Consider the following 71,832-nt stretch of genomic DNA (forward strand, 5'->3'; position numbering starts at 1 on the left):
ACAAACAAAACGGACGTGGCTCTCATACCCCAAGCGGGATTAAGACTCTTTCGGCGCGTGGGGCTCCTTCCGCGCCACTAAGTGGTTCTCTGGTTTTTCCTTCTTTTTTTCTGTTTTCGTTTCGAGCTCGAGATCCGCGCAAATACGCTAGTCTGGAATCTGATCTAAAAGCATCTCGCAATAACAAAAATCTCTCAGGGTAGGAGAGCTCACTGACGCAAGCCTTGGATTCTGAGTTTCTCGTTTCCTTCATGTCGCTCAGGATTCTCCCCGTTGGTATCTGTTGCCGTGCTTATTGTCAGCAGACGGTCGCTCGCTCGGTCGGTCGTCGCATTAGCAGCGACCCGTAATCCCGGGAACACGGAGAAGCGCGTGTTTGAAGCTACTCCGAGGGATTACGTTTCCTCAAGTTTTTCCCTCCTCTGCTCGTCTGTCGTTTCCCCGCTCCGAAACGATCGCAGTGAGGTTTGCACTCTTCCGCATAATACCTACGCTTCAAATTGGCTTTCCCTTCCGCAAAATCTATTTGTCAGAGGAAGTCGTAGCACGATTCCCCACTACCGCAAAACGGAACGGATGGATACATGGAAGCGGACAGGATGGGGTTGAAGGGCTACATCTACCGCTGCAATGTAAATGATGGAACAGTCGCTGCCGAGAGAACACGCGAAATGTCAGAGACATCTTCGCGTACGCCATAAGCCACTTGACGGCCGGATGCAGAGACGGGAGGTGAGCCTAGGAGGCATATCCGTTCTGTGAACTTCCTGGGTTCATGATGCTTTTCACCCCGGAATGCTCTCCCCCTACCGCTACTAACCCTTTCCCACCCGAATCCTGAGCCTACGTTGCGCTGCCTTGGATGAAAAGAAAGAACTAGAGAAGAATTACGCACGAGAGGTTGAATCCAGGGATCGATGGAAAGTCTACAGCCGAGACTACCCGGATCTGGCGATTTCTCGTATTCCTCTCGTGTTCGATTTGGAAACAACTGGGGAATATCGTGCTCCCGAGGCATGCGAAGACACATTCATGTAGAGAGGCGACATAAGTAGAAATGAGCGCTAGAAAATTCAGCTTGAAAACGTTTTTCAGTTTTATTATTTTGGCACTTCCTGTACATTAACGCTCAAAGTTCCGTTTCTTATATCATCAGAGCCATACTTTGTAGGAAATCAGTTTCCCTTTAAATTACTATCGATTGCTCGAGGTTCCGCTTATGCCCAACGAACGCAAGCGCTATCGTTCTCATCTGTCTCGCTTGTATCCTCCTTTCTGGTCGTTTCCATCTTGACCGGTTTGAATTGATCAGAATGTTTGCTGCTTCCACACAACTGGAATCTGCTATATTACATTACGATGTTGCCGGCGTGCACCTCCGGCAGCGTTCAGAAAGGCACGCCACAACGACTCAATCTCCACACGGACAGACCCTTCTGCGAAATTCCAGCATACAAGATTTCCGAGACGTCAATCGCTGTGTTCAATAATTATCAATGGATTCGGGCTCCAATAAAAACCGCTTACGGATAAAATTCTGAGATGGTGTATAAGCAATGAAGAGTAGAGAAGTCGGAATCCGCAGGAGGATCTGAAGTGGCGAATTCATCTTTCTGTACAGTTTTGTTTTCTCACAAGGACTTCATTTCACGTAATAATTAAATAACTTCGGCTCGATTCCACCAATGTTGTGTGTCGACGTTACGGTCCGCATCGACCCCGGGCGACAATTGAATAATTCTACTTCATTTGCACAGAATGGTTTCTCCGCATTGTGAATGTCCCTCACGTGTTGTGAACTCCTATGTACAAGTACAACAGGTCACGGTCGACGTGCCTCTGATCTGGCATATCGACTGCACAATCTTAAATTCTCTCGGAACGACCTCATGAATTTCATAGATCCTCAATTACTTGTCGAATCAGACGGCGATACCATGGTCGCGTGGATTCCCCCTCTCCGCCTGATTTACGCTTCACGCGCTAGTCGATGAAAAATAGAGACCAGATTTTATATACAGCCGTCATAAAACCGCATGAACGGCCTCGAGGCCGCTCCTCGTTCAGAAGATTCATCCGACTTCGGAGAGTCGTCAGAACTCCGGCGGCAGTGAATACGTCTTCTATTTACAACGGTATCCACACATACACAAACAGACAGACAGATACATGAAGATGAAAAAAGAGGGCTCCTCCTTGCAGACGAACGGAAAAAGGGAATTGGAAAATGTTGTCGACTAGAAAAGTTTCCTACGAACAAGCTTGGAGTAGATCTTTTCCAAATTCACCTGCGCGTTCAATTTGACGCGTGTCTCCGCCAGAAGTATCGGCAACTGATGTGGCTGACTCCGTGCGCGATATTCTGGTCAGATCTCCATTCACCTCAATCGGCAGCAAATCTTTTTACACGAAGGCTGGCGCTCCTCTTCAATAATCATGAAGAAGAATGCCACCTCTCCGCAATCAGAACGGCAGGTGTTGATTGAGTCTCGATTCCTTTCCAATTGAACACTTACTGACAGTCTGTGCTGACCACCAACATCGAGAAGACTCTCCTTCGAGTTTTCCGAGTAGTAGTAAGTCGCGATTCTCATTCTTTTTACTAACGAAGGGCTCGAGAGTTCGGGCTCCCGGATTTTCGACTCCTCGATCGACGGCCCTCCCTGTCCAGCTCATCCGTTCTCTCGGAGCACGGCGATGGCATATTGAGCAGTGTACATTTGTATTTACAGACTCACGGTTCCAGTCTCTGTCCGAGTGGGAAAATGTAAAATTTGAGCCCGCTCTTGGGCCAAGCTCTCCGGGAACTGGTGGAGACCGAGGGTCGCGACTCAGTTCAGCCGCGACTCGTTCCGTCTCACTCACATTTGGAACCTACTAGTTTCCTCCTAGATGCTCCGCGACGAGAGCCATCTGGACGGATATTTATGTACAACAAACTATTAACAGTATGTACTAAGATTGTATCTGGGAGGCTGCTGACAGCTTTGGGCACTGCTGGGGCTTCCTTCAGACGTGGCCGACGAGTTCGACGAGTTTGTCGGTGAATCCAACGGGTTTATGCGAGTGACGACCTTTTCACCGTCGAGTACCGCAATCACCTGATTGTCCTGATGTCTGTCCTGCTCTTCTATTTTGGCAGACACCTGCAGAGCCTGTGTCAGAGCTACTTCGTAAAGCTGTTGCGGTGTAAAAAGTTGCCCATTCACTTGCACGACGGGAGTCGAGGCGGCGATTTGCTTCGCTCTACGTGCCGTAGCTGCTCGTTCGGCGGGGGACATCCGCGACAGAGTCGCGTCCAGCTGATTGCTCATCGTGCTGTATTTGTTGATCAGAGGTCTCTGCTCGTAGCATCCGGTGGCGTCTTGAAGGATCTCGGCGGTGTTGCCGTAGAGGATGTTGGGCGTCGAGTCGGCGGGCGCGGGCGGCGGAACCATCGAGCCGACGTCGATCGATTCGTAGATGTGGTCCGCAAAGGCCGAGTAGACGCTCGACGCCTCCGAATAGGGCCCGCCCGGTGACGGTCGGGCACCTCTCCACTGAACCCACTGTCCTTGGGGCTGGCCCAGTTTCCCGCTTCCCTGTACGAGGTTGTGCTGCGACTTGCTAAGAGAATTGGCCATTGCCATAGAACGTGCGCGGTCGCCCAACGTGGCTCCGTTGACTGTTCCGCTGATATTGATGGTCTGCGGAGTGAGGGCAAGAATCCCCCCCGAGTCCGGCCCCGCTCCCCCCATAGATGGGCGAACAGGTATGGTAAACTTGCCCTGAGTTACCAACGTGTGTTGTTGCTGAGACTGGAACGGGCCGAGACATTGAGCGGTAAGCCCTGAGACTGCCTTGTGATCCGTATTCCATGAAGGATGGGGCTGAAATTTCAAGTTCGCGGTCGTCAGTTCGATGACTCTGATAGATTCGGCTCGATATTGGAAAGTATTCCCAGACGAGATGGAGCGAGTTCACGGAAAGAGGGAGGGGGGAAGGAAAAAAACGAAGAGTTCCTTGCGCCATCCGAGCTTCCTCGGCACTAAAGATAATTGGATCGAGAGGATGGGAGAAAGGATGATGATTTAAACGAATCAACAGAAGCCAAGAAGCAGAGCTCATATTCGGAGAACTCGAGCCGGGACGATAGCTAAACAAGTCATCATCTCGTTGTCTGAATGCATAACTGGGAAACTCGATTAGCTCACTACTCTAAACTAGCGTAGGGCCCTCCACCGAACCGACACCCAAACAAAACGGATGCAAAGATTTCTAGGCGTTGCTCAATGTGCTCCCGGGTCGGTCGCTCATGAATTCTACAAATAGGGTTAGCCGCGCTCACAATTGACAATGACTCCAGAGGCAAGGCCTCCTAGGCGTCATAATCAGATCCGCGCCGCAGTCCGAACTCCCAGTCTCATTACTGTCAGCCGCCTTCTCTTTCGCTATAGCCGCCGCCTTCGCCGTCGTTTTCGTCGTCGTCATAATCATCATTCTACTCCCTGTCTCTCGACAGCTCATCTCGATCATGGATGACCGTTGTTGTCATTGTCGGTACATTTTGATTAATGCTCGTGTTATAGTTAATACTGGTCTGCTGGGATTATTCGGTGGCCGGAGCAACGGCTGAGGCAAATGCCGTAATGACTCTAATGTGATCATGGGCCCTTCTCGAGAGCGGACATCTGAGCTGCCCTAGGGCCAACGATGACTCATTTTGTTTGCATATGAGCATCGAGGTGACGAACTTGAAGAGCAGGCTTCAAGAGGCTGTGTGAGAGGGCACACATCTCCACTCCTTGTCGCTATTCTCCCCGTCGGTCGCCTTACAGACCCTCATCTCGCTTCTCTTTGCCTTATTCCTTCACCTTGGTCTTTAGACAACAGCAACAACAATACCGACGACGGCGACGACAACGACAACGTGGGCGAAGCCCGACAAGAAGAAAAACAGCGGGGTCGAGAGCATATGTGGGATCGGAAGCAGACACGCGGGGTCGGATTTGAATTTCAAATTCATCAATTCAGACGTCTGACCCTAAGAGAGGATTGATCCCCTCATCAAGTTATCATCAAAAGTCCCGTTCGTGATAGGGACGACCTCTGCGAGATAGCGGCTCGGGGTCAAGCATGTTGAGCATATGGATTCGAATCGCTGGCGATAAGAATCGAGTACCAGATGATGTCGATTATTGCGAGATTGAACGATTCCGCGCGGCAGACGGAACGAAGAGCTCCCTCGATAGAGCCGCAAACCGCGGTCAGACGTCTGCTGTATTATTAGGCGTTAGAAACGTTCGCTCGCTCGCCCGCCCGCCGAGATATCGAGCTCTCCAACCCAAAATATTAGTCCGACGTCCGACACCCTTGTTTAGTTTCTGTCCGCAACAGCTCCCGTTGTTAGTTTGTGATTTTTTTTTTGCATCCAAAAGTGTTTGGGTATTTCGGCTGGTACCTGACGCTTGCTGATTCTGCAACACGACATTTCTGCCCGTTGTCGATGATGAGCCAAGCTGTGCAGCTTGGCCCACCTGTACGGGCTGCAAGGGATGGTGGTGCATCGACATGGGCTGCAGGGGTGTCTGCGCATAGTGGGACTGGGGAATGGGTAGGGTCGGAATACGCACATGAAGAGGGGCGCCGTTGACATTGTTTACGCTGACATCGATAGCGAGTTGGTTTCTTCCTCCGAAGAGGCACCTCTTCATGCAGGCGGGGATCCACCGCGAGTTCTGCAGCGAGTGCCCGTAGCGGTCCTGGAACTGAAAGAGAACGAGAACGATGAGCATTTTTCGCGATCACCTCGCTTGCCGTCTCCAGCGCCCGAGCCGCGAGGTAAGATGGCTCGACCAGCGTCGCGGGACCCTCCTATCGGTTAGAGGAAGTTTTTAGACGGTCTATTAGGACTTTGCCGATGAATAATTTTGAAAACTCGTCCAGTCGGTCCGTGGAAGAATAATTCCTGATGCATGTCTGAATCCTTGATTGCGGGTGGTTCGCTCGAGCGCTGTCTGGCTGGTCGGACGGTCGGTCGGCCGGCGGGTTTAACGGACGTTTGCCTGCTCGCTCGGTTGGCTGGTTCACTCACTTATCAAACGCCTAATGGGGCTTAAAGCGTGCCAGCCAAAATCGATTTTCTATTAAGAAAACGTCGCTGTCGTTAGCACGATGCCGTCGACATAACCGCTGCCGCCACAACAACGCGACGCCATCCCAGCCAAGAAAGCATCTCCATCGCCCTGGGCTCTTCCGCAGAATTTTTCGATGATTCCGCTTCGTGACTTGAGTATCATTTCTCGTTGAATCTCTCTCGTTAAAGAAGCCCGCCGTGTGAGCGGGCGGCAAGCGAGCGAGACAGCAGAGTTTCGCGTCGAGCTACATACTCTGGTGAACAATGCAGAGCCCGGGGATTTCCCGACTCGACCAGATAATCATCATAATGATAACCATCGTCCACCAACAGGGAAGGAACAACGATAGTGGCGCATTGATCGAACTTACCGCTTCGTTCTTCCAACAGGTGAAAATGAGTAGGAACACGCCAAGGACCGAGTTGAATGTAGCGAAAATGACCGCCCACGCCAAGTTGAACTTGGCCACGTAGACGACGGCAGAAGCCCAGGTGAACGTCATGAAGACGAGCAGGAAGGTCACCCAGTACATATAGGTTTTGACCGTGTTCACCTTGTCCTCCTCTTTACCCTTGACAGTGGTCGCCAAACCCCCCTGGTTACAGATGATACAAACACCGATGCACACAAATACGACACATCCCTGAAATTCAATAAATTCCGTCAGTGAGAAGGGACGTTCTCCGTGCCTGGCACGGTGTGCCTCGCTGGCGAGGACTAGCGGAGTTTTCCAAGCAGAAAATCTTCTCGGAGTTCGATTCGAGAGCTCTCTTTTATCTCGCGGGGATACTCACAAAAATAATTCCAACCATCGGAGCAATAAAGCTGAAGATGAAAAAGTTGTCGGAGCGCAGCCAACAGTACTTTGGTGTGCCGAAACTCGACGGATCGATGAGAAGCGACACTCCGGTGACGATTGCGGGTGCGATGTACGAAAGAGACGCGTAACATCTTAGTTTTGATTTATGAATTTCCATCGGTTCCACGAGGCTGCTGTAGAGGTGGAAGCCTTCGAAGAAGGTCCAACCCAATGCGACGAGAAGGAAATACTGGAGGAGCGCCGCCACGGCGCTGCACGTGACGCCGAGATGCGTCTGATTGATTCCGACGACGAACACGAACTCGGCAATCATCAGATTCACCGCCAAGTTCCGATGAATCCACAGCTGATCGTTCTTGTGCAACTTCAAGAGGAACAGGAGCAGCGCGGCGATGCAGCAGAATCCCAAAGCCACGCAGCAGCCGACTGTGACCACGAGACGCTGATCGAAGGGTTTTCGACGATCGACTTGCGATGGATTTTCCATCATAATCGCGAAGCTCCCGAGATGATCACAGGCGCACACGGTGCTCGAACGGTTCGATGCTGAGACCCAGCAGCCTTCAGGGGACCAGGCACTGGAGGCCATGAAAAGAAGAACAACTTATATGAGACCTCGCGGCTTTTTCGCTGATTGGCTCGCAGAAAATCGGCTCCGAGAGAGGGGTGTTGCGTAAGTGTCTTCGCGACTCGAAAATCCCTGAAACCCGAGAACTAAACGGCACCCCGCGTTCCTTGTTTATCTGTTCAACGAATGGCCGGCTTAAGCAGCCGTTGGGGAAGACTGACTGAGCAAGCAATTAGACTGGGTAAACATCCTGAATTTAGAAGCATCCAGTGAGTCATGACGACATCTGACGACGAGACTCGGGCTGAGATCACGACGGAAGAGAGGGGCCACCGCAGGCCACGGGGCATTGGTGTGAAGCTTCGTGCGAACGGGAACGTCGACTGATTTGAGACTCGACACCGACCAGTTTCGAGAGGGTTAATGAGATCTAATCTGGGCTGGCTGGTTGGTTTTTCTCTCGCTTTCAGAGACGTTTTTAGTCCGTGTGGGATGACGTCCTCTTTTGAGAAGCTCATAATTAGCTCCCGGAGCCATGCTCGATATCGTCGGCAAACTTCCGGAAGATCGTCTGACCGAACATCGAATGGATCACGACAACGACCCCATAATTATCCTTCTCCTCTTGCCCTGCCTCCCCCCTCTGCCCCAATTATTATTTCCCTCTCCTTTATTGTTCGATTCTCTTGAATTCTGTGCAGCGTTCCTCACCTTGACTCGATATTCCAGTAGACGCACTGGGGCTCCGAGACGATTTCCTCCTGAAGATGCTTCAGCGTGACCTGGATGGGCTGAGCCAGACGTTCCGAGCTCTCCTTCCCCACGCTGACGGAAACGACTCTGGAGTTGATGAATCCGGACGCCAACCGCTCGTCGAACGCCGACCGCGGGAAGTGGTTCTCGGGTTCGGGGACCAAGTAGATGTCCAGATTGTTGTAAACGATGAATATCAGTTTTCGGAACGTTCCTTGTTTGAAGAACTGCTGAATGGCCTCGACGGGAACGTTAACCGAATCCTGCATCGACGACCAGTTCTGGTCCTGCTCCCGCTCGTTAATCGACGGGAAATGTATGACCATACTGCGCCAGGAATCGACACCTCGTACCGACATCACTGCAAAGACATCGGGGGAAAATGTTAGACGTGGTCCTCCGACTCGTAGAGAGCGCTTGCCATCAGTTGTGGTTGTACGCCTCTCTCAATCTAATTGGTACTTCAGTCGATGCGCTCGTGTTCCTCGTTTCCGATTCCCCTGATAATGATGAAGCCGCCCCCCACCCTCTTCTGCCCGTTTTCCCCGTCGGCGGAGACGTCACGATGCGCACGACGCGATCGAGTGCGGATCGAGCCAGTTCTGCTTGAACTCGAAAGATCCACCGAGCTCTTCTCCAACTTGTCGTTGCGAGCTAGTCAATTGCCATTCATCTATGCAGCGTCCAAAGTGGCCCAATTACGGACCGCGTGCGTGACAAGCACGCATCTTCGAAGCGGGCACGCTGACCGACTGGCGGACAAGAAGGCTGTAGTTGCGGGCTTGCCGCTGCGGGTGGGTAGTTTCGGAAAAGGAATGCCCGAGGAATGAGAGCTCCTCCTCTAGTTGGCTATGCAGGACGACAACCTGATAGTGGTGCACCACTGCACCCGCTAGTTGTACACCTGTCCCTCGTTTACTTGCTATTTTCACCTCCGACCAGACCCTCACTCATGACCCTCAGAGCCCGTCAACGAGCGATAAGCTTCTCTGCACCTCGCGTTCCGACACCGTGCGGACGTCCCATCGTTTCCAGGGCATCGATTCACCGCACTGATGGACGCGACGGTTTTAATGACGATCCCCACCTCGGTAAACAACAGGTTCGACTCGCTGCCCACGAGGATGAGCCACCACACCCAAAACTTCCGTTAGCGGAGCCACTCGAGTCTCCACCTCTCACATTCCGATTTTTTTCAGCAACTGGAACCTGGGAATGAATTCCGACGGAGAGCGGTGTCCGACCATTACCTGTCCGCTCTCGACGGATGGATCAAGCGAATAGGCTCGAATTAGAAATACTGCATGGCCACGAGCGGCGACCGCCGCAACATTGACCACGGGAACGACAACCCTGACTCCGAAAGGAGGAGCTCCGGAAGATGATGCGAGAGTGACCGAGAGAGTGGGAAGGGAGACTCCTCGACGGAGACTCCTCGACAAAGACCCCTTGACTCATCCATCTCGCGTCCTTCTGTTTTCAACTAGAGATGGAGAACACAAAAGCCGTTTCTCGAATTTCAACTCTAGAGACGCGGGGCATCAAATCCGATTAGACGGCCGGAGTCCCCACCATCACCACCGGCCACCAAGAGCTCCTGATGGTGCTTGTAGGAGTGAACGAAGATAGTCGAAGGGATGGCCGACAAGAGAGAGATGAACTCCCTTCATAAAAAATACCGGACCCCGGCTTGAAGCCAGAGAGAGTCAGACGGTACTAGGGACGTTTACTGCTGCTTTCGTCCCGAAGAAATCCTACTCACAGTAACAAACGAGCGGCGAGCGAATGGGTGAGTCCTCCCACAGAAATCGGAGGGCGGGGGATTGTCTCGGGCCGCTAATTAATTTATTTTTCCATTTTCAACTTCGCCTCGTCCTCATTGAGGGTATCTTTCGTCCCTGTCATCCAACGAGTCAATTTGTATCAATAGAAGCAAGCAAATAGAACCGGCCGGTCGAGTATTCGGCAAACGACTCCAACTTGACGAGGCCCGGATCCCGCAGAGGACTTACGCGAGCCTCGGCGGCTCCACGTGTGCAACGTTCAGCGCTCGTTGCGTGCGAGACGCTTAGACGTCAAGTACGACAGCCTCAGTTGAAGACCCCCCCCCTTCCGGGACGGTCCACGCGAGGCAATGGACCTCTCGAGGAGGGTCGCCCGCCTGCTTGCGAATACAGGTTCCGACTCGCGCTCGAATGAATTTCCGGCTCCCGAGTCGATCAGAGATTTACTCGTCCTGGCAAAAGTAGGCGTTTGCAGCTCAGGATGATCCCGTTTCTAAGGTCCCGATCATCGGAGTGTCTGGAGCCATCTCGCTCTGGTCCCGGCTCGGTAAGACGGAGTAGATAGAGAAATCTAGGAGGGAAATGAAGAGGCCTGCGACCGCGAGGAATACTCACAGACGTTGTTCTTGACAACGGGATAGTTGTTCTCCTGTTTGAATGTGTTCGAAAGCAGGCCGGCGTTCTCCTCGAGTGCCGTCATCAGACGTGTCAGGATCTGCTTCTGATCGGTCGTACTCAGATCACTCCAGGCCTCCTGGTTCTTCACTTCGAGCAGGTTTGAGACGGTGCCCACGAAATCCTGGAATAGAGAAGAAAATGGATAAGATCGACTGCGGAAACCTCCGCCTTATCGATTGACTCGATAAGAACGGGGAGGGGGGAAGCTAAGAGTTTTTGTCATCGTTCGCTAACGACTTATTTATGGCTGTCCTGTGACTATTTTGTGGGTTTCAGCGCTTTGGCCCACGCATAACTTTTTGGTGGCCTTCACACACCCCCAGAGAGGATGAACGCAGGGTCAAGGACTGTCGACGGACACGACGGATCTCTCGACGTGCTCGTCCCACAGTTAGCATATCGGCTATGTCATCTTTCGCGCTTGCATGCCGCCGCCTGTGCTTTGCTACGTGCCCCGCTAACTGCTCCACGGAACAGGAAGGAGCCCAGGAACCCGCCCACTTGCTGTGAGTGTCCGACATTGTAGAACATCCGTTCCATTTGCACACGTCTGCCGTTCCATTCCCCGAGCGACCGGCAGCGCATGAGAGGTTTTTCCTTATAAAGCGTGCGAATCACTCGGGGCGAACAGACACAAAGACACTCGGGGCGAACGGATCTGATCTAGTGCTTTCTAATTGAGTGGCGTCTTCCGTGGGCGGCTCGGAGGACCTGGGAGGAACGGCCCGCCAGGATTCGAACGCCCACGCGCCCTCCCATCCGACCATTCCCCCGATAGGAGAAGCTTGGGGAGTTGGCAAAACCAAACGCAATGTAGCACCATCTCTGAGCTGTTCATTTCGCTGTGCGTCGGAAAGCGCGAGCGGGACGCCCCGCGGTATATTGAAACAATGCCTTATTGGCTGGGTTTGAGCCGCAGTGGGCGGTGGATTTGGCAACCGACGACACGGAGTCGCAGAAACGCGCCCAGTTCATTTTATTGTTGGAAGCCCAAGACGACCGGGGATGGGGGGCTAATATGGCCCGAACGGCCGACATTCTCCGACCCCCTTCCTCAAACACAACCAACCGTCCGCCTAACATCGTTGTTGGTCCCGCGGGGGCTGTGTCCATCTACCGAATCCGCATACGCTGCTTCTGCAACTATGTACTCCTACCAACACGGCTAACTGCCGCAGCCGTACAGAACGGGGAGGAAGCGACAAGCGACCGGAAATTTGTCCGAAAGGGTCAACTGCCTCTTCTTGCCAGGCAGCGGAGCAAAACTGTAAGCATGTACTTCCGAGCTCGGAGTAGAAATAATTTTTACGTTCGTTAAGCACACAGCGAAGACTCGATCTGAGCGAGACCAAGCGTTGCAAGGAACAAGTTCTGGGTGGGTGTGGGTCCTGATGGGGATAGGAAACGGGCAGAGGCATCCCACCGGAGGGATAATCACCGTTGTCGGTTCGCTCGCCGGATAGGGAACCGCAATATTAAGAGAATGCCGATTCATCGCCGTGTGCCGTGAAGTCTTGGCTGACTGAGTGGAGGGTCGCTCGGTGTGTCAGTCGGTCGGACCGGCATCTTTCCTGTTTTTCCCGCTGTTTTTGTTTGCGAATCGGGTTTTTAGGTGCTGTCGGTGGCGATGAGACTCTCATGATATCTCAGTGGGGTCGTGCTATCGTTCATCGTTCCCGTCATGAGGGAACACAATCACTTTGGCAAGAAGTGTAACCCGTTTAGGTCAAGGAAAAATGCAAAAACCACATGAGACAATCTCGCAGCACATTAAGAGGAATCTCGATCAGATCCTATCCTGATCGTTCCTCCACGCCCCCTCCCCCTTCCTCCTTGTTTCTTGTTAGGACATCAAGTTGTTTCTCTGCTGAACATTGGATTCTCCTCATAGCTGAGCGTGGGGATCGCCGATTATTATTAGTGCTCAACACCGAGAAAAGCTCAACGGCGTAGGGTTTGGGCGGGAGGATCGAGCAGCACTGAGTAAGCGAATGCACAGAGAAGTTGAGTTGAGCCGTAAAAGGAACCTCTCTGTCGGTGAGCATGATGCCTCCAGTGCGGTAATATCCGCTGCTCTTAATTGCGTTTTCTATTACTGCTGATGCTTCTCTCCACCTCTGTCGCCGTCATTGACGCGGACGCCCTGCCACTAGTCTACGTGGATGCGAGGTTCACTGAGTGCACGACCTCGTCTGCCTCGAACCGTTTACTCTCTCAGTCAGCTTATATCACCTAACAAACGATGACGAACGTACTTTAGCGCCGCTTACTGAGTCTACGCACAAATGGGAGCTATAGGCTCGCTCATAATTACGCCAAGTTTTTGATTCATGCTCCAGCCGGAGCATCGGAGCGTAAAGCTCGCTCGGCGACCAAATTTTTTTACTGCCGTTCCTCTCTCGCTGAACTATTACCTGACCAGGTTGAGGGAGGGGGTTCGTTTGCGATCCGCGATAGAAAAAAAAGCAGTTGTGTCACAGGCGTCCGAGTGCGCTCCCTCCGCCATCATTTACTTGGCAGCCAGCGGAGATTGCCGTGACGAACTCGAATGGTCAACGTCTGGCAGCGAATCCACGGGTGTGCTCGGGAGGCTCGGGATCGGTGTACTACATCGCACGCCGCATATTGATTGCTAAACCAAAATCGAATTATCACGCTCGATGCATAACCATCCCGATCGCTGTGATGAGGTCACGGCGCGCGGAGAGAGATTGACGAGCTCCGGTGTGACGAAAGAAGCCCGCGCCCGCGCGCCAGAGCAGCCTCCTTGCATCACACATTTGGCCCACATGTTCTTCATCTACTCTCTAAGAGCACCTCTCGTTTTTCCCCTGGAAGCTGTAACCGGCATTGGTAGTGAAATGGAGACAAGCGTTCTCTACAAAATGTAGAGCGATAATTTCTCATGACGAAGCCACGCATGGGCGGACAAGCCAAAGACGGGCAAGCACAGACATGAGGACAGACAGAAAAGCTGCGCCCGTGGAGAAGGAAAATTTTATACACGCGAGGGTTTATGGGTCCGGCAGCTCGTGCTGCGAACATTAATATAACTCTACGTACATATGCTACCGCTGCCATCGCAACTTGACTCGTCGTGAATCCCGGTGATGAAGGGGGAAATGGGGTTGGGGGAACACCCTCTCTTCCTTGGCCCACGCGGACCGGCGAAAATCGAGAAGACGAAAGATGCCCCCAGGAATTCTTGAACTCGTCATTTTCCGTCGAGGATACGTCTCGGCTTCCGCTGGCTCATCTGTTCCCTTGTCGAGGGCAATTCGTAGTTCTCCCATTCGCTATCTTCCCGGCGAAAAAATCAAATCTGCGAGACAGCCAGAACGTAGCTGTATAGTGCGTTGCAGATTAAAGGGATCGAACTCGAACGTTGACTCGCGCTCCGTCCCCATTTGGAGAGTGGCCAGAGCGAAGGGAGTCAAAGCGAAATGGAGCGGAGCACCGAGAAACGACAGCGTCTGACTGCGTTTGAAAGACTTCAGTAAGCACCCTCTGGACTTTGGTGGGCGCGTTAGAGAGACCCACTGGTTTGTAAGCGGCTTGACTGGTAGTGTGCACGTGTGTTACACTTTCAATTAACCCTAAAAGCCCCTTAACGACATATCCTCCACGGCAGCCGCCGCGGCGGCGTCGTCGGCAACCATAGACGGGAGACGTCGGAGCGTCCCCTAGAATTGCGCGTGCTCCATCACGCCGCCCGCTCAGTATCGATTTGCCTAACCGGGGAATACTATGGCTTCAAAGCTCCCATTGGAACCTGCCATGCGCGTAACTCAGGCATCCCGTCTCTCAAGACCGTCCACGCGTCAACCAGCTCCACAATGAAATCCGGCATCTATGTTTGTTCCTCTGCGTACAACTCCGTGCTTATTCGCTGGATTGTCGTTGTCGTCGACGTCGAAAGTTGCGAGACGCCTGAGAGGATTCAGCACCTCCGTCTAATAATCTATGGTAATTCCTCGAGTGTCCCTTCAGCCTCCCATTATGAGCCGGATTCTATAATCTGACTAAAAGTTTTTCGTAGTAACGGGCTTAGCTGACATTTAGCAGACGGTCGCCATTTGCGACGGAGGAACCCACGACAGACGGCAGTCGAATCGACGGCCGGACAACCCAAGCGCTGTTCATACAACAATACACGTACAGCTGTTCTCAATGGATCCAGCGATGTTGACATTCGCCCTCAACAATTAATGAATGCCAGAGCTACCGCTCGACTGGATCCAGCCTTCGTGGCAGAAAAACTCGGATTCAGAAGCAGGAGCACTCCTCATAGAGCGAAGGAACGAAAATATAAACCTAAGGGGGGTGCGGTTCCCAAGCGAAAGCTGGCGCCCGGGACGGAAAGGGTTCGGAACGGAAGAGGTTCGACACTCGCGCGTAGAGAGCCCACGCGTGGGTCCGAGGCGTGTTCGGCACAGAGCTGTGCGCCGCGACCCGAGATCGCCGGCGATCGCCGCCGCCGAGCTCTGGACTCCGCCGCCGCCGCCGAGCTCTGAGCACGGCGTCCTGCGGCGGAACGGCGCGCCGTCATGATCCCCATGGTAAATCGTCAAGAGCCCTTTTGAAAGATTTCGGAAGACTTTCGGAGTGAATCGAGGGAATACAGAAGGAAGTGTTCATCAAAGTCAAAGAAAGAGAAACTGGGCCAAGCTCGATGCGCTCGCTCGATGATAATAGAATCGAATCGTAGACGACACCTTATATCATCCGAGAATCGAGACGATTCATTAGTTTTTCTGTCGACTCCTCGCCGCACATCAAGAGACGAAATAGGAATGACCAGCCTGCCGTCTTGTCTTTTCATACACGATAATCGAGAGTTCTTGCAAAATAAGTGACTTAAGAACAAATGAACCTAACTTGAGCTCGCACTTCGATTCCTACTTTCGCCATCCCGAAGCTTACTCCCTCTTTGGTGCCCTAGCTCACTCCTTGGGACCTAATTTCCCCATGGAGCTCGCTTCGGGTGAGAGAGAACCGCGGCGCGCCGTGAGTCTCAACTCCGCTGAAAAACGCCGCGGCGCCCGCCGCCGCCGCCTCTTTTTTCGCCTGTCGCCGCCGCCGCGAAAAATCAGATGGCGCACGGTACTGGTTCGGCATAATCAAGGCTCCAAGAAGTATCTTGTGACGCTTGAGAATATTTTTGCCTCGTGTTGCTTTGCCGAGGTCTCGACAGAGACCGTGAGCCACCTTCCCCTTCATGAGCTCGGCTTCTTTACCATTCCGTAAGGAAAGAGGACTCTGCGAGAATGGCGCCGCCTTGGGCGACGGGTGATTCCGCGGAGGAAGACGGCCGACTGAAGGAATCGCAGATGGACGAGCTGATAATCCGAGCGTCCATCCGGGCACTCAGTCGCGGCCCGTGATTCAGCGCTTTGTCCCTTGATATAACCAACAATTATTTATGTTCTCTCTACTATTACCCCGGAACGGTGATATCCGCGGGCTGACATGTGTCCTCAGGGAAAGGAGCACTCGCGACTGCGTCCCACACGAGTTCAATATGCTACAGCCATAGGTATGTCGTACAGTTGTATCTGCAGGACATCGACAACAACGACAGCAACATCGGCCAATGCGGCGGCGACGGACAAGACACGTGACTGTGTTATTTCGGGATTTCAGCACCTTTCGTGTATCGTATCATCCATCGTCGCAAACCAGGCGACCGCCTGTGCAGCCTCCACCTTCGATTCTCGGAGCGAGCGACGACCAGACGAAAATCCTCATCATCACCTACACCAGCGTTGGGAACTGTACCGAACCCAGAAAGTCAAATAGGGGGTAGTAGAACATCCATGCACTAACACAACAACAAAAATTCTCGTCGGGAGCTGCCTGCGACAATCCATTCGCTCGTTTATTTACTCGGTCACTCGTTGGCTTCCTTTGTTCGACTGAGTTTTGAGACCGAGCATTCGTTGTTCATCCATTGTTTGGATCCCTGTTGCCGAATTGAATTCCTCTCTTGATCCTTCGGATCTCAGAACGCAGCTCTTTGAGAGGGAGAAAAAAACAGAGGGGTATGATTCTATGAGTGGGAGAACGAGCGGCCAGAGGCCAGCATTACGACCCAGCAGCAACATGGGACTTTCTCGAATCGTTTCGTAGTTTCCCCGAAGAATCTGCAGGTCCTGCACGTCACCAAGGTCGAGTGTCTGGTCTAGACCGAAAAATTGTCCGGAATTCCTCTCTCGACCGGCGGCGAAGGTACAGCGTCTAGGACAGGCGGAGGTCGCGCCGCCGCCCCGATACGAGCTCCTTTCTCATCCATTCGTTGGAGCAACAGAAATTTATTCTAGACCTGCTCCCTGGAACGACGATGCTGTATGCAAGGAACCGCAATATCTCGTCCACGTTTCCCCCACCGCCAAGGGTTTGAGATGAGGAAGCGCCTGTGGAGCTGGCAAACGATGTCGAAAGCGTTCGCAGGCGAACGTCAAATCTGGCCACGGGGGAGCGAAAGAGAATCTCTGATCTCATCCAGGCTGACAAAGATCCGTGCAGCTATCCACGACGCAGGCGTCCAACAGGCTCCTTTACATCAAATTTTCATTAGTCTTATCGTATTTGTTCAATCGATACGAGGCAGGTGCTTCCGCGATATTTTCTAAGCCCCTCAAGAAAAACAAGCCCGTCTGTGCAGTCCCAGGCGCGCCCGATCCCTGTACGTCCTACGGGGGCTTTTGTGCCGAGCCTACTTTATTGAACTCGAACAAGATAGTTCCTTCAATATGGGGAGCTATACGATACGGAGGGCCGCGTTATGCGGAGCCCAGAGAATCCGTCCAGACTCGACTGGGACATTTGAAGGCTCCGATTGTTGTTTCCTCTTACAAAAGGGAGAAAACAAGAGCGAACCCATGCGTCGAGGTGATTGACGCCCATTCAAGCAGGATCACGGTGGAGGAAGGAGGGAAAAAATTGAGAGGAGAAAAATTCAGTAGAAGTAGTGGTGGCGATAGCGGTTGCTGTGGTGTCTTTGTCGGAGACTGCTGCTGCTGTCGCCGCGGTCTTTGAGAAAATTAGGGGAAGGGCTTGTAGGGACGACGAATTTAATTAAAACTACCACTCTGAACCCAATGGGACGACTCTAAATAAGCAAACGCGCGTTCTCCCATCTCCTCAAAATCCCCTCATTCCTGGTCGACTGAGCGCGAACAGCAGCCGAGAGGCAAGACTCGCAGAAGAGACGGCACGAGGGCATTGAACAATGCCCATTGGGGATCTTTGAACCGCGTCTTTTATTATTTCCAACAACGAGACACCCCGCAGGAGGCTCGCTCGCTCGCTGTCCGTCCGTCTGTTCGGGATATTCGCGAGCACATCAAAGCTCCGATGTCAACCTCATACGTGCGGTATGCATGAAGTAGGTTCATCATGGATGCTATGGCTCCAGAGCGCGAGTCGCTGCTCCGCCAGCGCAGCGTGCCCGTATTACCATAGCAATTACAGGGAGCGAGTCTCTCTGTTGGAGTTGGAGGAGTGACCATCAGGGCAGAGGTTCCGATCGGTTCATCTTACTTATTCGCAGTGGAATACACTCAGAATTACTCCTTGGTCCCTCAAGCGACAGATGCTGGACCCCTCGGTGTTTCCTGTCGTCATTGTGTAGCTTCCTAAATGGAGGACTTCGGATACGAAGCGCATGACGTCATCGTACCTGCAACCTGACCCTTCAACAATGAGGATTCCTCAGGTCGGCGCTCTTTGTTTCCCCGTTCCTGGTCGTCGTCTCCGGTTCTCTTCTTCCCCCTCACCCCCACCCCCTCGCAATGCCAAGGTTCCAGTTCCCGACTTCCTCCGTCTATTAGATGTAATGGTTTCTGAGCAAGACGTTCTGATTGGACTGCAAGCCTCGAAAGTTCTCAAATTTGACATAAAACCCCGACTTGTTGAACTCTGTTGGCTGTAACGTGTATTGCCACCGCTTCCTCATCCTCCTCTGATACTCCTGCGTTCGCCATCCATCGCAGCCGCCAATCCTTTTCTCCGAGACGGGAAGCGGCCATGAATATAGGCAGACGCTCATTTCAACAGAAACGAAATTCGGGCTGTAACAACCTCACCAGCTGACTCCGTACTTGTTGGATGAAACAACGTACTTGTCCTCTCTCTTGCTCAGACCGCTTTACCCGCTGGACCGTTGACTCCAATTTTTCTGAACAAGCCTATCGGATCGGAGGAGAATTATTTCCAACGGTCATCCTGTCTGCTGCGCTGACCATGATTTCCGACGCGTCCGCTTGCCCAGGCTCAAAGTGAGATAGGCGTCAAAGCGGTCCCATCGATGTAAACAAAAGGAACCCGGTCAAATAGAGCAGGACGTGATCTGCCTCTCGTCGCCGCGACAATCGATTCTCGGTCTCTCAACAGGTCTCCAGATACCGATAGAGCCGCTTCAGACGGCGAACAAGTCGGACGATCCAAGTTTGCCGCGACAGATCAATCCGGAAGTGCACTCCTCCTCCAAGAGGAGCTTGGGAGTCGAATTTTTCGCCGCGAACCTTCATCGGAGCCGAGGCTCGACTATCGGGCGAACGGAGTGCGATTCTTTCATGCTCGATTGCTCGGTCGGTTTCTCTGCTGCCTATTTTTTCAGGCAATAACGCTTTAGCCAACAAACGATGTCACAGACGCGGGCGGGACGTAAGGGCATATCGTTTGGGAGGATAGAATTTATCACTCTCGTTAAAGCAGATGCGGAGAAGAGGCGCGGAGGGAAAAAAGGAGCAAGGGAACGGGGTTAACTGGGAAGACAGTCGCTGCGAATCCCCCTTGGCGCGAGCGGCTCCAGAAGCTGATAGTTTCCGCACCAATAGTTCAACGAAGCGCCGACGGTCGCACCAACCGTGATGGCGGTGGCCGCCGCAGCGGTGGTGGTGTTGGCGGTGATGATATAAAAGTGCCATGTTTGTGTTGGGAATGATGCGGAGCACGTAGCTGTCGCTCTTCGCGTCGAGCGGGGACCAAACGGGGCAAGCCGACAGAAGACCCACCGAACGCTAAAGTTCGCTTTACAAGAGTCTTCCCTTCGTCCGTGGCTGCCTGCATCGCTAGCTAGCCGCTAACGAGGTTTGTGTCGGGATTTTTCGATGGGAGTCGCCGGTCTCTACGCAAGCAAGCAAATGCTAAAATTGATTTTCAATTGCTACTCTGCCCCCACGCTCTTGTCCGAGGTGGCCCTCGTGGAAAAAAATTCGAACACTGATGCAACCACAGCCGTTGCCTCTCCGTCGGGATCGCGTTGGTGGGCGATCATGTAGTGGGGAGGAAGGACACGTCGCGGTGCTCGAAGATAGATGCCTCGGATGAGCGTTTCGACGGATCGAAACTAAATATCGAAGCCCTGCGTCGGTCGTCCACGGGCACATAAGATGACCTGCCCGAGACGAAGGCTCACGACCTCACGAAGCGAGAAGTCATGCTCCTGCGGGTGACTCAGGGGAGCAGCGGAGATTCACTTTTAAAAGAATCTAATCAGATTCCCTTGGTAGACAAACATCAATCAGGGGTGTTTCCTCGTGCAGTTAGTCGTCTCCAGTCGCGGCGTCGGTGGACGAGGTTGCGAGTGAAAAATCACAAAATCCAGTCAAGCTGTCACTTACTTGTTGACCGTGGAACTCTAACTCGATTTAGCCCCTCTCTCCGGTAATCTCATTTTGTCGCTAAAACGACTGGGACTTGCATCGGAAAAATCTACGAAAAATTCCATCTTGAAGAGGGGATGAACATCTGACGATTCGGTGGCCCACAAGGTGAGCTCCTCGGATCGGCAAAGATCCGAGAGCAAGACGTTTGTCGAGAACCAGTTCAGAGGCTTCGCGGAACGGAGAGAGCGACGGGAAAATCGAGAGCAGCGGGAAGAAGACGAGGTCGACGAGGAGTATAATGCGCGAGGATTGCTTCTAATTAATCCAGGAATTCCTTATTTCTCGATCCTGAACGGTATTTTGGTTCGGACGGGAACGCGTGTGACGCTTGCTCGCGAATAACGACGGCGATGCCTATGGTCCGGGCCGAACGGAGGATAAACGCGTCTCGGGAACAAATGCGGGCAGCAGCAGCAGCACACAACTTTTGCCCATCGTAATTAGAGCCTCCTCGTCCTTCTTCACCCAGCAGAAACAGCAGCTAGCAGGAAGGCATGGATGGGGCCTGGTTGCATTGCGTCAGGCAGGCGAACGGGAAGGCAGGCGTGCCGACACCGAACGAGCCGGAGGAGGAATCGAGCGCTTGCTTGCCACCCCGCAGCCGAACAAGTTATGAAATATGCGTCTAGAACCAGCGTCGCCCATCGGAATGACGGGAGCAGACGGTATAACCTTAAGCACTTTCTTCTAAGTCGACGACGGCTTCCTTTCAAACTGCGTTCATCCAGCGAGCTCCTCCCGCAGACTCGACCCGAGCAGGGCGAAGTTGGAGTCTCAAGTTCCCCCGCATGAACGCTTACGAAGCGAGCGGACGAGCTCGCAAACGAACCTCAACTCATTTGACACAAGCGGTCACGAGGGGTGAAACTTGAACGAGCGAAATACAACGAATGAGAGACGAGGACAACCGCAATGATTAGAGCGGCACAGAAATTCCTCGATGAATTCTTCGACATCGCATGCCTTGTCCATACGTCGTCCTCCTCCCCCTCCTAGTCCTCACTTCATGCCCCTACTCCACCCGTGTACTTTCACTCCCTCAAGCTCGGTTCCCATTTGTCATGCGTCCTCTACACGCCCCGAGAACCTCTCGACGACGCCGCCAGCCGCTCGCTATGATGTCCACGGATGTCAAGCGCCGGCCGCATGATGATGATGTAGCCAATCCTTTCGTCGTCGCCATCTCTTCTCGGATCCCTTTGAATCCTATCAAACGCGATGCGAGGGAATACGACTGTGCCTAGACATTTGGACCGACCTAGAGGAAAAAAGTATCCGACGCCGATAAATGCTGCCGGCGCCTTCTCGGAGATGATTCGGCCAAAGCTGTCAGTGACAGATCGCTGCCCTTGACAGGGCACGAGATGAATATCGAACTTTAGGCCGTGTATCGTTGCTTCAGCCATACAGCTGACCGCTACGGTGACCGTAACGACGTTTTTCGGGAACATCAATCAGAAGACCACTGAATGTTATCGACGCGCCGTCACCCGCTCTCATCACGGCAATCGATACTCATTCCGTGCTGATAACGCTTGAGACGATGTGTGGGTCAGAATCGACGCGGCATGATGGCTCACACCTCCTCCGAGGAGATTTGCGAGCATTGATGGGATTCGAATAGCTGGATGTCCTGCGAGCGATCCGTCTGCGCCTCCATTAACTGGCTCGGAGAGAGCCAAAGCTTCAGGAATTCCTCAGCCCCATTCACAAGCGCCGGTCCCTCTCAAGGGAAAAACACGGTGTCAACACTTTCAGATAAACGACAAGGGGAGCGTTACAGCACATCCTTGACAAGAGGGAGCATTTAGAAGAGCGTGCCAAGAGCAAACGCTAATGTCGATTCTCCTGGTGTTGCCCGGCGCTATCGATAAGCAACGAGAGCGTTCAGTTTCCCCCTCATGAAGACCCCGAATGAGGACCACGAAATCCGTTCTCTCGGCATCTGTACGGCGACATCGTGAAGGGAATTTTGCGTTTCCTGCTGACTCATTCGCTTTGGATTGATTGACGCGGCGGACTGTGTTTCCGACAGCTACGTAGCTAGGTTGAAAATTTTATAACGAGCGTAGAACCGAGGATTCATGCCCCCGAGTACACAGTGCGAGAACTCTCCACTCCACGGCGTGTCGGCGAGACGAGTGATGGGACGCGTTTTGTTTTGCTGGCTGTGAGGAGGTGCGAATTTTCAGGGACGCGAGAGAGAAGTACGGGAGTGGGATGCAGCTCATCTAACGATCGTTAGAGAGAGGGCAGCCGGCCCAGCGTGCCCGAGGAGTACTTGAATTTGGGTTAACCCGCCCATCCCTCAGGTGACAAAGTTACAACGACGACCACGACAACAACCACAGCGGCGGGCAGTAATTTCGATTTGAGTGCATGGAAAGGCGCCCGAGGCGACTGTGTGGATGCAGACGACCCGGAACTCGATCTCTGCCGAGGTGAACCAACCAACGAACAAACCCGCCTCCGACCCGCAGAGCCAAGAAGACGACGGCAAGTCACCGCTGTGAGGTCGAAGACAGCAAGGAGTCAGATCGTCGAGTCTTGTCATGTTTCGTCCATGTCGGCCCGCTCATTCATCGGTCCAGCTCCCTGCGAGGAGTGGATTGATCAATCTGAGCTTGGGGGGGGGAAGTGAGCCGGACCAAGATGAATGAGAATTAAGCGAGTAATTCCACTGTTATTGAACAACGTTGCCGTGGTAAAACAATACTCTGGTGTCACGTCCCCGATGCGGCTGTCCAGCCCGATCGCCGGTCCCATTGTTGAGGCGGAGCGCTGACGGACGACGGCCAGGGAGGAGGAGGCGACAGTCTCGTACGCAAACAAAAGGATTGCTCCGAGAATTCAATATGTGTCCAAAGTTGAAAGAGACGGACGGACGAACGAACGGAGTCGGAGAGTCAATGCTAGGCAGGCAACAGCGTTGATGAATTGACTCGAGCTTTCGTCGATAGATCCCGCAGTGTTCGATTTGTCTCACTTAAGCAAATCCCTGGCCTGCTGCCTGACTTCCTCTCGAGGCTCCGACGGAGAGACTTCAACGGAGACGCAGACAATTTGTTCGATGTCTTCAAGAGATCCTAAATTAAATTTAACTTAAAAGGGTAGCAGCATCTCGGCGGAAGCTTCATCGCCATTTCTCGCTCGGAGCAGGGCTCGGTTCTCCTCTCCAGTCCTCTATTACTCCCCCAAGTTCTTTTCAACTTGTACCGATGCTGCGGTGCATATTGAGTTTTTCCTCCCCAGAGTTCCATGTCGAGTTTATTTGAGTGAATTCCCTCACAGCGGCTTCCCTCGCCATTGTGGCGGAAGCTCAATTCGACGTCGATTTCGAGCGGGAGGTGCACGACCTGCCCTGAGTGCTCGGAACACGGAAGACAATCGGAATTCGAGACACATGATGGCGGAAGAAACGTCACGAGCGCGGAACGAGATCTCTGACGGCGACAATAAAAAAAAACCGGTTCGTCCGCACTCACCTGCAGAAGGTCTTTGTAGAGCTGCTCCTGGTGCCAGACTCCGATATTCTGGTCGAGAACGCTGGGTTCGAGTCGGGTGAGCATAACTTGAATGATGTTTGAGATCTCTCGCACGTCTGCGCTGAAGAGCTCTTTCGAGTAGGTCTGATGCGAGAGATCCGATGCGAGTTGCGTCAGCGTCAGCGTCAGGTCTTGCTTAGCCAGCTGGAAGGAGAAGGGGAACAACATGAAAATGGGATTAGATTTACGACCAGTAACAACAACGACAACACGCTCGTAAGCACAGATTCCGCTGTCGGTGAACACGCTGTCGTCGTCGTCGTGGACTACGACGTTGGCGACGAGGGCGGCAGCGTCGTAGTTCTGCGCGCCGCGCACGGCCCGCTGCAGATTAGACGGCAAAACCAACCGACCAAACAAGCAAGCAAGAAAATCCAGTCAGGCAGGCGGAGGAGTATAATGCCAGCTCTCTCGTCTGTTAGCTATGCGAGGACAGAACGTGCAGTCATAAAGTCGGCGATGGCCTGTTTAGCGAGTACGTTGTACACCGATTGGTGTGCCCTTCCATGGCTTCACATTGTGTAAGGCTGCTGACGACCTCTCTGTATTCTTCCGCACGCGTATTCACTATCGAGAATCTCGATCCTTCCGCTGCACGATGAGAACACCCTCCCGCAGTTCAGTAGTTCGTTCATTATTCCCACAAGAGATGCTTAGGTAAATTGTACACGCTAAGAATCCGTGATCCCCCGGCTGGGTGGCGGACCGGCTTTGTTTCCACGCGGCAATTCAGCCCGTGGAATATGTGCACAAGCGAGAGACAAACTCCGTGCATAGATTCATGCTCGAGATGAACATCACAAATGTATATCGCCCGAGAGTTGCTTGGACGCTCGGGGGATGATGCTCCGGAAAAAGTTCTCCACGGAGCAAACGTCCTCGCACTCGGCATCTCATGTCAACATACGAATTATAAAGTTTGTCGTTGAGCTGAGTCCCCTGAATCATGCGGAACAAACGCGGACGGCTTGCACCCGGTCAAAGACTAGAAGCTTTTCACACTTGGGCTCACTCACTCACACAGCGAGCGAGTGAGTGAGCTAGTGGCTGGGTGAGAGAGTTAGCCGGCCGGTCGACCGACCGACCGACCAGCCAGCCAGCTAGTCAGTCTCGAACTCCAACACCCACATACATAGTGATTCAAAGGAGAATAATGGCTTGCGGTGCCGTTCTCGGAGTCGTCCCGTCCGTTCGTTCGTTCGCTCGCTCAACGGTCGGGGCACTCATCTTGGAATAATTCACCCCGAACGACGCCTCTTCCTAACTTGAGACCCTTTCACAAATAGTACATGTTGACGGCGCTGACACGCACCCGAGTTCTCGACTGACCACAGCAGACCGACCGACGCGTCGGACGGACGACGGACCGGCCCGCCAAGTGACCGAAAGACCCTCTGACTGACGGCTCATGTGACGGACCCAGAGCGGTCGGCTGATTGGCCGCCTCGTCGTTCCACTGATCTCCCGCGGTGCTCGTGCTCGGTCCGCAGTGGTTTGCGTCCGCGCCGCTGTCAAGAGTTAGAACCTCGAGGAGAGCGAACTCAGGGCCGTATACTTCAGAAGGGGTCCAACGACAGTCTGGGGACGACCGAAGTTCGGTACCGAGTCCGTCACGATTTGTAGTCGCGAAAAAATTCCCAATCGGTGATCTCGCTGAATGTGAACCCGATAGGAGCCGCAGAAGCGGAAGAGAAGCAGTCGCGCTGTCTGGAGACGTGCGAAAAAGGGTCACAATCTCGCGGGAACTACTTGACAATCCGCATGTGCCGCGCTCAATCATCACTCTAACAAACAAATTGCAAATGGTAATGCACAGCACCCAGTCGTCGGATGTTTGGATTCTGGCGCGCGCACGCCGCCTCACGTGCGTTTGCTTCCGGGTCGACTTCCGTTCTCGCGTCAAAGGCTTCGATTAGAATCGAAGCTTTGGTTTTGGTCCCGGGTGTCGTACGCGATAAGCTTGATGATTTCTCCTACACTTTGTCTCGGGCGAAGGTCGAGCAGGAACTCCAACAACCCGGTCACACGAGCCAAGAGCGAAATACACCAGACGAGTGCCCAGGAGTCGGTCGAACTTCCTGCAGCATAGAAGGCCAACGAACGGTAATTAGGGTGACACGTGATGGCCAACGGCTGAGGCGGGCTGACGATTTATGCCCGGAGGCTCAGAGAAGAACTGAAGAGTTGGTCAATAGCCGGCCAGCCAGTCAGTCAGCCAGCCAGCGGGACAGACACCGAGCTGATCTTCGCTGTTGCTGTCCTCCTTAGAGCAGGGTAGCCGCGCCATTCGAGGAAGCCGCGAGGCGCATTTCAACGCAATCTCGTCTGATTGCTAAAAGACCGAGGGACCGACTGAGTGAGCGAGCAGAAGCTGCCCTCAGGCAACCTCGACGTGGAGGAAAGGGCGGAAAGTACAAAACAAGCTCGACCCCGGCCCCCCTGATTCTCGGAGCAAATTCTGCCGACATTTGATACAAGAAAGACATCTCACGCCTTACTGATACAGGTCTCCCGGGAAGCTTCGGAATTCCGTCATGATTGAGTTGGAAACGTGGGCTTGGGAATAGTTCAAGAAAAAAAAGATGTCAGCTGCTCCATTCAGCCTCGATGACAAAGGCCATCGTTGAGTGACAAGAGGAGCTGCGAAACACAGGATGTTGCGACATCTCTACGTGTTCCGAATCAATTAGGCCTCGCCGTCTCGGTTTTTTTTATCATCATGTGCCTTCAATCTTGTCCTCAGCCGGCTTTTTCGCTCGCACGAGCCGCCTCTCTTATGTATTTCGCAGGCGTTCGAAGCGGCGTTCTCCGGCCCATGAGGGAGGCGTTACCCAAAGGGTTCTCCGCTAAACTCGTCAATTTTTATGGGAAGATTTCCCCGTATGCCGATTCCCGCCGCGTAGAGCCTCCGGAACCAGCTCTCGGTGTCGAGATACGCGACCTAAAAGAATTCCTCCTCGTCTGGGAGGATTCTTTCGAGCCACGCAGGCCCTACCTGGACGAGGATGAGAGTACGGCGGCAACGAGGATGAGAATAGAAAGGCGCTCTAAGGAGCGGACGTCACCGAGGAAGCCCAGATTATACTAGTACAAGGTTTCTCCATTTGCCCGCGACAAGGTTAAGGAAATAGTTTGATGGATTGCTTACGATGGATCTCTCCATCCCGGATGGGTCTCGAGCGAGTGAGTGTGTACGGGAGTATGTGTAAGCGAGAGACACTGTGTCTAAAGTGGTTTGAGGAGCCCGGTTTCCTTTTCGGTTAAGTGGTTTCGGTTTGCATTCCGAACGACCAAAAGGAAGAGCAATAAGACCGAGGGGCGGCACCGCGAGGCAGCAGCAGTTCAAAGAACAAAGAGCACTGACTGGAGCAAAGGTGCCAGCGGTGAGTTATTCACAGGTGAAGTGAGAAGCGATAGAGTTCACAGCGGAACTAAAAAAAACGGCAAACTTTGCCTGCCTGCCTGCAGACCGTCGGACGAGCGGACCAACTTGCTGGCTGGCTTGAAGGAATTTTTAATTCATACGCCCTCTTCCGTCTCTTTTCGCACTCGGGTACTCTCTCGCTTTTGTGCACATTAGAAAGCTCTTCGAGCTCTTCTCGCCGCCGCCGCCGCTGCTGCTACCGCTATCGCTGCTGCCGGCGCCTCGTCTTCTCTCAGCTAGCTGACATCCATCCTGAAGAAGTTAATGCGAGCGAAGATTTATATGGCTATCTATCTAATTATGTATTCAAGGAGTCGTCCACTTCCTTTTCGGTCGGTCGGTCGTCGTCGCTTCATTGTGCAAAGCTTGGCCTCTGCAAGCGGCCCGCCGCGAGCTCCTTGCCGTCTCTCGGATGTTCAGCTGCGGTTGTCCGCAATGACTCAGATTATGGGAGGACGAGCCGTCTAAGTAAGAAGAGCCGCGAAGATATGCTATCGAGGCAAGAGAGAAGCATTTGGAATTTTTTCACACCTCGGACTCAATAGTTTGCTCAGCCATTCCTGAACTTCTGCTCGGACGGACGGAGGTCAAGCTGTCCGGAGGTATGGACTCGCACGCTCGAGATTGTCTCCCTTGAACGAGGGGTTTCTCACCGATAGCGTCTGTCCGCCTCCTTCGTCGAACTGGTGGTATTTGCTCGTCTGATAGCGACGGCCAAAAAGCCAAATGAAAGAACAGAGCAAGCAAGGAAGAAAGAATGAATGAACGAACACATGCGTGCAGAGGATGCGGAATCGATGACAGAAAGAAATATGAGCAGATTTCGTCTTGAATCGCTATCGCTCCGGCTTCGACCGCCACCATTACCCGCAGTGCTGAAGCCAATCGAAAGCGATGAAGCCACCATCGGTACTTGATTCGAGTCTCTACCCTCCGACTGAGATCGGAGCTGGGCTCACGACGACGATGCAGTCGCTACCAGGTGTTGTGAAGAGCCACGTGGCGCTCATTGAGCGAATTTTCTAGTGGGGGATGGTTCAGATGTCACCTAAACTCCGCGTGCTCGCAAAGTTTTCTCTCTCACCTTCTATGAAATTAGGCACAGCGGGCGACTCAGGCCAGTCAGCGGGTGGACATACCGACACCAAGCGAGATGAAGCCACTCTTCCCACTAACAACCCATTCCGATGCTAGAGACACTTGGTGATGGCATCCAATTTTCAGCCGAGGAACATGCAATGACCCCATGTAGATGAGCGTTTTCCTCTCCTCATTTCTCCACCCTCCTCCTACTTCCGTCCCTCCTCCTAGTCAACTTTTTTTTTAATTCTCCACGATTTGAGTCTCTCAGTGTTCGATTCCAAGTTACCGCCCACTTCAGATCGCCCCCTCGACCGAGGATGCTCTCTCGGAATCGAATTTTTCGCGTTTTCCCTCCGGCTCGTCTGTTTCGTTTCATTTTCGATCCAGATTCCACCGACGATTCGTCAACAGGAAGTTCTTCGTCAGGGAGTAGGGAATGAAAATCGTCTCCGTTCAGCGAGGATTTGGCGATCGTTCCATCTTTTCATCAGAATCGGCCTCTCGGGTCATTCCCTGACCATTCCTGGGAGGTCGACAGATAACTCGAAGATACACCCAGAGGAGCGGAGACCAGCACCAGACCGACCAGACTCGATGTGTAAGCCTCTCGTGTTCCCTACCCGTTCATTCGTCGACGTTCCTTTATCTCGAAGACGCTAGGTCAACAGAGAGTTGCGCCAAGACGGCGGATCCGCTGATCTTGTTTGATCTGATTAATATTCAGCCGACGACTCGGTGCCGACTCAGCGAACTCGGTGAGATTGTCTATCAAGCGTGCAAATGCCGTTTATCGAACAGGTGCATCGATTCGAAACGACTAGCAGTCCGCAAAGAGGTGCGAACTCGTGAATTCGCTCTCCTGTTCGCTTCGTTCGTCAGGTCGACTGCAGCGGAGCGGCCGAGAGACAAGTGAGCGGCTCCAGACGAGCGGGAGAGAGCGCAAACAGCTCTGATGTTTACGATTATCCGCGACGCCGGAACGCAGCGCACGCGAAGGAAGCGCAGCATTCGCTTATTAGCGGACAATGGGAATTCAGCAGACAGCGGAGAAGCGAGATGCGAGAGGAATAAGGACGGAGATTCCAAGGTCGGCATCTCGGCGGGAACGGAGCCGAAAAGCGAACCGGGAACCAAAAGGCCGGTCGTCGGTGGGCCGATCGACAGACTAGGCGAGCCAATCTAATAAAGCAATTACTGACTAGAGCCGAGCAAAAAATGGCAGCCGTTTACGCGTCATCTAACACGGGAGGTACCATAGAACAACGAATGTAAGCTCGCCGACGGCCGGCCAGCCGATCGACCAGCCTGCTTCGCTGAATGGCTCACTCGTCGGCAAGCTGTGTATATCTGTGTGCGTCCTGTCGGCATCGACCCTGCTTCCGAATACAATATGCTGCGCTTCTCTGTTAAGCTCGCTAGTTCACACTTGATTTAGCTTTAGATGAATCAGCCGGTGAACCCTCGTGCCAATATTCGTCGTCGTCGTCGGCGGCAGCGGTGCCGCTAGGAAACTAGGAGCACGAGCAGCGGCGGACAACGAAAAGGTGCCGGAGAGGAGAAAAATCTGGACGAGAGAGCGCCGAACCCGAAAGAGTACGACATCATAACCACCATCACCTAGCGGATAATCGACGTTCAATAGGTGACCTCGGTCAGGAAGTTTCGACCGATCGCTCAATTCCTCGCCTGTTCGACCGACGCAGCTTTTTCGATGCTCTCCATCGCTCATCACTTCGGGTTCAGAATCGGTCGTTCCGATTTCTCAAGAGAAAGCACCCTCGATTCGGGGTGTGCGTACGCTTGTAAATATATATGCCACGACAATGGTCTTGGGTTTGAAACGGAGATATCCAGCGCTGTCGGGGACACGCACTGAAAACTAAGCCCCAGTCGAAACGAAACAATGGACTCGACCGCTATTGTTCGATACTGAAGAATTTCGTAGAACAAGATGTTCAATTGATGAGGCGGTGCGGATCCCATCTCGCCGTTGCCGACGACAGCGATGGAAGCGAAGTAGACAAATATGTCGCTCGTTCGTTAGAGGACAGAATGAGAAATCACACAATGATTGTGGGGGAACATGGAACACGCACACAGACGAGTCTAGGTATCCCCTTGTCACTCAGTCAGTGATAACCAATAGAGTCGTCCGAAGGTCCATCCATTACGATGTGTTGAGCAACAGTACTCGTCCCTGAGCGTCGGTTGAATAGAGAGGAAATGAGTGGATTTATGAGTTAGGTAGGTACCCACATCGAGACCACTCTCAGAGAGTGAAATCCAGCAGTACCTACATCGGGTTTCCAGTTGTTAGAGGAAAAAGGTAGATGCCCAATCCGATTTCTCGGAGGTCCGTCCGTCGGTGCTTGGGCGGCTCGCTCGCTCGGCTGTCCATGTCTCTCGCTCAGCTCAATATAGGTACAGGCAAAATGCATTGAAAGCTTTCAACAGAGCTCTTGGCATTGAAGCAAACATCTCTCGCCCATCCATCTATCTATCAGCCCACACGTTCAGCCACCCCACCAGTCGTCACGCCGATTCGAAAGCATTCACCTCTGATCTACCGCAGGAAACATAACAGAGATACAAAGAAGTGGAGACATGGGAACTTTCGCCAGCGTGAATCTGAACAGATGTGTTCGTCTTGATAGAGCAGCGAAACGTTCAAATCGAAGTTCGACCGGAGCTCGCCGTAGTTTCCGCTTAGCTCCGAGGCAGTTTCCTCTATTCGTGCTGCTGCTAGAGGAAGTGGCAAGGAGACGCGAATCGTGCGGAGAGCAATAACCGGGACCTTGACAAAAATGAAGCTCGGGCCGAGTCGGCGACTCGCACTTCAAATGAAACCGAGCTCAGTCAAAGAAAGACGACCCCGCCGACGACGTATGCTGACGAAAGAGATAAAAGTATAATTTGATGGCGGTAGCAGCAACGTCATATAAAGTCGGCTTGCTGTTTATGGTCTTTGTTTATGGGGTTAGTTTAATAAACTGGACGGACTCCTTGCTTCGTAGCAGTAAACCCCACTTCCTCTCGCTTCCACTTGCCCCCTACCCCTTCAGCAATTCCCTTCATCCCGACTCGCGCTGCGTCTGTCTCTTAATTGATCACGGCGAAGTGAGCTCTCTCGTCTCCTATCCCCTCCGCAAGGGGAGAGCCGTTGCTTCTCAGAAGCAACGGCACTTATCATCATTGAGTGAGTCTCGACGATCCGATTGAAAACCTCTCCCCTAAGGGGAAATTCCGGGATCGCAGCCAAAGACAGAAAACAGAGGCCACACCGTCGCCGGAAAATTAATAGATTGCGGTACTCACTTTTTCCGACAGATTCTCCACCCACAGAGACTTGCATTGCTTCAAGTCGGGTTTCTCCGGGATCCAATGAACCTCATTCGGATCGCAATGCCACCGAGCGAGACCTGTAAAGTTGACAAGACGATTAAGAGAAATCAATAGCCTACACACTCCCCTAGCTCGTTATCATCATCTTTCATTTAGCGCTTATGATGCCCACTGGATTGGTATTGAGGAGAGGGAGAAGGAGGAGATTATCCGGCTGAAAATCGCACAGCTTGGCTGTATTTATGATCACGACGAATAAGGAGCAAGCTGAGACCATTACTACAGCGGCAGCAGCACTCTGCCGGCGGCTCCGAGAACAGGAGTAAAAGAGGATCACGAGAAGCAATTGGAGCACTACCTCACAGGAGTTTAACGGGACCAGGAGAAAGAGGAGGAAAAAACTCGAGGGGACTGAGGATCGTGTGTACATCTGTATAGATCTCTTCGCTCGAGTAATCCCGGAGCCAGCTGCAAACTCAGCTAATGCACATTGTACCAATCCGGAACAAATAGTGCGCCGTGCCGCCGCGTGCCAAACGAGCGGAAGTCTTCATATGTATTAGCTCAGCTGATCGTATCACTCGAGCAACTCGTCATCGCCGTGGAGCCGGGCTCGTATCGACGGACTCGCATTCGATATACATGTACGCACTGCGAGGTTCCTGGTGAAGCAACCGTAGTTCTCTACGGCTTCCACCTTCGAAAGCGAGTTCGGTTTTTCAGAACCGAAAAAACAAAACGAACTGGGAGAGTCAACGTCCCGACGGAAAAGCATCGAGGCGATGGGGTCACGCGCGTCGCTTCGGGAGACTCACTCCGGGATGCCGCTTTCCCGGAGCTCCCCTGCGCACATCCCGACGACTGCAGGATCGCCGCCTCATTTTTGAATGTGGTGGCCGTGTCCGATCCGCCCCCACCGTTCCTGCTCTGCTTTTCCGGATGTGGGAACATGGATGTCGAGGCACATTTTTCTTCCCGGGCCATCCAGCTCGCTCTCTCGCAGGCTTACTGGATGACCGGCGGCGGCCGGAAACGCTGACTCATGACACCCTTGAGCTCCGGATCCGGTTCACGCCTCATCCTTTTGCCAACGAGCTCCTGACCGGCGGGTAAAAGCAGCGAGTGCAATCAGCGGAGTCGCCATTATCACACCTTCATGTTGGGAGTCGGCCCGCGGGACTCTCCCGTCGCTCCTTCATCGCATGACAGATTAAATCTGAGAATTTCATCGCCGCGGGAGAAACTTGATAGAGAAGCGGACGATCCTGAGGATGAACATGGAGGCTTGTTCCACATGGAGGATCCTTTTGTGACACTAACTTCAACCTTCTCAGCCTGTTCTGGAGAAGAAAGGAGATTTTCGTAAATAGTGTACGATTGGAAGTGTGTCCGATGCCTGAGGCTTGTTCGCGCCCGACGGAGAGCAGAAAAGACTCGGGGAATTCTGCTGTATGCTGTCGTCGTCTTCACATAGCGAGGTGCAAGGTACGCGCTCGCAGGAAGAGTGGAAATAGCGGAAGGAGGCTGCAACGGATTTGCGGGAGTCTGTCCCCGCCATTTTCCCCACGAGCGATTGTTACAGAGAAATCTTTGATTGACGATCTCGGAATCGCTATCGAAGGATTTGGTCACTGTTTACTCCACTGCCTCCGGCGATTCCTTTCCGAATGTTGTCTCTTTTTCTCCAGATTCGTTAGCTGGATTCGGAATCCTATCCAGGCGAATGAATCATGCAGCTGGGACTTCGATTCGGGCGTTTTCGGGAAGAGAAGGGTTCCGAATGAAGCGGGAATATTCAGCTTGAGACCGCAAAAACCCTGCGGAGAGTAATCAGGGAGATCTTGAATCGCTCAATAATTCAATGGGGATCATAGGCTACGGGAGGCAGTCGAGTAGGATTCGAGAATTAAAACGGCAGGATTGAGCAAGGGCTTAATCGACGCCTAGGGAAGACCTCTATCGAAAGCTCCTCGGCATGAATTTATCTTCCGGGATGAGAACCCAGCCGATCGCCGTAGAGCCGGGCCGCTAACGAAGAATCCCACGTAGGTACAAAAACGATCGAGAATCCGCCTCGACCGGAAAGGTCCAAAAGACGAGAGAAATCATACCGAAAAGGTCGCGTGGGTCGGAGGAAAGCTGGAACGGGCTCCGAGCTCTCACGAATAATTTCGGGAGGAAAAGCGCGAAGAGAGTCAAGGACGATCCGACATCCGAAGGGAGCGCGAGTGTGAACCGACTGACAGGCGAGAAAGGAAATATCGTCGATTTGTGATAAAACGCGCAGATAACAAACGGAAGTTCGGGAGTGGAGAGCTTCGAGGATATAGCTCAGGGAAGTCGATCATCCCTCTGTCGCGTAAGGCTGCTGCGGGGAAACCAAGACAAACGAAGGGTCGAGCGCGCGTCGCAGAGGAGCAAGAAGTGCCGGAGAAGGCAAAAAACAGTGCCGAATAAAAATAAGGAGTAGCAGCAGGGGATCCGGAAGAACAAGGCAATGAGCAAGACAGTGCGAACGAGAGACAGGACGACAGGCAGTGGCGGGAGGGTGTGAAGGAGGAAAACAGGATCCGGAACCGTTAGAGGGGGGAATTGCAATACAAAGAACTCGGAGCTCAATAAAAACTAATGAATTATGAATGGATGAGCGGAGTACAGGGGATATCGAGAGAGAGAGAGAGACGGGAGAAGAGATTCCAGAACAGGGTAGAACGAATACCGAAAAATGCGTCGACGAAAAAACCTTCCCCGAAGGTTCACAGAGCTTCGCAGGAGTAAGAAGTGTTTCTCTCCGAGACGTGATACTGGATCGCTCAATCGGGACGAAGATCGGACGCGTTTCCATGTTCGACCATCGGGGAATCAAACTCGCTCGATTGAGTTCAAGCAGAGCTGCTGTTCAGGAGCTGCGAATGTAATTGCCTGATCACGACCGCTATTCCAGCAAGCTGTTCGGTGGCGTGAGGTGGAAAAATTACAATCGACGGCAAACCACGGAGCCTATCGAGTGACATTTCATCCTCTGCGGTCGTCCTATCTAACTAGTCGGATGAGGATTCTGCAAGAATTCCGATGCAGCAAGCACTCCAGAGCACTTGTACTCGTTCCGTGCCTGCGAGACATAGACGCTCGTGGCTAGGTCATTGAGACGGAGGGGGGACGCGGGCGAAGGAGCAAGAGAAGTGCGGCAATCGGAAGGAAAGGCGCTGGGGAGCGAATGGCGTGCCATCGAGCAGTTCGTACTCTGCAGAGCCCTGAGCACCGGAATTCACCGAAAAACACTCATGGTGATTCTCTCGCCATTTTCCCACCTCTCGAGTCTCGGTTTTCGAGGATCGCACGGTGAGGCTCAGCGTCGAATCCGAGGGCGATTGTTTTCTCTTTGTCTTGATGATATCATCAAAATAATTCTTTTCTCGAGCATTTCTGCTCTCCAAATTGCTCCTCAGAATCTCGAAGAGTTCGAGTTGTACATACATAGATGTCAACGAGGAACTCTTCGTTCGTCCAAGAATAACTTTTCCAGTCGTGACTCTAGAAATCAAGATGACGGCTCGGGTGCCAAAGGTGAGCTCGATGATCCGTTCCCCGATCAAGCCCATGAAAGGAACCCTTTGAGGCCGCCCTGTCATCGGATCGGAGCGCTTGGAATCACTTTGAGATTAGAGCGGGAAGAGTTCCATGACGCGGTGTGTCAAATTAAAAGTAATCATCGCCTTTCTGAGAAGAAGGTGACATTCCTGAATAGACAGTTCGCTAGGGCCTCCGCTTCGAGATGCAGCGTCGAGCGAGTGACCCAACTCGTTGATGACTCCCCAAAGGGACATGACGCTCCGGCTCCACCTTCGGATTCAATTCCGCAAACAACTCCGAAATTATGGGAACGGCGGAGTATCTCGTGAAGAATCTCTCTCGAAGTACTCGAGCTGTATGCTCGGAGTCTTGCGAAGCACTGTTGAGCGACCATCAGGATACGGATCAGGATCGAGACAAGGGGCTACAATTCGGAGCGAATCGAATCGAGGGAGCGAGTCATGGTCGATCCATTTTTCTCGCCGATTCTCCTCTTTCCCTTAGCCCGCTGAGGCGTCGATGCTCGAAGTCCGTTGATGTGTTTCGAACATTTATCATTAATGCCTGGATGACTGAATCGACATTCTGCTCCCGTTCGTGCAGGCGTACCTCAAGTGCTCGAAGCTTTCGAGTTGAGAGGCAGAAATCCTCTAAAAACTTGGAAGCTTTCCCGCAAGATATCTGTTATTTTCTACCCGGTGTTGTTCTCCCCGAGGTTCAACCTGGCGCCTCACTGAGCCTCTCCAAGCATGTTCGTAGAGTACAAATGCTTTTTCCTCTCTCTGCTCTCTTTCAGTGAGGGAAGAGCGGAGATTGGCGATAGTGGGTACAGGTCCGAACGTCCGTAGCACGCGAAGGAATTCCGCAGAAGGTCGATTTGGCGGATATGGATCGACAGCTGTGAGAGCGGAGAGGATGGAGATCTTTCTCCGTCTGCGGGTGTCTCGTCCCCGACGCGATCAGAAGCCAAACAATCCAAAACGGAGCGACAATAACTGGTTTCGAAAAAGTCATCCATCGAAAGTCAAGCGAGGCAGGCCATTTTGATGGAGAGCCAATCTCCTCCATTCCGAGAACGAGTGTTGAAACGCACTCGGTCCCACCCATCACACAGCTCCGTCAGGGCGCCTGGCCGATCGGCAAAGGTCATCCGGTGTCAGAGGCGAGGTGATAGGCGAACTTATCTCAAAGTTTCTAGCTTGTTTTTGGTTTTTCACCAAGTGTCGGTGTTCGGTGCCCATCACCAAGGCATTCCATCGCGGGAGTAACGTCCGTAGGTCGCATCAGCATCTGCCGGCGGGAGACGTTCGACGGGTCTGAACGCGAAAAGCGGCCGAGGGATCTCTTCGAGGGATCGGATATCATGGAAGCGAACAGCGGAGAAGTCGAATTCGAAGATTGAAAACGGGGGAAGTGAGAACGGGAAACAGGAGAGGACGTCGAGACAAGGAAATATTTCCCCGAAGGGAAAAAGTCCCTTCACAAGAACGAAATGAATCATACACCCTCACGCACAGACACAAACTCGCGTCGAGACGAGGAGCGACGGTGGAGAGGAAGGTGAACGCGCGGGGCGAAGCCAGAGGGAAGAAGAAGACGACGAGGATGACGCTCGAGAAATAGAAGAGGGAAGAGAGACGTGGCAAAATTTATAGATTAGGCTTTTGTTCGTCGACAACCATGCTGTTTCTTTTCCGCGTTTCCTCCCTAGACAAACTGACAGATAGACCGTTCGCGAAACAGGCAGCGAGACGGACAGACAGACAGGCAGTCAGTCAGTCAGACAGCTAGACCAAGCCCCGCTTGCGGATATACGATGGTGAACGTAGTCCGTCAGGCATGGACGCTCTTACGGAGCAACGCAAGGTGGGGTGGAACTATCGGCGGCTGAGAGAGTGGACACGGAGCGGGAATCGGGCGGGTAGGCGAGAGATATTGACGGCTATTGTTACCCGCCGGAGATGGTCCGCGGAGTTCTGTCATTGGAACGGCAGGTCGGCTGTCCATCGTCAGTTCTTCCTCGGATCTCGCTGGACGACTTTGATGGACGGCGCTTGCAAAGTCAGCTCCCAGAAGGACCAGTCAGACACCTCAACGAAATAGGTCTGTGATGACGTCGATCCCGCCAAGACTACGGCCGTCATCAGTAGCCCGAAACTGGCAAACCCCCAAGCCTGGCCGGGAGAGCGACGATGCGGGAGAAGCGAAAAAAAAAGAGAGAAAACGGGAGACGAAAGCTCGAGGCTCCGGGAGCAGGTAATCCAGGGACGCTCGAGAACCGTGCTGGATATCACTTGCACGATACGTGTGAGGTCTTCATGTAAGTCACCGCGAGCTGAGCTCGACAGCGAGCGCCGACGCTTCGACAGAGCGAGGAATAAGAGAAAACCACTTCGCTAGCGTATTCCGTTATGATGCGAGCGTTCTCTCCCCTGAGACTGCTCCTCGTGGCGTTTAAAGATTGTATTGTGGTCCCAGGGAGAGACTCCGGCGAGGGAAGAAGCGAGAAGGAAAAAGAGTTTTTGCTGAGACCGCACCGACAACGGGGGGGAGCCGGTCTCATATCCAAATGCGTTCGTCTGTCTGGCTGTCTTGCCGAACGTTTGCCTGTCTCTCGAGTAGTCAGTCCGTCAGTCAGTCAGTTAGACTGACTTCAGATCTGCCTGACTCTGCGTCGAACGAGCGGGCGAGCGTCAGTCTTATGCAGCACATTACGTGGAGTGAATTTGCATTTGCATCTACCAACTGAGTCTAGAAGTCGTTTGCTGCACCCAGTTCTGTTCGGGAGCTCACTGGTAGGCTCACAGTCAGGTTGACTTAATTCTCTCGCGAGCGAAGGCGGAATGGAATGCTGAGTTCCTCTTCGCGATAAAGTGAAGTTGTCTCAGGGTCGTCACATTGGAGGCTAGAATTTGGAAAGGAGGGGTGGATTCGCAAACAGTCATCACTCACCTGATGCGCCTCCAGGGCACTTCTGCACGTAAGCCTTTCCGGCTCGAGTCCAATTCCAGTATAGATTCCTCGCCGTCGTCGGAACACAGGATAGTGACTTTGTCGTGTCGACGTAGTCGCTATCGGGATTGTCTTCCGTGGGGACTGAAAAAGATTTTAAATGAAATCAGCTCTCCGGGTGCGAAGGGAAGAATGCCGAGGGGAGGGATACTTTTTGGAAACTGATTCTCTCGATAACCCACGGTGTAATATTGCAAGCCTAAATGTTTGCAGATGACGGAGGCAGTGGCCGCTGAACGCGATCAAGAGAGGGTCTCTCTCGAAACCGCCAGCGTGGCGATAAAAATGACCGCTCTCGTCGGGTGGCAGACCGACATATTCCCCAGAAACACTCTACGTGTACTCCGAAATCCATCAGACATCATGGAGCATAGGCAAGTGCGCAAGAACTACACTCCGGGGTCGCCAACCCTCTGGCTTTGTTTAATTACTATCGTAGGTGGGCACTTGGCGGAGCGGACGGACAGTAGAACAATACTGCGGGGGGAGCCGAGTGAGTGTATGTATGAGTCCGAATGTGCAAGCGCCGAAAAGGGATGATGTCCACAAAACAATGAAGTCAGACCGCTGCTCTAATGTCGTGCCACTCGCTGTGTAGTGGTCGCTGCTGCTCCTGCAACCTTTATGTCCAGCCTGACCACCGAAGGTATTTCAATTATGGCAGCTCTCTCCGCTCAGACCTCGGCCCCGACGACTGATAGCTGACTGTTTGTCGGCATGTCTGTCAGGCGGACGAGCACAATAAGAGAGCGTCTACGCGAGAGTGGTAAGCCACGGCTGTCCAACTTTGATAGGAGGCGAATACCGATCGAGCGAACATGGGCTGGTCATCCGGTCGAATATCGTTGAGGAGGAAAATTAGAGGATAACTCGTTCGGAGGATCAAGCGAAATACGGCCAGCATTTCAAGGAACCGCGAGCCACGACCAACCGAAGAGCCGATTTCTGAAACGCCATTCGGCACGTAAGAGCTCTGTGCACGTCGCAGTCAAGGAGCCATTATCAATTATGGAAGCAGGCTCTAACATCCGAGAAACTGGCACGAGCTCATTCTCCTGGTTAATATTTCGCTCGAATGTTCCCACAAGCTCCTCGGAGTGGTAGCACTTGCCACGCGCGAACTCTTTCGAACAACTGGGGCAGCGCGGAGGCGAACAGAGAATTTTCAGAAAGCCATTCTCTCTGTTTGAATTGCGCTGTGTTACAAGGGTTGAAACTGAGTTTGGACTCCAGTCACAATGTTCCTCTCTGAGATCGCTTGAGTCTTTTACTCTGAGCTGTAGACATACGGGAAACTTCGTCTCGATTCACAGATGCTAGTTGTCCGGGGTAACCCGCGGCAGTGGTGGAGCCCGTGAGCATGCCTGGGGGACGGCCCGCAGAGTGACCATTACCCACGTCACCGCTCACGTCTTCTCTCTCGTGCTTGATTGGCACTCGATGGAAAAAGTTTCGGAAAATCCACTCACAAGGCGCAGGACGCTCCGGAGGCAGCATCGGCTCCTGTGCGAACCTCGGCGTCGGGGGTATGCTCGCGGTCGTTGTTTGTACCGCGGTGATTTCCGCTGTTGGAGGCATGGACGTCGTTGTCGTTGACGTCGTTGTTGGCGACGTAGAGACGACATCTTCCTCTGACGAATTCCGGATCACCGGCTGAGCCGTCGTCGTTGTTGTCGTCGTCGTCGTCGATGAAGCTAAGGACGCTGCAAAGATGTAATGCTGATTAGTTCAAGATTGATCTCCGAGCTGTTCCCGGTTCCCGAAGTCTACGATCCGCCATCGATGCAGTTCACCCCATTGGAGGTTCTCCGGGGCAGCGGAGCATCGAAGATGGTCGCAGACTCGCCGCGCGCTATCAGGTTTAGGTAAATTGATCTCTTTATGCGTCATCGTGGTAATCAAGCACTGTTCCCCGATCGGTATGATTTCGCTTGCGCTCGAACAAGAGCAAACACTCGGTCCTCAACCCTTGCTTGGTTCGCGAGTCCCTCTCCTGAACGCATATTTGAAGAGCTACTCGATGAACTGGATGCGGATCACGGCTGTCCCCGCGTAACTCGATATTTTTGTACATTTAATTATTTTATAGAGATCTTCCCAAATCTGAGCGCCAGAAAAGAGGATATGTCGATCGGCCGACCTTCCGTTTTGATACGGCGGTCTAAAGCAAGCTTGGAGAACTCGTAACGCAAGCGGAGCGCAAGGGAGCAGAATAACAGGGGAAAAGAATCTTCAGCGCGCTTCGCGCCTCCCAGCCGCGCAGGGGCGTTCCGAACGGCGCAATCATCCGTCCAACAAGGCCGTGAGCGTCGCTCAAGGGCACGGACGTATTAAGTAGTTTCACTCGGAAATTCATAATCGACAGCGAGGCCCGGGAGCGACAGATGAAAAGGAAGCGGACCCACCCCTCGGAGTCACTCTCTAGAATTCCAGTGAGCCCGTCGGGATCACTCGCGTCCGCTTCCAGTCCACTAAAGAATGGCCGCATGGGATGAGCTTTCGCGAAGATAGCGATTAGCTCTGAATGAAACAGAAGAATAACACGTGAAGGCAGTTTTCTACGCCACAACGGTTGACAGCTTAGCTATCTCCCCCTCCACCTTATCCCTCCTTATTCTGATCTGCTGCCTAGATCGTACGGATTCTACGAGCGTCGCGGACGCGTGACTCCACATTCCTCCGAGCTGACTGTGCCCCGTCGGAAACGACGGGATCCGAGAGTAAGTTCGAATTATCTCTTTCAATAAATTCGAAGTGCTTCGAGGTGCTTCCTCAGAGTGAGTTCGTCCCGCCTGAAGCTGTCGCTTTCGCTGCTGACATTTCCGGTGGATGTAAGCATTGCACCGCTGACCGTCACGACAGCAGCTATACATCTCGAACTTTCTCTCCCCATCGGCTCGAGATAACGTCATTCTCCATTCTTCCCGGTGGGTCGACGTTTAGTCGTTGTGATATTCTCCCAGAGACAGACACTTCGTTTTTTCTTCCCTCACCGAGGTGACTTCCTCCCCATCTCGCTCAGCCCAAGCGAAGCTTCCATGCGCTCGGGCGGTAGCTCGGTCAATTGCTTCGTTCGTAGTGCAAGGGTCGAATAGAGACGCCGCCGTCTACAATGTTCTTATCTGAAATGTCGTCGGCTCTCTTGCCTTCTTGCCAGACCGAGGCCGCCGCCGGAGCCGTGAACGACGGGTCGTCACGGCTGCGCGATCTGCAAACGAGGGATCGACCTCGCTCGTCGATATCTTTCCGATGTCGTAGTTGACTTGCGCCACCGCCGACATTTGCCTCCTCCGCCTTCGTCTCCCCGCTGTACTCTTCGAACTGAATCTTCGACCGTCCTACCGCTAGGTCTCCGCTCCCCGTCCCGTCATCAAATCAAGCGCGGACGACGCTGCCGCCGCCACCGCCGAATAAGCCCCCGCCACCCCCCCCCCCGATAAGCAGCCGAGCGACTCGAGGGAAAATCAGCTCGGGAACTTGCAGCGTTGCACCATCAGAATGCGCGTCACATACCGTTGGGATGGAAGGAAAATTACTGCAGTCGTGAAACTGTCGTTCGGAAACGCCACACAGTTTTTCAAGAGATTTCAGGGAAAGATCGTCGGAACCCTAGAAATCGAAACTATTCGTCGAAGAGAGGAGCGGAGATTCGTTCGAATAGATACTTTCGTGTCCGTCGGAAGGATCTCAAGATGCTCCACACGGAGGTCGACGGGAGCGGCGGGAGCGCACGATTCGCTCTCGGCTCTCCTTTCACACTGTTCTCCAGTGAAGCTGCAATTAGTGAGCAGCAACTCGTGGATGATTGATGCTGTGTGATAGAATGAGGTTCCGGACGGGCTAATTCGATTCAGCCAATCTCGAGGAGGCCACCGCACAAAAGCAATCAGTTGCCGAAAATCCTCGTTCCTCGCTCGCCCAATCGCGCTCATCCTGTTTCCACGCTCACCGTACTTGGCTTACCGGTTTTCTTCAGTTACGTTTGGTAAAGCGAGCACGTTCGTCGCCAAGCCAAGTAAAAGCAGCCTATTCTGCTTTCATTCCCCTTTTGCCTCGTTCATCGTGCGTCATCGACTTCGTTATATCATCTATCTATCTACCGTCCAGACAGTTCCATCGGAGCCATTGAGCAATAGCGGCACCGATTGATCCTCCATCAATTCGAAAAACGATCCTCCAATTGCCTTTCTCATGAATGCCTTAATTGATCGGATCACTACTAGTGAACTCGGAAGAGATCGAGAGGAATACTCTCTCTCGCTCTGTCCTACCAACTCGAATCTCCGCACGAGCGGACCCAGTGACGCGAATAAGGGAAACGTATCGTTTCGCGAGTTGACGTTCGTCGCGAGACGAGCCGGATACGAATTCGTGTTTGGCGATCGAGAGTCGCGCAATGCCGGCGATAAAGTCCCAGCTGCTAGCCGTCATCAACGTTTTCGGAGTCGCCCCCGAAACACTGTCGCCGCTACCACTGCGTCGCTGCCATCGCCCCAGAGAAGGAGTTGGAAGAGACAACGACGGCTGCGAGACGACGAATGACGCATGACTCTGTTTTCCCCCTAGCGACTGCAGAACGGCGGCAACGTTAACGAAAAGGGACGGAGCGCTGCCGGAGGCTCGTTCAAACATGTCTACGCATATCAAGCAGGGACAGTCAGTTGACAGGGAAACAAGCTCTGAATGGGGGATACGAAGACGACTTCAGAATAAAGAGATACAACTGCTACAATTGAAAAAACGCTCCGCTTGAATCCTCTCCCTTACGTCAGAGGTCAAAGCAATACCACAAGATGATGCCCGGATTCCGTCGATGCGGGCATTCGGTAGTTCCCCACGCGAACCCACCAGCTTGGTAAGATAAGTCCCCCCCTTCTCCGCTCATTCATTAGCAAGACGTTCGCGAAGTCTTATTATCGCGCTCTTTATTCCCCGTGTTGACATCGGGAGACCCTCGTCGCGTGAATAAAAATTGTTTGTCTCCGGAAACGAACGAATACTCTCCGAACGGTGATTTTTGCCCGCAGGACGGGCACGGCGACTCGAAGCGAGCAGCTGATGTTTTAGTGCAACGTTGGCGAATAAATAAATTTTTGACATTTCCCGTCAGTTGGTCCACGACTTGGCTCTGCTGAGAGACGAGCCGAGTTTTCCGAAGCGTGAACATGAAGACTTAGAAGACCTGAGCGAGTGGTTGAGTGGGTGGGTGTATGCATGGATGGGTGGATGCATGCATGCAGCCACGCTTGTGGGCCCTCTCGAAGACGCTCTCGCACTTGGTACACAAGAGCGCATAAAAATACAATTCTCCTCGCTACAGTACAAGTGTGCCCGGATTCGCCGGACTCGAGTCGCGGTGGTCGCGACGTTCGTTCATTTTGACACGGCATCACAGCTTCTGCTAGTCGAAGCACTTCGAGGAAGAGAAGACCCGGAGACGATCGGCGATTCCGACGAATCGCAGAGCTCCAAGGTCGTACATATTTCGTTACAGGTGAGGCGGTGGTGAATTTGTCACAATAGGTGGAGGATCCGCCGATCTTAACGACATACCAGCCGCAATAAATGCCACCAAATATAAATAAAATACAAACGAAAAGACAAGATGAACATCATCTCCGGTCATCATCCTGTGTGCCAAGGGCGAAACGCTTCGTTCCAGGGTGCGTCCCGCCTGCCCACCCGCCTGCGTTGCCGCCTTTCCCGGCTCAATTTCCCGCTCCCCCTCCCCCTCCCCCTCCCCCTCCCCCTCCCCCAAAGTTTCCCCCAACTGCATTCTTCTATGGGTGTACTTGGCCAAGTACGTTCCCTTATTTCTCCCCGCTGTTCCTCATGAGATGTGAGCGGCAGTGGCTTGCAGCTCGGCTGGTCCGTCCGTCCCCGGGTCTCCCGTTCGAGATATGTTATAAATATTAAAGCAGTGACGTGTCTTGCCCACCACCCGCAGCTCTTTTGCTGAACTCTGCGGGACAACTTTTCAAATTTTCACAGGACACGCGTCCTCGGTCGACGATTTCTTGAGCGAATGCGAGCAAGTCGTCTTCACGGGGAACCAGACACGAGAGAGGGGAAGATCAAGGAAGGAAGAGAGCGGAGAATGACCGCGAGACGAAACCAATAGGCATCGATAATGGGATCATGGGTCCGCCGCCGTCGCCGCCGCCGCTGCTGCTCATTTTGCCTAGCAGTCCGCTTGGCTGAGCGAGAATCGCACGTGTCGCAGCGGTTTTTAATAAGAATGATTAGATTTATTGTTGTTCGTTTATTCCAAGCCGAGAAGTATCGCTCAAAGAAAGCTGCTCTACCATGAAGTGGTGCGATGAGTTCAGAGTCTCGAAATAGGTGCTTCGGGGCCAGCACAATTTTTTTCTCGCCATTCCCCCGTCCCAACAGCTGGATGCCGGGCGTCGGGATATGGGAGGTAGAATGGGAGGGTTTTGAAAGTTGACTCCACGTTGATCCGCAAAATTCTACAGCGAGCTCAAGAGGATGAAGGACAGACTATGGTGAGCGTCGATACATACGCACTTTCTCTTTCCTCAAGGCAAGCATGGCAGACTCGATGGTGGAAGGACAGAGAGCGGTCTTGTGGGGGATATTAAAAACTTTTTCTCCACTCGCTAGGCATCGTTGCGAGCGAAAAGTCAGAAAAATCGAACACACCAGATCCACTGGCAGGTTTTGTCGACCCCTCGTCAGCTGCGGACAACCTCCAGTTGATCCGCTACGCCTTCCAGCCCACATCCCTTAGAAACTAGGTAGCTCGAAACTTTTCATTCATCCTTTAAGCTCCTCGCTCCCCTCCCCGTCTGGTTCTGTCGCTCGCAGATTATCAACGAGAGAAAGAATATCAATCCAAGTGAGACGCAGAGAGCGTGATTCCGGATATTTTTTATCCCGAAAAGAGGCGGAGCTCCCCCGCCGTGTCGTCCCGCTGCGCGAGAAGAATCTATCACTTTTTCCACGCGAAACTCACCGAGGGTACAGTTGTACTGAACTTCCAGATACTTGATCGTACCCGGACACGGATCATCGAAATTTTTCGCTGAGACCTGCACACTACAGGACTGCTTGTTCATACACCTGCAAGGATTAAGGAATGGTTTTAGAAGCTGTGAATTGAGGGATGCATTTCTCCGGAGTCTGACACACGTCGCCCCATATTTCTTCCTGCTTCGGTTGCCGCTTTTGACAAACGATGAAGTGCAACGGAAACACCACCGAGACAGCTAAGGCGAACGGTGGCGGAGGGATCCGGTGGGGGAGAATATCAAGCTCGGATCAAAAAGCGCTGACACAATTTTTGGGATCGCGATGCGTACGCAGAAGGGGAGCAGGAATCTGCTTGCGAATTCAAGCTCGCAAGAGTCGTTCCGATCGCGCAGAGACGGCACAGCGACTTCGAGCACACGCAGTGTGTGAACCCGTTGGGAGCCCGACCGGCTCATCGGGAGCGACGGAAGCAAATCCACAAGGAAGCCAAAAACAGGAAGGCAGACTGATTCTCGAGGCAACAAACGAGTCGACTGACCGACCGATGGTTGGATCAGCAAGACAAGAAAATCGAGTTGTCCAAACATGGCAATTCGTCGCCAAGTAATCCCCGCTGCATTGCTTCAGGCCTTCTTTCCTCTCTTCATTCCTTCCATCTGAGCATACCCTTCCAAGCCTCCTGGACAAGCCAGTGCCCATACCAAGTGGATATTACAGACTGTCGCGTACTGCCTCCGCTGTCGCCCTCTTCTCAGTACCCGTAAACCTTCCCGAGAGGGTCGTCGACCGCTTCGGCCTAACATATAGACTCCTTCAGAGGGGGGTTCCCGTGCCGAAGTGAAAACAAAGACCCACTGACAGACTCTCCGCTCCTTATTCCTCGCCGAGTATCGAAGCAGCCCGAGCGTCGACCTTTCACCAGCAGGAGAGCTTCCGAGCTCACCGTGTGAAGGAGGAACGGTCGGGCACACAATCGTTGTCGGTGTTGATCATGAAGAAAATTAGTTCCCCTACCAATCCTTGAAATGAATCCTCTTCTCCTCCACTAAGGTGGCCGGAAGCCCCTTTCGAGCAAACACTCTCTCTCTCAGGGAGCGAACTCTGCTTGACGTGGTGGTGTCAATTGCTCGGTTTGATTCTCTAAGACCACTAGCAGCCTGTTGTTCTTTTCTGCTCAACAACTTGTCGGACTTGTCGTCCCAACAAGCCCCGCAGGAAATGAGGAAGAGGAAAGGAGAGAGCAAGGCTCACGATACGCACCGTTTCTCCATGATGAGATGAGACTTCCACGACATGCAATTGACGGACATGTCGATTTTGGCCTGAGGATTACAGATGCTGACACTGAGACGACCATAGTTGGCTCGTACCAAGTGTATGACGTAATTCTCCTTACACGCAATGTTCAGGGTCATTCCCTCGCATGCATACTCAGTTTGGTACTCTATCCGGTCTGAAATAAGAGAAAAAGAGGGAGTTAGTCGGGCTAGGAGCGTGGTACCGCATTTTATGGGCGCTTTTCAGAAGGAAATTCTCTCATTCGAGGCTTATGAAGTGTTCGGAGGAGCAGATTCTCGATGACAGAGCTCGTTCGGATTCATTTACTGGCTCTCGGCCCATAATAGCGAGCGGGGTCATACAAGTTGCAGTCGGGACTGAATTTTCCAAGAAGACCCTGGCTCAGTTTTGCCAGGTCGGAGTCTCGCTCACAGATATTGCTACGGTCGGAGGGCTACATCCACCTGTCACGTTCCCTTTTGCCTTCGAGCGAGCGGGAAAAGCGGGCGACTGAGAGATTCAGAGGAAAATACTAAGAGACATCATAAGATTCTCGAAGGGAACGTCTCACTCCGTCGCCACCACTCCCGCGCCGTTCAATATTAGCGGGAGCAGCTGCCGCTCGGTGCAGGGTTACGCCTCGTCCATAGCAGGGATTTCTCTGAGACATTGAGACGAATTTCACCGAGTTCGACTGTTGTTCTGGGTGGGATGGGGACTATCCTGCAGAACGAAGTAGACCTGCGCACGGCAGGACAACTCGGAACACTCTCCCGCAGTATCCATCGACCAAGTGATAGAGAAACTGAATTTGAGTCTCCTGAGGGTTCCAATGCATAGGAACGAGGGAGAGGAACAATGCGAACTGAAAGTTGTACAGCTGAGCATCGTCGTTGACAGTTCACTTTGGATGTGGATAATCCGGAGGAACAGATATTTCAGGAGGAGACGAAAAACGCGGTAAGAGCTCTTTAGCGGTGAGAGAAGGCTCGGACGTGTTCAATGGGCGAGTCCACGAGGGGAAAACGCATTCCTTCTCGGGATTTGGGAGTTTCCTCTGAGCTGCTACCACAGGAGACAAACAAAATTCGCTTTCGTGATGGCTCGCCTCAGAGAGCAAGAGCCCACCGAGATGAACAAAGAAGGGAGGACGACAACGGCGGCGACGACGACGACGACGAGTAAGATTGACAGGACGCCGCCGTCGCAAGGAGGATGCGTTCCGCTGCTGCTCATATCATGCAAATGAAAACAAAGACTGTCGTCTTCGTCGCCCCAAACGTTGACTCGACCGTTTGCTCCACTCGCTTGCCTGGCTCCGTGTATCCTCGCTAACTGTCCTGGTCGCAGGCCCCCGGAATACGTCACCGCGCATACCGTCACGACAGCTCATGCTTCGTTTTGGTGGCGGAGTGATGCACCCGAATTGTTCGTGTGTGTAGAGCTAGCGAAGGCAGTGGGTTCGGGTGTCGGTGTGCACCGTTTCTCCAATCCACATAAAACGGACGAGTCCGCGAGAGAGCACACAACAAACGGGCAACAAATCAGATCCGAAGGACACAGCCGTACAAGGTGCACCCGAGGGCCGTCTGTCGAAGGAATAGAGCGGCCTCATAACTCTTCCAGCAGGACAACGACACGGCGGTCCGCATTCAGCGTGGGTAGTCCTTCTGGCCAGCCCCGAATGAGATTCTCGAGTAGCGCATGATCCCGAGGCTGGCCGGCAGAAAATGAGAGCGGGCAAATGTATTTGCCGCTCCGGTGATTCCCGGGGATACCCTGTCCGCGAGTCGGCTACGAAACCAGGCGAGGACTCTCCGCGGCGATGGAAGTCAGAGATGGCCGGACGCCACGGCGTCCTGAGCCGAGACTTCTCGGACAGCTACCCGGTCCGAGGCTCGAATGGAACGAGGAGAGCGAACGACAGAGTCCGGGGTTAGGAATTTGAAGGCGATCCCAATTCATCGAAAACGTCTAAGTCATTTTATTTCCGTACCTGACATTCACCCGATCGGCGCCCGCCTCAGGGACATTAGCTCACCGCGCTCTAGTCATTCATCTCCATACGTCCATACAACCCATCCAGTCAGACGCAATACGAGCGAATCGAAGAGCGGCTCTTATTCCTCTGTATCGATTTTGAGAGCGCGATGCTGCGCGACGCCTTCGACCTGACCGTCGGAGTCCCAGGGATGCCGGTGCTCCAGCGCGGCTCGAATCGACTATGTTCGAAAATTGCAGACATCACGCCAAGAGGAACACGAAATGACTTGTCACAAAGTGAGACATCACTTCTCTAGGGACGACTAGGCAGAACCGCGCCGGCAGCGGCGGAGACGTCTTCTCTAACGGCATCAAGTCCGACAGCAGCAACAACAATGACAATCGTAACCGAGACAACAAAGATTATTGAAATCGGATACGGGACCCGCGCCGGAGCGGGTTCCTCCTTCCGCCTCGTGGGCCCAAGCTCGATGGGATGCTGCTTGCTTACGTTTGTTCCCTTGAGACAAACAATTATATTCCTGTTACGTCGCAGCTGTGGCGTATATCGAATACGCCGGCGGAGAAGGCGCTACGGTCATATGACTCAGGAGCAGCGACGCCAACAAAGCTACCGGAGGATCGGCGGTTCTTCCCGCTGCTAATCGATCCGATTTCCCGAGCTGATGGAAAAACTCAGGTTCCCACACGCTCCGAAGTTATTCCCGCCGTGGAATTTGCTGGAGCCGCTATCTTTGGCGAGTAGTGAGGCAATATGGGCTCCACCTATGAGTCGATTCATCTATTTCGCTGCATCGGCACAGAGACCTACGAAACAGTATATTTGCATACCATGCTACCGAGCAGCTTCACTTCCGGAGTGGCGGCGGCAATCTCGAGGGTCGGGGGGGGGGGGCGAACGGCGGTAGCTAGTGCTGATGCCATCGCCACCGAGCACTCCGGCAAGCCAGGCGGGCTTACCCAGTCGGTCTCGCTTTTAAACTCACAAAGACACAATTTACATAAAAACACCCCCAGCCTCGCCCCTATTAGATTCTACTGGAAGCAGAAGCTCCAGTGCGCTCTCTGCCCCTCCTCCGCGACCGTCGAGGAAGAATGAGATATATAGCGAGCGGGAAAAAGGAAGAAAGACCAGGTCGGCCGGAAAAGCCCGGATTAGAGCCAGCACCGCTCCACAAACCCGTCTCAAGGCACTGCCGCCCCTGCGTCATGTGAGCTGTGTCTTTTCTTCTCTCCCGACAATGTGTATGCGGCCCTTGAATGTCCCTTCGCAAACCGGTTGGATGAGATCAACATTTTTTTTGTAGTGAATTCCTCAGTAGCGCCACGTGCGAAAGTCGTGAAATCTCCCACCGGGTACTTGGGATTTTCAACCTCCCAGCTGTTGTGAGGCCGTCCCGGGGCCGTGGATTTCCAGGCTCGGACTAATCGATTAGGTACTATTAATATCCATCGACCGATACCGGGCGGGACATCGGCATCTGGCTCCGTTGCAGCTCTTTATTCCCTGTCTCGGTCTACGTCAAGGTCCCGGCGGTATTAATCGAGTTAGTCTAGTCCCACATCAGAGAATCGCTCCCTGCGGGACTGGGGACGAAACCTAACCGCAAGGTTTTCCCGGATCCGACCGGTGTCTCCGCTCTTCATTGCTCTATAATGTGATCAAGACCCGTTCTCTCACTTGGAGAGCTATGTACTCGTTGTGAAAGGTCTTATCCTCTGGCAGAGTCCGCTTTGTAAAGAGTTAGACGAATCGGGCTAAACGCTGTTCAGCGTCGATGGATCCAGCGAAGTATACTGCGGTGGATTTCCGAGGTGAATCCGGAACCGCTCTCGAGCCTCTCTCTAGAGAAATTCCCTGACTAATCGATGGGGGCGGAGCAGAAGCTCATCCGAAATATTGATACTCAAGACGCCACGCGTTCCGATCGGGATCCGTACCTCTGTTCCGGGGAGATTGGGTCACTGGCGGGGGAGGAACAACTGGAAAAGATAAAAGGAAAACACAAAATCAACAAAAACTCTCCGAAGCTGAGTGATGACCAGGGACAACATAATATAACAGATGGATGCTCATGCAATAAAGTAAAGCTCGCCAGAAAAATGACTTGCGGAAAAACGAAAACAATTTCTCATGGAGAAGCTTAGATGTTCTGATTCTGGCGATGCCGCCGCCGTTCCGAATCCGCGAAAGAACACAAATAGGACGACTGAAAACCACTGTGGAACAACGAAGGCCGGCGAGCCTCCTCCGGTCGGATAGATGGTCGGAAAAGCCGGACTTGAGTCGTTTGTTCCGGATATTGAGGAATTTCGCGTCCCACCGAAGGGAGCCTATTTTGGCTAGCCGTCAAATCGACATTCGGTCGCAGCCGACGCTAAAGCTCCTGTTTCACTGTTCCAAACAACGTATTGGAAGCCCACCACCACCGTAGTCGACGACGACCTCGGATCCGTGCCGACAACCCCTCCCCCGACCAACTTTCATCCTCGACCTACGAATCCCGGAGTCCTCCGTCGTATCGCACGATGGAAAACGTTCAATAAATCTGTTTTCCCTCAATCGCTGCGGTTGTTATTGTTCGGGGATCGTTTGTGTCGTTGCGGTTGGAGAGGATTCCGACCGAATGGTTGAAGAGCACATTGTTGTTGCCTATGCCTACGGGGTTAGTAGAAATAATGAGGGGTGTTTTCGTTCCCTCGGAGCTCAAGGTGCGCTACTGGGACTCTCGTCGGATTTCCATGCGGAGAGCCTCGCTCCCGCACGCAACGTCTCTGAACCAGTTTGCTTTGATTGCAGTGACGGATTCGATGGCACTCGGTCGCGCCAAGAAGCCATCGTCCATCTCTCCGTGCTCGATTGTGAGTATGTGGGAGTCGTTCCAAGTATTCAGCCGAGACGATGCGAAGCCTCGTACTGCGACTAAAATGGAATCTCAGCGAGCCCGGCGACTCCTCGACATGGGTGAATCGAGTCAGCGCCTGCAGACAGCCCCTACAATAGAGACTCAGTCAGCTGATAGAGAGCACTCGGAGCGGCATGGCACTGAATCGAAATAAATATCCGTATAAATAAGTAAACACCGCATCAGTAGAAGTCAGGTCGGCTGGCTGGCTGGCCGGCCAGGGTATCGATCGCGCAGTGGCAATAAATCGTTGACTTGTTAGACGCTGCTCCACTCCAAATTGAGTTGCCTTCGCTAACAAATAGTGCAAAGTGGTTCCTCATTGGGGTGGGCTCTGCCACGCGAATCCAAATTTCTCATGGACGGTGACAGCGAGTTCTTGTTGATGAACATCGCCTGAGATTCAGTCGAAAATTCCACGTCTCTTCTAGACTGATGATTTCTCGCGTTTCGCAGCCGGCGACTCCCGCACGAAAGGATGGTCGACGGCACTCGATTAGAATCGGTTCCGAAGAGAACCATTCCATCCGATCGCGATCCCAGCCGCATACGTCGATGAAAATCGGCTCCGTATCATTGTATTTTATGATTCAAATCCCCGCTTCCGCCGATCGCGGGCTCTAATAAAGCATCGTGAGTTGTGAAGCGACACAGCTTTCGTCCGCCGGATTTTAGGGTAACTTCGTGAATCTATCACGCGATGGTAGGATGCGATTTGACCGTGAGCCGATAGTTACAAATTTCTTTCGCTCCATGTCTCTGGCGTTTTCCTTTTTCCCACCTTCTCCTCGGCTATTTGTTGCTTCTGGCTTAATAGGATTTCACAACTCGTCGGCCTGCATACGGGCTCCGATAAACTGGGTGGTTTTCCACGCAACATTCCTTGAGCACAGCCACGGCTCACGGATGAACTGCCGAAAAACTCGTTTTCGGAGAGTTTAAGGCCGACTCGGGCCGGACTGGATTGTCGAGCATTCTTTCCACGTTTGATCCCACATTCGTCTGTTCGCTTTCCCCATCGACTATGCCGTGTTGTTCTGTTGCAGAGTCGCCAATATTCGGCCAAAGAGAGCGAAGAGCAGTAAGCAGAACAGAGACCGCTGAAAAAAGATCGTTCTGACGCTTTCGTGACACTTCACACTCAGACCGCGACGCCGACGGAGGACTTCGGCTTCCATCAAGCCAAACAAAGTTTGGATTCTTCGTTTGGGTCGAGACATCGTCATCATCACCGACGTCGTTTGATACGGCTTGCTAAAGGGGAGTCGGAATAACGACTTATAAGAAAACGCTCACCGGTGACAGATCAAGCAGAGTTCAATTCGACATTTCAGTCTACAGACGGGTAGCGGGCGTATTTTGTCGACAGTTGTGTTTTTCTACCTTTTTCTCTCATTCCACTCAATCAGTCAGTCAGCTCGTCGTTTTCTGCTAGTGCTGCTGCATCGCTGATGATTTCTTTCAACTTCCAACAATGACTAGGGCAGAGACGGGCCGGCATCGACAGAATTTAGCGAAGTTCGTCTCGCTTGCAGCCACTGACTGAGTTCCGTGGAGACATCAAGCGAGAAAACCAACTCCGCCCCGGGGCAAAATTTTGTCAAAGCGAAAAAAAAATGGCGACCGACGACGAGTAATGACGCGACATTTCGATGTCGCGGGTTGTGGCTTCACGACTCCGCGTGTCGATTCATCTGCGTCTAGAACTTTGTGTCTACCTGTTTCTGTCGGCCCGCCCGCCCGCTCACTCGCTCGCTCGACTGCCTCTCGGTCCACCCGCGCCCACAATGAATTTCTTCTGGTATGAGCACGAAAGCAAGTGAATCCCCCGATGATAGTCACAGGTAAATGACCACAGGAGGAACGATGATGCCGTGGAAACGACAGAATAATCTGCAACCATCCGCACTGCGCGCGTTAAGCTAGAGAAAAATAATCATAACAATAACAGCGGCAGCAAAACGCCCTCAAGCCGCTGCTGCTGCCGCAACCAATTTTCCGCCGAAAAGGTGACCGTTGTGTCACGAGAACTCCGCCAAATATCTCTGATGTACTTCCAGACACTCGACGTTCCGCAACGCGCTCTTCCTCGCCACGCTCCTCCATATCGCCCGAGTCCGCAAGCGGAAAGTTCGGAGCACCGAGCGGAAAACTTGGAACGACGTTTTCTTGGAAATTCCGGCCCGAATTCCGAATGTGCGATCGATCTCGGCGGTGGTCGGAGGAGCCTGATTATCCTGCCGTACCTCTGTCGAGGAATCAAAAGTTGGAACCGCTTTAGGGTGGTACTGCGTGCGCCATTGGATCATTAGGTATGATGCTTCAGTTTGACGGTCGACGGACCTTTAGAGTCAATGGTTGTCGGAAATGGTCAACGGCAGGTCATTTTACAATTGGTCATCCGTACATCGAGTGAGCGAAGTGGCCAGTGGACGGATGGATGGGTGTCAGTATGTTCATCAGTCTCCGGCTCGTTACGCCGTCATTGAAGTGCCGAACTCCATTACGAGTGGAAGTTTTGGCTTGGTGAGGATCGTCCACCTATCCCGAAACGAAGCCACACCAGGCTTACCCATGACCGACGCTCGGCGCACGAGTCCGCTGTCTGGATCCATAGTTTCAATGCACACTATCGGGACAACGGCAAGTTCGAGAGATGAGCGCAAACTCAGAGAAAGCTACCCGGCCCGACGGATAGACGAATGAACGAACGAACAGATGAACGAATGGATGGATGGATCGTGGGGACGACGACGCAGAACTTATCAAACAGGAGCCATCGACTCGCAGCGTGACATATTACAAATTAGGTGGAGACCTCGCACGCTCCGGGAGCACACGTTCGTCATGGCCGTAATTACCCTAGCTCAGTTGTAGTCGTGTTCGTCGCCGTAGCGTTCGTAGGCTCTCTCGTGGTGGTGGTGGTGGTCGTCGGAGTAGTCGTCGCCGACATCGCGGCACTTGACATCGCGCTGGCGGGGCAACGAAAACGAAAACCGAAATCCATTTTACATCATTAGAAGTGGCCCGCGTCAGTCGGGGGGCTGTTGTGCTCTGAGCTCCTCGATGCCTCGCCTCGACGCAGGAGAATGGGTTGCTGGGATGAATATTTCGGAGACAAGCGAATGACCGGGCTCACTCGACCCGGCGAGGATCTCGCGGCCGTGCGAACCTGCGGCTCGAAGACCGAGTACACTCGCTGACAGCTTTTCGGCTTACGGCTCACAACAGGGCCCAGAGAAGGTGTGGACGGGACGAAGTTCAATTAATCGGTGTTTCTCTACCTCGGTCGTATCCTAGTTACATTTTCCGCCGGGCCGCCGGCTCGTCCCGAATATCTTTTCGCTCTGAATTTTCAATAACGGAACCGAATCCTCTGCTGTCAATTACCTCCGGCGAGATGGACCGCGGCGATTGTCGCTGTTCGCTCGTCCCCGTCTGGCGGCAGGTCGACCGTTCGAACGATCTGCCTGACTAGATGGCTGACTGGTGAGACACAAAAAGATCGTTGCCTGGACACCGTAGGTTCGATGGGTCGAGACGAGGGACCAAAGAGGAGGGCGCATGTTCCACATTCTTCCACATCTTTCACTTGTTGGGCACTTTGTTTGATGTTCTCGAGCTTCGCCAGCCTCGTCTGCGAAATTTACTCTCGCCTGCCTGGTTCAATATATTTCGGTACAGTAGACCGACCCCCGACGAATAAATAGAAGCCACACACCCAAAAACGAAGGTACATATATCCATGACAGAGGGAGGTCTGAGGTAGCTATTGCTGTCGCGCAATCTAATGCTCCGAAGAGACTTTTCAAGTGTCCCATAGCGTCGCCCTCGTTCCGTATGAGGGGTCGTTGACAGAGCACTCGAGTACCCACTCCAGGTCAACTATGTACTTTCTCTAGGGCTCGCATTGTTCCTCCTCCAATGGCCGAACATGGGGGTGATATCATTTTCAAATCTTCCGCGATAACTTCGCCTTGTGTCGCAGAGGATGGTCGAGGAAATTTCATGATCTCGACGGACGCCGTGGGGCAAGAATCCTCACGGATCGGGAAAATTCTCGGGCAAAGATGAATCGTATACCGCGCTCTTATATCATCGCTAGCGGGAAGGTGGGAGTCGGAGGCTGCTGATTGGAAAACACCCGAGAGGGAAAGATGGCCCCGAGTTAAGGGACTTTGCGAAGGATCTTGCGAGTTAGACAACTTATCGGATAGCGGCATTATAAAAGAGATTTCGTTCTCTGTGCCGTTCTTCTTGGTACCGTTTTTAGCTCGCATAGAATGATCCGATTAATACGCGCCCGATAGCCCGACGGAAATCGACATACTCTGGCGAGATAGCTGCTCGCTTGTCTGGATCCTCGTGTGCTCCGAGTCGATCCAATCAATATAATGCCCGAGTTCTCATGCAGATGTTATAATGATAGACAGGGGACACTCTCATCGATTTTACAACGACTTTCGTGATTCTGTTCCGAGCGTTTTCGTGATGGGTGCTCGCACCGCCTCCTGGAAAAGCGTCGAGGTCATTTGGAACCTCCGGGGAAAGATACCCGGTCGCTCCCGTCGCGGAAGAGCTGCGAACTACCTCATAATAAAATCGCCGCATTTCATTACCGTCATAATCGACGATGATCGCTCGAATCTGTGGCTTCAGAAGAAAGCTTATCGCTCGGGCGATACCACGACATCACGGAGGGTTTCCTCGTGAACCATTATCCATGGAATGGAAACGGTGCCGAACATTAAGATCGACGAATTTCGGAAAGGAAGGGATATGAAGGCGTCTCGCAAAGAAAAAACGATGGGGAATTTCCAGCGAAAATTGTGGACGTCTAAACGAATGAATGCACTGAGTCCAAGAAATGATAGTTCGGCTGCTTACTCTCGCACTTTCACTTATCGGGCTGAACGCATGCGCCAAGAGAATTTTTCTCTGAACCTAGTTACCCGATTCCCTGACCCTCAAGACCGCAGCTCCGTAAGTCAGGGGGTGAGAACGAGTGAGCGAATGTCTCATCGACTGGAGGCCGAGGAAACCTGAGAGTCGTCCTCTCTCCCACTCGTGAAACGGACGAACAATCGAAATCTGACCAAAAACGGACCGTTGCGAATGACGCCTCGCGTCATCTGATGAAGGAATGAGCCGAATACCCTGAAGGCGCCGATTAGCCCTCGTTGCTCGGCCGGCCGTCGTCTGTATTGGCCTGGAATCCCCTTCCGATTATGAAGTTTTCGCTACTCCAGGCTGTGCGTTGCACTCACGATGTCCGTCTTACGAAGAACGATGTCTCATGAGCGAGGCAGAATGTACGCTTCTTCAGTGCTGCTACGTCAACGGTCGACACGAGTTCGTTTCCGCCGACTCGCTTTGAAGCAGAGGAGTTGCAGCTCATTGATTTGCCGGCTCTGTCTCAGCCATCGGTTACCGCCCCAAAAAAGGCCTCTCTTCCCCCCCGCTGGAGTTTTGTGATTGAATCAGATTTTTCATTCACTTTTCTCTCGGATTGTTGGCAAAGCGACACCGGAAAAGCTATTGTGGTCGCCGTCGGCGGTCTCGCCCTCTTATCCATCCGAACGGACATTTATCCGTAACTTAACGCGCATCGATGGCGGGTCGGGCGGTCAGGGCGCGAGCTTGAATTTTCGGCGAGCAAGGCGGCATGAGAACAAGCTGCTTCTTGACCGGACACTTATAGCAGACGAATGGCCGCGATGGCTTCACTGCGCGCCTTCTGTCCATTTCGGCTTCCCGGAATCCGAGCACGAGGACAACGAGCGGAGTAGAACACAAGAGTAAGTGTCTCGTGAGGGAGAAATCCAAGCACCAATCTGCGGCTTAAATGTCTGCTCCGATTACTGTCGACCGGCGCGGCGTCGGCGTGGGTGGACGGCAACTCGACGGCGGCAGCGGCTGGCGGGTAGATGACGGGCTGGCGTTCTGGCGGATTGCAGAAGCAAAGAAGGGAGCGAGGAAAGGAAGACTACTCATGACGGCGTAATACATTTTGCCGAAAAGTGGTCACCGCGTAAGGAGAGGCGCTCTCCTGACAATGTCGGATACGTTCAAACGAAACCAGTTCAACCAATTTCTGCCCCGACTCCATTTCTCTTCCTGCAGCGCTCCGTTCGATGCCCGCGCCCATTGAGAGGGGCAAAATCTATTCTTTTTATTAGTTATTGTGGTTCTTGTTGTGGTAGTGGAACAAGGGCGGCGTGAACGACCACGAGCGTAGCGGAAAACCCTACAACCTGGGTCGACGAGAGCCACTCTTCAATCCAGACAATGCGACCGCGGAACAAAATATTTTTTCGGGTGGATTTCCGAATCGGAATGCAGCCGGACATCTCTTGAGCAAACAACGGTTCTCGAATTCTTGCAAAAACGATTATTGAACCAGAGGCGAATCGAATGCTCCGAAAGCCAGCTCAAAAATCGAGTGGGAGGTTTCGGCATGAAGAGAGAATTGCGCAGATTCCAGATAATGTCAGCGAAGTACCACAGACAGCAGACCAACGAGGGAGGAACAGTGTGATCACGAAGGCGGACAACAAGAGCTTCAATCACCTCAAATATATTGTCCGCGTGTGGAAACAACCGGAGCATTTATAACCCCGCTTAACAAAGTGATCGGTGACCTGCGCATCAGTGTCATCGACGGCGGCGTCTTCATCGACGAAACGGCGTTGCCAACGAGAACGAGTCTGATACTTCAGCCCTCCCGTGATCTCTCGGCACAGATGCGGACTATAAAAATGCCTCGATTCGTGAATTTTCGAATTTTATCCACCTAATGAGCGAATTGTGTCAAAACCACTATCGTCGGCGTCGGTCTGACGCATGGGGCAAAGGAAATTTCCGCGATTTAAGAAGCTCCACCCGACGGAAGACGGAAAGACGAATGACTCTCGCGAGGATGGAAAGAGCGACTTTCATCACTTAGTTTCGGCCACATGAGCCTCGATTGCCCCGATACCCCATATAGGTCTTTTCCGGTGCCTCTTTTCGCGAAAGTAGGAGGTCTGCGAGAGACAGCCAATATTAGAGAAGGAGGCGGTGATCGGTCAGGAGTCAGCAAGAACAGAAATAAAGAGAAAGGATGGACGATTCGTCAGCTTAGGGGCGGCTCAGAGTGACCCTGGCCATCGTCATCAGCACCCAAGTGATATCCAATGAAAGTGTACGGATCAATTGAAATACAATTATTTTATTTATCCGCCCCGAATCCGCGGGCTCTCCAGTGGAGCCTCGTCACCGGCTTGATTGCTGACCGGGTGAGATCGGTAATTCAGACAGATCAGAAGCGGGGGGCATGCAGAGGGACAAGAGGGGGATGTTCCCGTAGTCGCATCCGCCGTATATTCGCCAAGGGCCAACTTTGTCCTGAGAGGGAAGCCTTCGGTCAGGATTTCGCCAAGATTGCGCCAGACCGAAGAGGCTTACGTCAGGAATGCACGCAAACACTCACTCAGACTGCTAGCCAATATTACACGGACGTGGACGACGACGAAAGCGGCTCTCTTGATGAGTCGGCAAGCTTGGAGGAGCCGAGCCGATCTCCAAAATAAAAGCTCGATATCGATGACGACACCTTGCGCAAATGATAGCCTCCGAGGTCGTTGCCAATTCGTTCGAGTATCGATGCAGACGAAATCTTTTCCCTCTTTTTCGACCCTTAGAAAACATACGTGCGACGATTATCCGCGATCGTTCCCGATGTACTTTGAAATGCAGTCGGACCAATTATTGCGGCGGTCTCGGCAAACACGATCTCGGAATTGGAACCGAGGTATGCACCCGACTATTGAATGGAGTAAGTTCACGTTAAGCGAGTTTAGTCGAGTTGCGTCGTCGACTTCATCGCCTTTCGGTTGTCACGATGCGCGTGCCAGCTGGAAGTCAAGATCCGCGGGATTTACGCTCGGGGTAGGACCCCGGGAGTTGTCTGACCGAACCTGACCGGTTCGGGAGGTGGGCAGGAATTTTTCGTTCTGCCCCTATCCTTCCGTAACTGGAAATTCATACCCGGCGGAATAAACCATCGTATCCCGATACATCTACACATCGGGGCGGTCGATCTCGCGGCCTAAAACCCAATCGGTCCACCCGCGGTCGGCCGTGAAACCCGGATGAGCAGAAGCCGCCGAACACCCGGATCACGACGTGGACGGACGGGGGCTCGGAGTGACGGAAAGACGTGCTTCTAATTAACTCACGAGTGACTTCAAATCTGAATCGGCGTACTCTACTGAAACATCCGACCGATCGAATTGATGTCTTACTCCAGATCGACCTCCAACCGAACTTGCCGGTCGAACACCCACGGGACCTATTGGAAAGTATGTTGTCCACTTACGACTCTCGATTACGTTCACGGACGAATCGTACAACCAATCGCAGTTGGGGACAGATTCATCATCGAAGGGACGGCGGACGGGCCGGCCGGCCGGCGGGGAGCGGCTCGGGGGGAAACGCTTTCTCTCCGTTTTCAATTTATCTGGCATCCATTACAAGGGTATGAAATGGATCAAACAACGCGAACGGGGAAACATTCCTCCACGAGGATTGCACAAATATCCCGTTGTTTTCGATGTCGCACGAAAGCCTCAAATGGAGCTCGAAACCTCGCTTCCTCCCGAAACGACGCTCGCTGGTCGTGCGGCTGGGACTCCTGACTGGGCATTTGGGAACTTCATCCACACGCGAATTCCCAGAAACAGAATCATATTATTTTCCCCATGCGAGTATTGCGGGAGCTCGTGGGGCCGTCGATCGTACGGACAGGATCGAAAACCGGTGGCTTCATGACTCGTCAAAATGTCCGTACGGACTTCGCTCGGATCCGTGATATCAAGCTCCGCACGACGACGACGACGAGTACCGATCGAATCTAGGCTCCATCACGAGATCTACGTGTTGCAAACGACGCGACGCTCTTGATCTCTCTGATGTAATAGTTGATCGGTGGACTCGGCGGGTGAGGAGCCAGTCGGTCGAACCCGAGCTCGTAGTTGTCGACAAGTAAGTTCAAACATCATTTGGTGGAGTGGTCACATTTGAAATACTAATCTACAGTCCGTCCGGCCCGAGGGCCGTTCAGCCGAGCGGTGAGCGAGCGGACGATGCCAACTCGATGCCGACGTGCCGTTTTCTCTCTGATTCTCTTTCACGTGTACCCCACCACGGCTCGCTCTCCCGACTGCAGCGCACATACGCGCCCAGGCCACGACACCGTCGACGAGTAAAATACCCGTCCACAGAAGCACGATCGAGGGTGGTTTTCGCTCGGTGGAAAACCTGCCGATCCATCAACTAGAGAGAGGGTGTTTCTATTTCACCGGGGGAGGCTCGCTAATTCGTTGCTTGTAAATCAATAATTGTAACTACACTCTACACCGGGAGTTTCGGCGGTCGTGACGACTCTATCGGAAACCATTACACTGTTCGCGAGTTCGGACTGCATGAACGAGAGACGGAGATTTGAAAATCGCTCGTCATCGGTAACCACTGAACAATGCTTTTGCTTGGCGAATTTTCTCTCGTAGCCTACCCAATGCGCTGCCGGGGGAACGTTTTCCAGGATTTAGGGAGAGCCGGCGCTGCAGAAGGCAGCGGAAACCAGGCAATCGCAAATGCTCAGTGTCGTACGGCGAGTTCCCATGAAATCGGTGTTACGATCCGGGGTAGTTTTGTCCGAGTATCAGCGGCTGTATGGCCGCGGAACGAAACGAAACAAAACCAGCTCTACAGAACAATGGGGTCAGATCCGATGGTTTTCGGAGGACCGGTAGCCGTGGCTCATTTCGAAAGCTTTCGCCGGAGCGGACTTCTTTCAGAATCCGGCTGCCTCCAACCGCTTAGCCATGCTGTCTTCTGCGGTCTACTATCCTGCTCCGTCGGCGTGGCGGTGGCGGCGGCGACAGGACCTGTGCGGTCGGCGCTCGAACGTGAAGAATGTGTAGTTGGCTTGGTTCTTCAGAAAAATCAAGAAGAAGAGATAATTAAGACGGAGTCATCAATTCCGAGAGCAATGCGATCAAGCTGAGAAGACTCATGTCTATATTCAGAAGCTGCTGCCCATCCCCTGCTGCTGCTGCTGCCCGGAGGACCGGCCGGACAACGAACGACTGTGGCTAAACAAATTACTCAATGGCTCCATCGAGAGTTCGTCGTCGTGTTCGTCATCTGGTTCCTCCGTTGCTGCCGTCGTCGTCGTAGCTGATTCTGGAGTTGTCCATCTTCAGAGACTTCATAATCACAGTCGTACGTTAAACGACCACGCCGCTGCCCGGGCGACCCATCGTCAAGCGAGCAAAGACGTGCAGACCGACAGACGGACGGACGGAGGGAGGGAGGCAGGTTGGGAGGATGATCTGAGCAAAGCTGAGTACCGTGATTGAAAGTTGTGCGCGAAGGGAATCTAGGCGAATGAGCCGACGAACGTATCGAGTAAGAGGAGGACGGACTGTCTACGACTCGAAACAAATGTCCCCATCCTTAGTTTGTGATCCGGAGCCGTCTTCCATTTCGTCTACGTTCAACTCATGTATATCTCTGTTCGAGTCGTAATGCGGGGAACATATTTTGCAGCGCTGCAAAAATCATCCTGGAATTGCCAGCAGCGACACATCTTCATCGCAGGCGCCTACATTCCCCTCGTTTTTCTCCCTTCCATTTTTTCCCTACTCGGCGGAGCTTGCTGCAAGCCGTATGGCTTGACGGCGGCGCGCGGCGGGCTTGCGGGAAACTGACTAGCCGTGCCCGAGGAGAGGAGTTTCATCTGTGCAAATTGCATCGTTAATAATCAACAGAGCCGTTACTACAGCAGCCACTGGGACAGCAAATCCTTTATTTCGACGAGCTGGCGGGCGGCTCGACGGTAGCGGGGGCCTGAGCGCTGGCAGCTTGAGAAAGAGAGTCGAAAACGCAAGATTTCCTCCAGCTGATCCCGTATGCTCGCCAAGCAGTCGAGGTCGCAACTCGGGAAAGAGACTTGATGCTTCTCTGTTCAAGAATCACAATAACATCTGAATCTTTTGAGAAGCGGATCCAGTCGAGATTTCTTCGATACAGCTTTGATAGCTACATTCGTCGTCCGTCGGTCGGTCGGCGCCGCCGGTTGGCAAATCTCTCTCGAACGTCCCTCCGTCTCAACGAGGAATAAGTCGGAGAACATCTCGTGGGGTACGTTCCCGTGCGGAGTGCTCCATGGTATTTTCCCCATTATCGTCGTCCTTCTCGTTTCCCGGCGCTACGACCGAGCAACTAAGCCCCTCAACAGCTTGGAACAGTGCCATCAAATCCAGTTCATGATGATATGTCTGTCATTCTCGTCGGCTTCATCCTCCACCTGTCGGTCCCGCTTTCTCAGGAAGTCATTCCCTTTTCGTCTCCGAATCTCCGCAGATCCGCTACTCGGCGTTCCGATTCATCTGCTCGGCTCTACAGAGTTCCGTGAGAGCTTTTTTTTAGGCGAAAGCTCACTTCTCGAGGACTCCCTGTCGCTTATCGTCGAGATTTTCCCCGCTATCTCCGATTGTTCCCGATTCATTGTGCATTACGGAACGGCCAGTTGACGGAGTCTCGTCGTCCGGTGCTCGTGCTCGCTCGGACGATTACAGACGACATAGAGATTCATTTTAAATTCTGCAGGGTCAATCGACAACGATGTTCATGCAGCGTCTTGAAATATTCAATTTCCGCCCGACCGTCCTCGTGAACGATCCCGAATTCGGGCAGACTGTCCCTTATTGAGTCGCCTTATCTGAACTAAATAATCTGTCGCTATGAATTTTCGATCGGTATGATTCATTAAAGAGCGAAAGCAGTGATGAACGATTCCCACTAACGATGACAACAATGATGATAACATCAATCGCCGCCAAAATTATCGTAATGATGCTTTCGAGACTCGTGTCGCTTCCGCTACTTTGAGGTATGAGACGCTAGGCTGGTTCTCTCGTTTATTCAACGAAAAAAAAACTAGATTCCGATTCCTGACATAATACGTATACTACATAGGCTTGTGTACCTAGTCACGGTAGCTCCGAGCAGCCGGCAACGAAATACGACCCTGAAGCACATCTACGGCTTTCAGGCTAGGGAAGTCGAGTTCTCTCTTAGACTCCTGTACCCGGGGTCTGGATAGCGCGAAGCGAGAGCGCATCCGACATCGTTGAAGACGAAAATAAGAATCAGAGTCGCGCCTTTGCTTTTACGAAGTTCTATCGAGTTTATCCTCGCAAAATGCTCCGTGCTTCGCGGACCGTGAGATGTGGGAGTAGGAGCAGCCAACAGGAGGGCAGCACGTCACCGAGCCAGAGATAGACCTCAGCAGCTCCCCGAGGAAAAACCTGCCGGCGGGAGGGATATTCCCGAATTCAGTCGTTTCGGATTTCGTGCCATTTTCTTGTGGGTTCTGGAGGACTTCCACAACGGCTGCCGTTGTCGTCGTTGTCGCCCGTAGGATTGCTTGTGGCAGCAATCGAAGAAGGGGAACAAGAAGGAGTAGATGTTGTTATTTTAATGAAGCGGTAAGAAAGGAATCCTCTCACAGTCTTGCTCTATGGCCTCGTCGTCGGCGTCGTAGTGGTTGGTATTGTTAGCTGATCGACCGGCGAAGAAAGTCCTACAACACTGTAGTGTTGCTGTTCGCTCGGTCCGCCTTGTTAGTTCTTTGGCTGCCGCGTCGGAAGAACTGGTTGTATCGATATCACATGTGAAGCTTCGGTAACAGATGGACACACGAATCTCAACAAAGAGTTCCTGTTGTCGAGACATTCGGAATCGTCATCATCATCAACGACGACGACGACGACGATTCTGTATCTGAGCAGCAATGCTCGTCCGTCTTCCAGTCTGCCTACCGGCTCGTTTCCAACCGGCACATGATAATCAATGAATCAAGAACTCGATCGCGGTTGAACAAACACATCTGCAGGAATGTTACGTCCTATGCTCGACGTTGACCACCACCGAGAGCAACGACGAAAGGGAAAGTCTCGTTGACTTCTCGCGGTCTCCGGGAGCAAGTCTCTCTCTTTCCCTCTCAAGAGATGAGTTCTATCGAGTAGCATAGAACTCGAGCTGTTGATTCCTCAACTTTCTCTGTGAAACGACTATGGTGATGATGTTTGAGTGAATCATTGACGATGCCTCGATCGATTCAGAATGCTCCTCCTGGGTTGACCATATAGCCGGAGCAAGTTAGCGTTGCTCCACGGAGGAGCATTCCGCGCGTTTTATCAGAGGGCCGAGGGAGAGAAAACATCCATTAGCATTCGGGTAGTGGATAGTAGTACCAGCAGCTAAGCTGCCAGGAAGCTTCGGCATTGAAGTCAATCGAAATCGACAACTACCTATCGACTACGATAATAGTGATGATGATAGCGCAAAACACGAAGAACAACAAGTGGCGTCGAAGTGGTCGAGTGGATTTGGAGCGAAAAAAGAAAAACTCAACAGAAACGCCTTGCCAGCTGCAGGATCCACGCGGTGCTCGCGGTCAACTATTAGCCATACAACGGTTACCATCGCCAACTAATGATGGACAACTGCTGTAAAGATCGTTGTCCGTACAAGCAGTGAATCCAAGAGTGAGAGACTGATGAACAGAGGGACCAGCCCGCTTACTTTGCTGCCATGTAGCAATAACCTCAAGTTCCGAGATGACGCTGCGGACCCGAAGATGTACCAATATCCGACTTCCCAACTATTTCGACAGCCGGACGATTTATCACAATAATATCACGTTACGGCCGCTTGGCTCGCACCGCAGCCGTCCCGGCGCTCGATCGAAACAATCGAAAACACAACATGCTCGAAAAAACAGGCAGGCTAAGTTAGGTAGATAGCTCAGTCGTCCTACGCTTTCCGACGCTGTGAGCGGATTCTCTGAGATCGGGGTCGGAGTCGATTTCGCATTGAGCAGGAGTAGTCGAGGTATCAAAGTACCTGATCCTCCGACTGAGGTCGGTCCCAAGAATCCGTCGTCGCTTCTGACACTGGTATAACGTACAGTGCGTGGTAATCGACATTAGGCGCCTCAGATCGGACTGTTTTCGGAGGTTCCGATTTCCGGGCGAGCCTTGTCGTTACCTCCTCAGGAGACCGCGAGGGGAAAATCATTCCGAGTGCAAACGGATCCATCGACTGGCGAGTTAGGATTTCGATGGCCTTGAGAGACGGATCGCCGATCGCCTTTCTCCGTTTTATTTGTCTCGTTTACGATTGTTTTGCTCGTGTTACGTTGAGTGCCATCTGCGGTAGTCAACGGTCGAACAGGAAGATCCCGGAGCGAAAATGAACTCCATCTCATGTCGCTCACGATATCCACATGTGGGAGCTTGATTTGCCACCGGTGGCGCTCGGTCATTGTCGGTGGTGGTTGTAACGTTTTGTCTGTCAATGCTTCTCTCTCTCCCTTCCCCTATTACCGTTTTTCACTCTTTATTTACCTCGCGCTCTTTGTCTGTTGTTATACGGTTGTTTCTGACATCGACGTCGTATCGGTCGACGCGCGGCGGAGGTGGCACAGACGAGTCACGACGCCTGTGGGTGGGTCGGGGTATCAGGGTCGGAACCGAAAATGACTAACCAATGAAACAATACGGAGTCAACGACGACGACAACGGCGAATCGTAGCACCACGACAGCAGCGCAACCGACCAAAGCTACGAGATGAACAAGAAAAGTCAGCCATCACAGACATCAGCAACGGCGACAACAATCATGATGATAACGTGAACAGCAACAATTCGTACAATGAAGAATTTCCCTGGCCAGACGTTCGCTGAGCTTGCTCGCTTCAATCGTTCACCGTCTCGAGCGGGCCATAGTGCGATCCAGCGACCGCAAACAACAGCATCACGTGACGGGGTCTTCGTTTCGGCGGTCGCGGCCGACATGGACTTCACATCGACGGAATTTCTCCGCAGAGCTGCCCTCGCGGCCGCTGAAAACCGATGAAGCTCACCTTCATGACGCGAGCAATGCTGTCGACAGATTGTAAAATTGAATTTCACACATCTGTGTCCGCGGCGAATTATCTATTATCGCTAGCATTGCTCCGGAGCGGCTCATTGTGTTGGAGAGTGAAGGAGTTGCAGAAGCGTTTCCACGAACCGCTCGTCCACCGTGAGGGAAAATCGACCACCGTATGCGTGGACATTCACAAACGGACGCCCGTGAACCCATCACGCTCTAATAACATCTCTTCATCAGTCAATCAGACAACCCGTGGAAGAACCGTGAAATGTCCGCAACCTTCTTTAGAGAGCTCCACGTCGGTTGGCCGAGCGCCCCCGCAAGCGGGGCAGATCGTCTTCAGGGTGCTCATCACGTGAAGGGGCGATCCCACAACACTGTTCAGATGATGAAATTTTCATCGGTCGCGCAGAGAAATAAGAAGTGCGAAATCCTCGTCATTACTTCATCGGCAGAAAAAAATGACGGGGAAACACGCTCGCGCCACGAGAAAACTGTGAGTCAATTTTTTCGCTGCTCGTCGCAACACTGTCGACGCCCGTGTCGTGGGTGAACAATATATGTATTTCGAATACTGGGTGAGCCCTGGAGGATCCAACTGAGACTTTTGACGTTTAAAAAATCTATTTCTCGGTTTATTTTTAAACTCATCCGCCACGTTCTCCGACGAATCTTCTTTGAATCATACGCTTGGCTATTCCAAAAAGGAAGATGGTCCGGAGCACGCCCGCGACCATTTTCACCGAGAGAACGACGACCACGACAACAACAACAACGACGATGATCACGGCGACGAACAGGACGACAACGTCGACAGGGGTATATTACCGGCTCTAGAGGACGATGTCATTCTCCTGGCTGTTGGAGAAGCTGGCCGAGGTAGAGACGGTCGAAGGAGGCACATCCAGTAGAAATTACGGGTAGCCTGCTCCAGTCACTCACCCACCCACGTGCCAAAAGAGTCTTTCACTGACGACTGACTGACTGACATATCCACTTCCAGAAGCATCCACAATGGATACTTCCCCCCGATATCCGTCCGTCCACCGAGTTTGAGAGCCGAGTGAAAGCGACCTAATCTCCCTGATGCCACTCTGCCACCAACGCTACCACCGGCGCTCGATGGGTCTGTTCTGAGTGGGGTTTTTGCCTCGAAAATGGAACATCGCAAGTGATAAGCAAAAGATAGCCTGGACATTCCACTCGACAAGACTGGAAGTGGGCTCGGTCATCCCGGTCCGAGAATTCTAGCCATGGGACCGGTTTTTCTTCTTTTTTTTCCGCGTTGTCATTCACAGCAAGCTGAGCGAACGCGACTTCCTTCAATCGAACGACAACCAACGAATATTTAATATGAATACTCAATCATGCTCTGTAGCTTGCGTCAATATTCTGTGATTGTTTGCTCTGGCAGATTGACCGTCTGGATGACGGACACGAGTCTCGGCTGATTCTTTTCATCCATATGAAGCTCCACGAATTCTCGGACTCTGATGAAGACCTTCGGCTCGATTGCGATCGAAACTCTTGAACGCTCTCACATGGAGCGACACGCCACCAAGAATTTTCGAAAGGAAAATAAAATGCTCACAAACCAACAGGTAGCTGTTTCGCGAGGTTCGTCAAGTGTCGCTTTTCGTACGTTCAACGTTTTCTGCTTTTAGTCAGAAGCATGTTCTGCCGTCGCTGAAAATAATTCTGAAGCGCCACGTTTCTTAGATTGGGTGAACTCACAGGCTGCCGAGCTCGGGTGCGACGAATACGTTAGACGAACTGACCGACTGAGTGACTGACTGACTGACTGACACAGCCTGTTCGACACGTTTCAGAATTGACACCCTGTACTTCTGACATTGAATTCAACCAACAGACCCATCGAACGTCGAGCAGTCGGCAAACGTTCCTTGGACCCATCGATTCGTCAATCCATCCGTTCGCGCGAAGACGCTTCATCGTTTGAGCGTTTAAACATTGGCACAGGTGAAAGGAAGTATTCCGTGACAGTCATCGAACAGCGGACGAGATCTCTTCACACGGATCGAGCCGGAACCGAAAGATCCGAGCGGGATTAGAGTGATATCCTCGACGAACACCGTCGTGTATAATTTGTAATCACCGAATTAGAGACTTCCGAATCAATGCGTGAAGCTCCGCGGGTGGGTGGGGTTGAGCTGCTCCGATTGAGATTGGATTCGAGTGGGGTCGGAGAGAAGTTGGCGTGAGATGAATGAGAAGTGGCTAGCTGACTGATTGACTGACTGCAGGAGACGACGAGAGCGAACGAGTCTTCGTCGTCGTCGACGCCGCTATCGTCCTACTCGACTTCACCGAGACGAGACTGAAAAGCGTGTCGGATACGTTTCGTCTTTCGTCGAGCATATCCGTGGATTCCGAGGCTGGCGCGGAGTTTCGACAAAACGGGGAGCGTATCGAAAGCACATAGCGTCGAACTATTACGACGGCAAGCCGGCGGAGGCAGGCCGATGTGGAACAGTAGTGGGAGAACTAGTTGACAGGGCTTCGAGGAGGTATTTCTGTAAGTCGGCCATTCGTGCCAGTCATTCAACGACACCGAGGATCCGTCCATTGGACAATGCGGAGTCGTCGGGGAATTTCAGCGCTGGCATATGCCAACCAGGCGCCTGATAACGAATCGAACGACGTTACGGATTAAGATGACGATTCCATCAAGCGAATATGCAACAGCATAAATATCCTCACGAGCCTGGAACGAGTCAGGTACGAGAGAATACCTGCGACTACATTTCCCAATACGTCAAGCGATCGAACGATCGACGGATCGGGAGACAGTCCAAGCGATCAAGCGTCGAGCAAGCAAGCTCCTGCTAAGCCGAACACGAGAGAACACGGAGCTGTTTATCTTGAAGGTGATCTTTGCCGATTTTTCTCTCGACGTGAAGTCGTGAGTATCGATTGCTCGTCACATTCCAGTCCATGCAGACTTTCCAATCCGTCAATCGATCGCTCGTTCCGTAAAGAGATCGCCAGAAGAGGAAATAGTCATCTTCTTGCAAGAAGCAACGGACAATCTTATTCGACGGTCGCAAGACGGCCGCAGTGGGTGTTGGGAACTAATTCAATATGTTGACTATTTGTCGGGCAAAGTGTCATTTTTCTACTCCGGTCGCTTAAGTCCGTGGAGAATTTACGCGGGTTTTCCTATGTGTGCGGTTGCGTGGGCTGGCTGATGGCCGCTCGGGAAGACTGCACACGAGGCCAACAGGAACAAAAAGTCGATCCGCGTGAGAAAATGTCATGCAGAAAATACTCCGTAGACCGACGCTGGCTGAGGTCGCTTCGTCTACCGGACAAAATGAAGAGGGAATCCGCGGAACCATCTAGCAGGGACAACGTCGACGGGAAATGCTCATGGAGGGAGAGGACTAGAAGAAGGGAAGCGCCAGAGAAACGCACTGAGCGATGAAGTTAATATGGAGTTGCCAAGGGCAAGATATACGATCTAGGGGGAAATTTCAAGCTCATATACGGAACGCGGGACCGAGAAAATCCCAGCAAGGACACCAGCAGCTCTGCGACTTTTTTATATTTTGCGGCCGCTATGAGGAACTCCCGAGAAAAACTGGGTCCATGAGATCGACTCGAGTTTTTCTGACGAAGTTCATTGTCGAGGTAGGAGGACATAGAATAACTCCAAATCATTACAAGGGAATCGATTCGATGCATCGAAGCATCACGATCACGATCCTCTTCCGGAGATCATTGGGAGCAACCCTTTGTCTCTCCTGGCGAACGCTTCTTTCGAACACGGTGTGCTCCTCTTCGTGGGTTCATAACGTTTTCTCGGAATGGTGCGCAGCATTTAGGATAAGGAGAACGTCCATCGGGTCAGGTGGAGATCCTCAGTCGGGAGGGTGTTGTTTCGTTGCTTCATTCGAGGCACGTTCCTCACGGATTACAATGACTGGCGAGGTGGCGCGCGAACGAACGAGCGAGTGAGTTGTTCCCGTCTCCGCGATGATACGAGACTTCTTCCTCGCGCTGTCGTCTCCCATTGCCGGCGAGCATCTCAACAACGAGCGTTTTCCAACAACGACGGCTAAAAGCACTGCCGTGTTCTGCTATTACTGCAGTCGTAGCCGCCGCCATCGCACCTATGCAACCCTCGCGATGAACCCTCCTATATGCCGGCGTCGACGATCGGTCCGTCCGTTCGCGCGGGCGTCGCTACTGAGCCAGTGTTCGCGGTTTTGAAACGCGTCGCTTTCTGTATGCGGAATCTTCCAGCCGACGGAGGCGGCTACGAAAACTCGGCCGAGAGCCAGCCAACCAGCACCGGAAGAGATGCAGCCCCAGAGTCGGTAAGTCAACTCGAGTCACAACGAGGCCGACCGAGTGGCAGTGAATCGTCGTGACTCACTCAGAACACTTATTTCCCCTATTCTGTTTTTCCCTGACACGGTGGAAGAAGAGAGATAGAAAGAAAACGAACCATCAAAGCAGCTGCTGTGTAGAGGCGAAAAAATCGTACGCCTCTGCGCCGTTTATCAACACAAAGCGTAGGTGACACACAAAGACAGGGTTGAAACCTTTTTCCTCTATTTTTTGCTTTGATATTTTCCTAGCGTCGGAAACTCAATAAATAAAACGGGTGGTGGGAGCGAGCCGGCGAACGGATAGAAGGTGAAAGATAGAAATAGATACGACCAGAAAGATCGTAAAACCAACAGAACCGTCGGCCGATCCGAGGTAGCATCATCAGAAAGATTCGACAGAGGCGTTCTAAGTCGTCTGCGTAATGTACACGGGGCGGCGCGCCGAAACTAAAATCGAGTACGGGCCGAAAACACGAAACCCGCAATCGAACATAAATGTGCGAACAATGCATGTTGTCCGACACTCGTATGATATTATGTGTTCGACGAGCGAATGTGGATCATCTGTCTTTCGGTCAGAAAGCACGGACTTTCGTTTGGACAGGCACAATAGTCTTCTTTCCTCGGTCCCAACTCCGGTCCTCGTCGTACAGCGCTCGCTCGCTCGACCGACCGGCCGATCGGTCGGTGGGTTTGCTGGTCGTTCTACCAATCGGTTTGTTGTCAGGTCGTATACAGCTGAACGATATTCCGATACTCATAAAAACATGTCAGCCGCAACAGCGTATTGAGGCGCTTGCCTGCGCGTAAATCTCATGCTGCTGTATGTTGACTCTGCGGTGCGGTGGCTGGCAAACATGCATCAGGTGGTCGCTTCCAGAAGAGCACATATAACGCCGGACAGAAGTGCCTGGGAGCGTTCGCGCCGGAAAAACGGTT

The 71,832-nt window shown here is 52.7% G+C and overlaps 1 protein-coding gene across 1 annotated transcript; it reads right to left on the reverse strand.

The window, feature by feature from the left end:
* Positions 1-2,942: 2,942 nt before the first annotated feature.
* On the reverse strand, positions 2,943-54,126 carry LOC108863684 (latrophilin Cirl). The gene is made up of 14 exons (XM_029110511.1): positions 54,123-54,126; positions 50,586-50,627; positions 46,623-46,815; positions 45,346-45,452; positions 39,839-40,072; positions 38,310-38,453; positions 31,758-31,861; positions 23,876-24,079; positions 10,657-10,840; positions 8,216-8,618; positions 6,911-7,514; positions 6,487-6,759; positions 5,613-5,747; positions 2,943-3,869 (listed from the first exon to the last, which is right to left on the reverse strand). Exons 1-14 carry the CDS (start codon positions 54,124-54,126, stop codon positions 2,943-2,945), a joined length of 3,558 nt encoding a protein of 1,185 aa, XP_028966344.1.
* Between the last annotated feature and the right edge of the window lie 17,706 nt (positions 54,127-71,832).

Source organism: Galendromus occidentalis, unplaced genomic scaffold (genome assembly GCF_000255335.2).
Source record: "Galendromus occidentalis unplaced genomic scaffold, Mocc_1.1 scf7180000076600, whole genome shotgun sequence".
Lineage (NCBI taxonomy): Eukaryota > Metazoa > Arthropoda > Arachnida > Mesostigmata > Phytoseiidae > Galendromus > Galendromus occidentalis.

What these genes read in the sequence shown, in the direction of transcription:
- LOC108863684 (XM_029110511.1), bottom strand. An exon ending in GTGCCCTGGAGGCGCATCAG is followed by an intron (nt 31,862 to 38,309) that starts GTGAGTGATGAC and finishes TCAACTTTACAG; the next exon opens with GTCTCGCTCGGTGGCATTGC. An exon ending in TCAACGGCGCCCCTCTTCAT is followed by an intron (nt 3,870 to 5,612) that starts GTGCGTATTCCG and finishes TTGAAATTTCAG; the next exon opens with CCCCATCCTTCATGGAATAC.